This window comes from Macrobrachium nipponense, chromosome 24 (assembly GCF_015104395.2).
Source record: "Macrobrachium nipponense isolate FS-2020 chromosome 24, ASM1510439v2, whole genome shotgun sequence".
Lineage (NCBI taxonomy): Eukaryota > Metazoa > Arthropoda > Malacostraca > Decapoda > Palaemonidae > Macrobrachium > Macrobrachium nipponense.
In genome coordinates, this window is record NC_061091.1 from 32,435,981 (window position 1) to 32,508,069 (window position 72,089).

General features: G+C 38.5%; 1 protein-coding gene across 2 annotated transcripts; it reads right to left on the reverse strand.

Annotated features, from left to right (window-relative positions):
* Positions 1-3,830: 3,830 nt before the first annotated feature.
* On the reverse strand, positions 3,831-59,506 carry LOC135205559 (uncharacterized). Of its 2 annotated transcripts, none has more exons than XM_064236325.1 (15): positions 59,319-59,506; positions 57,314-57,889; positions 16,824-16,966; positions 14,643-14,812; positions 13,604-13,709; positions 10,719-10,819; positions 9,275-9,436; positions 8,975-9,068; positions 8,590-8,760; positions 8,238-8,378; positions 7,897-8,027; positions 7,366-7,573; positions 7,005-7,219; positions 6,206-6,414; positions 3,831-5,886 (listed from the first exon to the last, which is right to left on the reverse strand). In XM_064236325.1, the coding sequence occupies exons 2-15, from the start codon at positions 57,565-57,567 to the stop codon at positions 5,670-5,672; spliced, it is 2,322 nt and encodes a 773-aa protein (XP_064092395.1). In that variant the 5' UTR covers positions 57,568-57,889; positions 59,319-59,506; the 3' UTR covers positions 3,831-5,669. The 2 variants fall into 2 exon arrangements, with proteins under 2 accessions (XP_064092395.1, XP_064092394.1); XM_064236324.1 differs by having other exon boundaries at positions 57,314-57,892.
* Positions 59,507-72,089: the final 12,583 nt, after the last annotated feature.

Sequence of the window (72,089 nt, forward strand, 5' to 3'; positions counted from 1 at the left end):
CTCTTGGCTGACAACAGAGACCAGCTGCTCTTAATAGACTACATAGAGACCAGATACTTTCTGACGACTACACAGAGACCAGCTGCTTTCTGCAGATTATACAGAGAAGAGTAATTCTCTGGAGAATACACAGAGACTAGCCGCTCTCTGCAGACTACTACAAGACCAGTTACTCCCTGCAGACTGCACAAACCAGAAACTGCAAACTACGTGAGGTCATCATGTCACATTTCAAGGAGCAGAAAATGTAATGTTCAACAGTGATATTTCGTTTGAGAAGATCTTTCATTGAGCTTTAGTGTACTGAAGATAATAAAGGAGATATGAGAAAAAAAATGTAATATGCCTTATCCTTCAGAAGCAAACAGGATGAGTATGATTTGCAAAGTTATTCGTCAATATGAGCTTGCAATAGCTTTTCAATATTGACAGATTTAAAAATATGGTAAACAGACGGACAAGAACTGGAATCATGTGCTTCGGAAATGGTTAGTTTCACGGGAGTAATTACTATCCGTTTTCCAAGCATTCACGATATTTTGGAAATTGACTAAAAATGGTGAAGCTTATGGAATGTCTCCTAAACCTAAAGAACTACTTGCTTAAAAAGTCCGTCCTTTTTGTTTACTTGTATGTCTACTAAATATTCACAACGCAACATTCAGCTTACTTGACTGTCACACGAAAGGAAAATAAGTTACAAATATGAGAAATGCTGTGTAAGCCATGAAAAGAACAAGACTAGCAGTCGGGCGGAACCGATGTAACTAATGAGTAACATTGCGAGACTATGTGGGTTTTACTCTAAACATGTGTCCGTTAACACAAATAACAACTGACATCACACATAATTCAATCGTATTTCTTGATGCAGCAGTGTCTTACAGTCTGCGGGTTTATATTAACTCCACGATACTTTAATGAATGCACAAGTGGAATCATCAGCAGAAGTAAATTGATTTACTGTCATAGTGTGAAGAGTTAAGACATCATGTACGAGTATATACAATCCAGTATATACTCATTCGATTGGGATACCTCGTACTGACAAAATGGAATTGAATTTAAATGATGATAGGTTTTTTTATAAGAGTTAGTTTGAGCGTTTTAGTCATTTCGCGTGTTGAACTTCGGATTATCTACAGCTTAAAAGTGACGTGATGACATCTTTGGTCAATGCAGTGTGTTATAACTTGTTAGAGAAATTTTTAGTAGATAGAAAAAGTGTCTGAATTACTTTTTTTAAATCTGACAAATAAAGTCTTTTAAATTACATAACGAAACTTAAAATAAAAAATGAAAACGGGGAACCAGGTCAGAAATAAAAGATAAAAATTCATGAATGAACACTGAAGAAATAAGTCAGAAAGTGTCAATAATTATTTCAAATAATGACAATGTCATTACGCACCAACTTTCATCATGACTACGGCTGTAAATACAAAAAGAAATTGGCGAACGAATCAAACTTAATGGAAGAAGTGGTGACAGGGACAGCACTTCCTGAATGACGACAACCGAACTTCCGACTTCACTTCGAAAAGATAAAAAACGAAAACAAATTAAGAGAAGCACAAATCAGAAGTAGCCATCCATCAGTAAATTAAAATCAGTTACAAATGACGACCTCACAAAAATATAAACAGGAAGTAAGAGGCACCGACACATAACCATAAAATCTCCTGAGCCTTCGATGCCACGATGATGAGACTTGACAGTTTCTCAGATTATTTACACATTCTTCTCGATTCTCGTGGGCCTACCTACCTACCTACCTACCTACGCAAAGGGAATGTTAAATATGGTAGCCAAGCATGGCTGAAAGAACTTACGCATCCTAGAAAATTAGGATGACTCTTAATGAAATGGCAGCACTCTCAAAAATGCATTTCTACCTAGGAAATTTCATGCATACATAGAAACATACATACATATATCAGGGTAAGTAGATTCATGAACATGAACTTAATAATTTTGCATATATATCCAATGAACGTTTGGTATGTTATGTATAATACGCATGAACACATGCACACACTTATACAGTACAAGTATACGTCATAGTACAGTGCATAAGTACAAATTATATATATATATATATATATATATATATATATATATATATATATATATATATATATATATATTCGGCAATAAATCCCAAATTCATTTTTAGTCAAGCATGATTGATGTAACTCGTCTCTCCTAACAGAGAAATTATTCCAGTTCTCTTTCACTTAACTACTGTATTTTTAAATGATAACATTGCATCCAAGGCACATGTATATACTTCTTTAATACTGGAATGTAGCAGCAAATGGTAACATGCATCAAATGTAACTAGAATTCTTCCACACGAACTTACGTTCCCAAGCACACACATTTCATACACAAATATATATATATATATATATATATATATATATATATATATATATATATATATATATATATATATATATATATATATATATATATATATGGGGCACTTCAACCCATCTTTACCCTTAGCCCGGATAAATAGGGAAGGCAGGCAGCTGTCCATAAAACATCTGCCAAAACCAATTTGGAAACGAGCTATTCAAAATAGAAACAAGTGCAGGAGGCCCATTAAAAATAGCGACCCCGACTAAGGATTAAGCTGAGGGGGTACATGTTAAAGAAAGTTAAATATAGTGTTAATTGTCGACATGCATTCACGTACTGTATGTGTAAATGTATACGAGCTCATGACCACATCCTGATATGCAAAGTTATCGGTAGATGCACACACACACATATACGCTATACTGTAGATGCAACCGTGCGCACATACAAGTACAAACTCACTAACACATTATGTAGACCACTGTATATTAAACATATATATACATTATATACATTTATAAATATAGACACACAAATATACTATATATGTATTTTATGTACATACACGTACATGTAATTACGTATTTGTGTGCACACATGACAGAGTATCCTTTATGCTTAAAACCATCAGTTTTCCATGTCAATGCATTTAAATTTAGATTGGTTCATATTTCTTGCAAATTAAGCACAAGTTTTGAAACATATTCAAAGTAAGGCAGCATTTGTTCTAAGCCCTCATGTTATGGTAACATGAATCATTTTATGCACTGGCCTCATGTTGTCTTTATTTTGGTCACCATCGCGTCAGTCAATATGTATCTCATACACTAACGCAACAAAAGAGAACTTCACACGTTTACCTCATGAAAACCCCATTAACACTTGATAACATCCTTCACGTTTGTATAAAAATGACTTCATTGTATATTACCCATATTTTAAGATTAGTTTCCCAAGTGTATCTTGTGAGCAGTTTTTAAGCAAATGCCTGTACCAATTCACCTTTTCTTTGCTGGCATTCCTCCATTTCAGTGGAAGAAATTTATAAGATGCTCTGCACCATCCCTCTTCATGTTTCAACAAATCTACATATCGTAGCCTTACTAAGTGGAAGCATTACGAACACTGGCTTGGGATGGGCACTCCTTATTTACTACAGACATCCTGACAATGACTATTGGATCTACCTGTTTAACTGGGTCAGTTGTTGGCTAACTGCAAAAGACTCGGCAGAGATTATGACATCCAAGAAGTATAGTAACTGAAAAAGGAAAACAGCCAAATCTGCTAAATCTATTTGCTAAGGACAGCGGAGACTATGAAATTAGTTTCTGAATACTAATGATGTGAAAAATAAATATTTGGCTGCCAAAGACAAAACTCATGAAAGGACATCATTTGGAACTAAGTATGCATTAACACACAGGTACTGAATTCCCCCCCCCCCCCCAAAACCCGCCCCACTCCTTCCCCAAAATGGCACAACATGTTTTGATAAGAGACAATTGCATGATACAGTTTGGCAGGGCATAAAGAGGATATGGAATACTACTAACTGCTTAAATAATACATTAGGACCCGTTTGCATGTCCGTTTATGCAAGAGCCAAGTCGGAGACTAATTTCAAGTTGTGACTTTATCATAGCTTTCTGAGACAGGAGTTACAAGAACAATGAACTAACATGGCTATCATCAAATTCTCAAGGAAGCACAAAAAATGAACACTCATACTTTCCATAACACACAAAATGTATCATAAAGTACTTTACAGAAATGAACTTCCGTCCATCCCATCAGAATAACCAAAAACCTACAAATACTTCTTGCGTCTCTTCCCCACCAGATTAATCTACAACCAATCAGACTGTTTATGAAAAGGGCATCAATTTAGTATCTGTAGAAGCCATTGTTATGTTACAGTACCAACCATTCTATATAAAAACATTCAGGCTAAAACTGTACAGTAGAACCTACTAAAGCTAAGATCAACCTGAAGATGTCTTCAACATGTCACAAATATTGGCACAACCACAGCCTTGGCTGGAGAATGTTCTTCATGCTGCCTGTGTGAAGGAACTTGCTTTCCTGCTTTCGACAGTTCTTGGCTGTTGCAGGCTCCATGAATTCCTCTTACACTTGTGTCTAGTCAGTTCAGGGTCAATTTACTGCGAATGTATCACTCATGTTTCACTGGTTAAATACTGCGTTTACAACAGTGCTCTTTCTCTCTGTACAGTGTTTCAATTGAACATATATTACAACAGTACCTTACCATTCCTCCTCTATTTACATTATCACAGAATAAGAGTATGTAAATCTTACGGCTAAAAAATTTGTGAGTTTCCATCTGTCAAATATAATAGGTGTCTTCTCAATTATCATCCTATGTTCCTGAGACCAAGCAGAACCGTACAATGCAAAACATTTGCCAACTCCCTAATTGCTGCTCATTTTTGCAAACACCTTAGCCTTTGACAACATACTTTGTTCGCTAAAAACGGAATTTCATGAAGGTCCAAGTCAAAATGCATTTCATTTCCCAAAAGAGTAGAGCTAGGGGCAAGTGGTACGCTCAGTGTCGCTATGGGTCATCTGTAGTACTACTGCATTTGCCATCACTTGACTCTCTATCGCTCAATTCTACACGTGGCTGTCTGTCAGTCAAGTTCGCAATCATCAACTTCAGTGTTCCAATACAGTGTAAGATGGACAAAACATTATTTCTTAAAATAATGAGCTCTTTACAAAGAATAAACACCATTTAGTCGTTATGACAATAACTCTTTACCTTCTTAAAAACGTACAAATATATATAACAATATTCATCACATTTAGAATAGACAGACATGCATGGGTTTCCGGGAGATTATAAATAAGTTAATACAGAGATCTTAAAGTAATAACACTATCTGATCCACTCCAGTATGTCTAAGAATCTCACGCACCTAGCAGTGACCCACTTGGAACTCATACCGTGAGCTGCAGATCGCTTCAGCAAACCACTTGTTAGTAGTAGTAACTGCTTAAGTCAAACACACCCAGCTGCACAGGATCTCAATTAAATCGAAATTTGTTACTCTTTTTCCATCCACATAGTTTTGGAAGCAATCAAATTCATCACAGCCGAAAATGCTAAAGCTTCTCACACTTGTATCTTTCTCTTATTTCAAACACAAGGGAAATTCTGCTATTGCTTCGCATTAATGCTGTGCTTGAAAATAGAAGGAAAATCTGAGCAATACGTAGAAGCCCTCTCGGGAGCGATACTAACTTCACTTTCGAAAGTCTAGCGACGGTTAAAGCTATTTTGGCCTATGTAAATATCTGAGCACAAGGTAAGTTAGAAACCTCGTGACTATCATGTACCCGAGTAGGATAGCAGTGTTGCCCCAAAGGGGAAGCGTCTGTCCTCTCGCTTTCAGGATTTCCTCTACGTCTATAAAGTTCCCGGTGTCACTTTCTACTACACTGCTGCTGTTCGCTCTACAAGAGCTGAAACTGGAGATCCCCTTCGCACACCTGCAATGGGGAAACGCTGATGGTTAACAGTGCTCAGCTAAAGATAAATGAAATGATCTTAAACCTTATTCAAATGCTTAAAACAGCACAATTATACTATGCATGATCAGGAGAACACTCACTTCAGAGTATACAAATGGCAGGCAGATTTGCATTACACAAGAATATCTCAAGAAGAGAGAGTTCCCTCAATTTAATTTTTTGCTTAAAGCATATACTAGTAGTACTAAAAATAACGTTAATTTGTAAATATAAGATTTTCAAAACGCAATTCATGTAAAAAATTGAAAAATATCAGAATTTTTGTCAATATGCTTACCTCAGACCTTCACCACTTGAAAATTCGATGAAGTTCATATTTTGGAAAATGTAATGCACTATCGAGAGGTACCTGGCCCAATCCATCCATTCCGGAATGCGATTGTTCAGGTATCCTCCAAAGAGCTGCGTAAAAAACGTGAAGATAGCAGAGATAGTGATGCCTCTTGGTAAGTTTCCACAGATGGCTCCAATGAAAAAACCGTAGCTCTGCAAAAGGGCAAATCATCCAGTTGTAGTTTGTTAGAAATTTATGAGATACAGTTATCTTTCATTCTACAGATTTTCTTGGTGGTAGTTATATACTGTAATAAAGTACGTATATGGTAGCAAAAGCATGTTACGAAATATATAAAATAATCAATGAATTACACAAAACGATAATGATCTCAAAAGACCTCAAGTAATAAAATGCTAATTTACTGCTAAGAAATGACCTATGAAAAAAAAATACCAGTTCATTATATAAATGATGGTCAATGAATCACAAATGCTAATAAAGAAGAGACTTGTGTTTTCTTCTTATTTTGCTTCCTACAATTTCTCCTTTTGTGTTTTCTTCTCGTTTTGACGTCTTACATTTCTTCATTACAAAACCTATGAACTTTATTTTTCCTAAGGAGAGGAAATATCTATGTGACACTTTCTCAGCCCCCATCTACAGTTTGGTGATAAATAAACCGAGATATCTCGGGGAGGTGGCTTGGACCACGGCCTAGGGCTAGCAAAGACTGTATGAAATTCAAAGCAAACCTATAAGTCTGCCCTTACAGTATAATTCAAATGAATATGTTTCTTACCTGTCCAACCAAGGTGCCCAGAAGGAGCATCAGTAGTAACTGGAGGGCAGTCATGAAGCTGTGGAACCCCATCATGGGATACGAGATAAGAAAGTAAAATGTTGGGAGAATCACAGTGAGTGGAAGCTCGCCTACCATCTTTGCCAGGTAGTAAGCACTCACCCTGTAGGAACCACTGGCACGTTCTTTGGTGATCACTTCCTTCTCAGTTGGGACTAGAAAATAAAAGAAAGATTCCTTTTATCCACAAAGAAGGTCATGCGTCATACGTAGTTAGGTAACTTGGGTACTGCATTTAATATGTACTAAAAAATTCAAACCCATTGAATATCCGTCATTAAGTTTGCCCAGGTTTACTTACATGACTGAAGGGCTGTGAAAAGGAAGAACATAGTCCAGTAACTTGAAGAGAAGAACATCCATCCCTGGATATCTTGAAGATTTTCTTCCTCCCTGGGTACCTGGTACCATAGAAGGCCAGCTAGCAAACCCAAAGCTAACGTCTGGATCCAGTTTAGCCTCGACAAAAGGAGTGGCTTAGCTACACAGAAGTTTCTCTGTGTTAACACCTGTAAATATATGATTTTGTAACTTGGGCTTTCCAAACATTTGGGTGTTTTGCATTTCTGTTTAATATGAAAATCAAAATATATTTTCGTAAACAAATCACCTTCCTGTGAAAACTCATTCAAAGCTCTGAAACGTGAAATAAAAATCTTGTCCTGTCTATTTATTTCTCGTAGGTAAAATCTTTTGCTAAAACTTACTGAAAGAAATATACAAATCTTGGAATGAATCTTTACTGCAACTTTTGAAAGAAAAAGAATACTAACATCTGCTTCACAATTCCTTGGGGAAAAGCTTTCTTGATGAGAGATGAAGTAACACTCACCTTGAACTGGGTGAAGAAAGAGGTCGGCCACTGAGGATCATTGAATGATTCATAACTCGAACTTGAAGCTGACGTTTCACTTTCAGTTTCCTCTGACCAAGATGACCTTCCACTGTCCTCTTCTTCACCAACTAAGAGAAGAAAGGAAGGAGTAGGGTAAATACTATGACCAAAGCATTATGCGATGAGCAGTGCACACATATTATATGAGACATTTATTACAGTATTACATCAAACACCGTTATGTAGAGTCTTAAGCAATAAACTTATGATTAATTTCCAACGTCAGTAAAACAATGAAAAGAGTAGTTTCCCAACAAGACACGGGGAATTCGTTATACCTATTTTATTGTAAGCAGGAGATTCTTTTTTGCTGACATTTATTGTAACAGAAATGTCGGTGGGACAATTGGGGTGGTAACATGTGTATTCCTTGAAGTTTGTGCAGTCGCCATCCCATAGATTGTCATTGGTTTCTACATCTGGAAAGAATGGAAAGAAAGCAATACATAAAAAACAATGATCACTGAAAAATAACTATCTTCACTGCCTCTTCTGTGCAATTGGCTGGGTATTAATATCACACTCGACTGACTGAATCACTGTACAAAACATGACTATTTTGAAGAAATGGTTAGTCTGATGGAGATGAACACAGGTAGGCAGGAGTGCCACAGCACCTTGTTTGCTTACCTGAGGACACAGGAACACTTGGCAAGGTAAGGTACTTGGAGTAAAACGAATGTATGGAAGGAGACGTTGGGAGGGTCACCGTCTGCTGGAGATTGAAGGACATCTGAACTCCTTCCTTGGCACTCTGGATTAGTTTCTCTTGTACCTCTTTGGGCCCTTTCACTTGTTCCACTGTTCGAAAGTATTCAATCATTTATTAGATAGCAGGAAGAGGCAACAGGCTTATGACCAACTCTCCACTATAAAAATACATAAGACAATTTAGTCAACAATGCCTTAACATGACCATCATTACAACTTCGTAACGCACACATATCTGGAACGAAATATCTCGTTTTTATGAGATCAGATCATATAAAAGATAACCTTTCTCGTTCATACTCACATATGAAATCCGCTGGGTTATAATGGGGAGCAATAGGCAGTCCAATGCTGGCAAAATGCTCAACCACTTTTTTTGTATTTCCAAAATAGGCATTCTGTTGAAGAAAGGAATATGCAAAAGCCCGTTTAATACCGATATAAAGCTGTTCCCTAGGTGCGAAATATTGCTTCAGTGTTTCATCGCTTAGTCATATAAATAGATTCATCTCATGCAGTGACTTTTGTGCATCGAATTTGGGTCGTGATGCCGACAGTGCGTTTATTGTTCTTGACAACAAAGTGTTTGATGCAAAAGACCCACCTGTCCATTGCATAGCAATAATAATCGATCGACCATATAGAAGATCTGCGAGGATGGCTGGTGAAGTGTTACAATGACCGTTTTGTTCTCCTTTTCAGCAAACCGCTTCAGAGTGGTCATAATACTGTGTGCTGTGCTGGAATCAAGACCTGAGGTAGGTTCCTAATGGGGAAAAAAGAGGAATAAACTGTTATGCAATTGGTAAGGTAGGTCCCTCAATTGGAAGTGCATAATAAATTGTTATATAACGAAGACCAGATGACTTCTCTTAACAGGAAGGGAGAACATTTACATTATCAATGAGGAAATAGTAGTGTTAGGTTAAGCCAGCTTTGTACTGGCACGGGCTCTTGCTTTCCAACAGCCCGTAAAAATCAACGATAAAGAAAATTTGATTGAATAACTGAAGTAGGTTCCTACATGGGAGGAAAGTGGAAAAAACTAGAAGTTTTCTAAATCACTGAAGTAGGTTCCTAAATGGGACGAAAGAGGAAAAATGCCATTTAATCAATAAATTAGGATCTGAAATGGGATGAAAGTGCATCAAATTGTTATTTTTCTCTGAAGCAGTTCAAAAATGGGAAGAAAGTGAAAAACTTATTTACAATCTTAAACAACTTTCTAAACGGGAAGCAAGGGGGAAAATGTTTTAGAACGACTGAAATAGATTTCTGATGGGAGAAAAGTGGGAATACTGGTCATTGTTACAGAACGAATGTCATGGGTTTATAAATGGAAAGAGAGTGGCGAGATGATCGTATAATCACCGAGGTTGGTTCCTGAACGGGGAGGAAGAAGAATGAATTGTCATATAATCAAGACTTGAGGTAAGTTTTGAGAAGCTCAGCTATATAATCGCTGAAGTGAAACTGGGTAAGGCAAGCTTGTCGATAGAAGCGGAAGGGACCACAGTGTTATTCAATCATTAGCCAGGATACAGGAAAAAGAGGTTTTTTAATCTATTCATCGGTCAAAGCTGCTATAATAATAGGGCAGATGAAAGTAATTGCTTAGAAAGGTGGACGAAATGAAATCTACTTATTTCTAAATTTAAGTTTATTAAGACGCATGTATTGCTACAGTATTGCTAAGAATATCCAGTGAGTATTCACATCATGAATCATATATATATATATATATATACATATATATATTATATATATACACATATATATATATATATACTATATATATATATATATATCTATATATATATATATATATATATATAATATTATATATATATATAAATATTGTTCTTGTTACAATTTAGAATCTTTATTTGTATTTGAATTAAGATTCTAAAATTCTAACAAGAACGAAAAATAAATTAACAGATAAACTCCACTAAATCTCCTTTGTCAAGAGCTAATACCATTTTATGTACGAGTTCTTGAGCTAACTGGAGATTTTAAAAATAAATTTTTGGTGTTGCAGGACTTACATCCAAAAGCATAATGGAAGGATTGGTGAGAAGTTCACAGGCAATGCTGGTTCTCTTCTTTTCTCCTCCGGACAGACCTCTGTCCATTATGCTTCCAATATCTGCAAAGAAGGAGTGAATTATGGTCTGGTACTTTCAGTTTGATATTAGATGACGCCTAATACCTGAACGGAATGATAATTGCATTCAAAATATACACAACTCTTTATCGAGACGATGATTCCAATGGATTATCGCGAGAGGATGCAGCTCAATGCCTCTAAACCAAAATTACAGAAAATAAACGCCTCTATCTATCTCAGGAGCAAATGAAGCAAGATGAAAACATTGGAAAAGGAACATAGTAAGGGAAAACAGAAGCTGACTGACTTGACAGGATACTAAGCTCATGACTTTGTAGACGAAAGCCAAACAAAATTGAATAAAAGGCAATATTAGAAGTTTTTTTTTTCTTAAAATATTATGTAGCACAAAAAAGCAACCAAAATACTCAAGACATGTAATATAATTGTCTATGTTTTGCTTATCCTGTGGCGTTTAAAAGTATGCATACTGGATTCACTTATTGGGACCCATGAGCAGGACACCTGACAAGCTGGCAGTCGTTGGGAAAGGGTGTGAGAAAGACCCACTGCTGTTTTCTGCACACGCACTGAAGGGACAATGGAAGAATGTTGAAAGAGGGCTTTTACAGGTGGTGTCCGCGGGAGAGAGAATCTCTGGTGCTGAGGCTACGACAAAAAAAGTTCAAGAGTTCAGTTTTGAGAGAGAGAGAGAGAGAGAGAGAGAGAGAGAGAGAGAGAGAGAGAGAGAGAGAGAGAGAGCAATAAAATGTGGAAGAATACGATATAAAGAATACAAAGGGATGAGGTTCCAAGGAAGCAGAAAGAGGAGGACTTGAGGCAGCAGAATGAAAACATGAATACAAACGTGAGCAAGTGCGTCAGAGGAAAGCGCTTGAACGCTAATAACAGCGGGCGTTTCTTAAAGCGTCCCGTAAAGGTTTCCAGAGAGGGAAGGTCGAAACTGGTTTGGCGAGTTGCCGTATATCGGTCAGAATCTCAGACATTTTAAAAAAGGAGGACACTGAGACACAAGAAGCTCCGGACAGAACGGAGAAACTGAAATGGGCGGATCGAATTCCACAGAAGCCTTCATTTATTAGAGGAGAAGGGGAGTTTGGTGCAAATGACTGGACGAAGAGGCAAAAGCAGAGAGGGTAAGACTCATTTACATGAGGGAAAGGCAGCAATAAAAGTGACTGAAGGAAGAATGCAAGAAGGTAACACACAAAGACAAAGAAGATAAGTGTTCAGAGAACACTCAGTGCAGAGAACAGTCAGTGGAAACAAAGGGCATGGCGCGCCCGCGGGGAAAGCTCTGAAGATGATGCTCATTTCATTTGATTCCTCACTAATTATGTTGGTGTTGTTGCAAAATATGACTATATAAAAGGCACTTCAGTACTGTATGTTTAACTTTCATCGAAAATCCCGTTGAAATTCCTTATACCGTGATTTCATTTTCAGCAGGTGCTAAATTCATGCTTGGTTTACATTGTATGCTCGCTTGGTCGATTTGTAAATGATGGGTTACAATGGCTGTGCCAGATACTTCACCTTCTTCAAAATATATTACAAAATTGTGATACATTAAAAAAAAAACTTCCTTTGAAATACAGACATCTTGAAAACAATGAAATGTAAGACACTTTATTGCTTGAGCTTCTTTAAAACAAACAAGTATCAAAGAAAAGGGCAGTAATAGCACAACAACAATCTGCAGCATAGTTCTGAATCTATGAGCGACTCATTCACGGGGGAGCTCTGAAGTCCCTTACCTGACTTAAGATTCCTTGCAAAGGCTCTGGTTTTCTAAAGTATACAGTAGTACCTTAAAGGACACTGCTAATATCAATTTATTTAGGATCCTTACACAGATACTGCAGTCCTAAGGCCATGAAGAAGTCCTTAAACAGAATCTCTAGGTCCTAAACCTAAACAGAAGAGGCTCTGCAGTCCTAAAGCTATACAGGATCCTTAATGAAAGGCTCTGCAGTTATAAATATAAACATAATTCCTTACAGATGTTCTGCTGTTCTTAGAGCTGGGTGACTGAATTGATTTTAGTCTTTAAACAGAGGCTCTGAAGTTCTGAATCTATACAGGATCCTTTAAAAGAGCTTCTGTGGTCCTAAGCTTATACAGAAGTATTTCCATTTTGAAGAGAGACTTTTCATTCCTTAATCTATTCTTTAAAAAGATGCGTTGCAATTCTACTTCTAAACAGATCTTTATCTACGCAAAGCCTTTGAAAGGAGTCTCTACATTATCCTTCTACAAAGGGGCAAACAAGGCCATACTGTTCTGACTTAAAACACGTAGCCTTAAAGAAGGGTTCAGTTGATCTGCACCTTAACAAGAATCATTCAAGAAGCTCGAAAGTTCTAAACCTAAACCATTCATGACAAAGAGACTTTGCAGGCGTTGGTCTAAACGGTAGTCCTGACAGAGCGACTCTACAGTCATTAGTGTATAAAGTCCTTAAATGAAGGTTCTGCAGTTCTAAATCTAAACAAGAATCTTCAAAGACTTGATGTTCTAACGACCTTAACCCACACAAAGTCCGTAAAGAGAGGCTCTACAATCGTTAATTTACCCAAAGTCCTTGAAGAGAGGCCTACCACTTCTACACATACACAGTCCAAAACGCAAATCAGATCCTTAAAAGAGGCCCTACAGTCTTTAGAGAGGCTGTTGTGTTCTAAACTAAAACTTGAGCCCTTGGAGGGAAACTCTGCAGCTTAAATGAAAACACGAATTCTGAAAGAGAGATTTTCAAGTCCTAAATCTAAACAGGATTCATAAAAGAGGCACCAGACTTACTAGTATCTTGGCATCGCTTTAGATCAAGGATCTCTATGATATTGTCGACGTGATTCATCTTCTCCTGGTAAGTCATGCTGTCTGGCAGGCGGAGGAGAGCGGTATACTGTGGATGGTGAGAGGAAAAATCAAACTTCACCCTCACGTTATGAAGGCTGCATTGCATGCAACATGCTCATATTTCATACAGTCACTATTAGCGCTTAACTTCAAAGATTGCGGGAATATTTTAAGGCTGCATTTCTACTACTGTTTTGGGGCTCAATCTGGTTAAATTCATGGTAATTACTAAAAATATATAATAATATATATATATAATATATATATATATATATATATATATAAATATATATATAATATAATTAACTTATCACATACACAATTGTCCTGTGGAATAGTACAATTACTAAAAGGACCTCATTCAAACTGGATGGTACCTAATGGAGTTATTTATTCACAAAAGTTACAATCTTTCAAGGACAACCAGTCTTCATTATTATCAAGTATCCACGATCGTTATCAAGTATCACGGGCACTTGATAACGAGGACTGGTGTCCTTAAAGCTTGTAACTTTTTTTTTTGAACAAACAACTCACTAGATTACCATCCAGTTTGAATGAGGTCCTTTTAGTATTTATATAATATATATATATATATATATATATATATATATATATATATATATATATATATATATATATATATATATATATGATTATAATCAATCTGACATGTGATCTATGTCTCTTAACCAGAGGGAAACGAAAAACTGGGTGTGAATCTGATCGGTTTCTGCTTGATTTCGATGACTTAAGAAATAAAGCCGAACCTGGTCAGGATTTCCACCCAAGTTTTCATTTCCCTTTGGTTAAAAATATAAACTGCAAGTATGATCTGGTACACTATAATATTGAATAATGAGTCTATTTTCTATATATTATATATATACGTATATATATAGATATATGTGGAAATTATTTTGACTTCAAAACAAGAACAACTGCAGTATGTCTATAGAACACAGGGGAGAGAACTCACGACAAGAGTCTGCCTTAGAGTGATGTCAGTGTAGAAGATGTCCTGCTGAAGGACGTAACAAATCTGTCTTTTGTGGCGTTTGCTCAAAGGGACGCCATTGACAGATATGCTGCCACTTGTAGGACGGAGGCGGCCGCTGATCACGTTGAGCAGCGACGTCTTTCCAGATCCTGGAAGATAGACAGGGGATGGAATCTACAGGTAAACCAGACACTGTTCGTTATTTCTATTACCATTATTATTTCTGAGAAAACATGCAGTCATGAGTCTTTATTTTTAACGTTCACCATAGCATAATTATACCGTAGAATGATAAGAGGAGACACACAACGAAAGATGTTATATGCAATAAGGTAAGTAACTTTAGCGATAAAGTATAATACACAATCAGCTAGCTAGCCGGTCCCAGCACTAAAACCTAATGTTGTGGGATACATCCGTAGACTTTGTGTCATTAGTGCACATGTACTTGACATTCAGCTCTCGTTGCTTCTATATATACATATATATATATATATATATATATATATATATATATATATACATACATACATATACATACATACATACATCATACATACTATATATATATATATATATATATATATATATATATATATATATAGGCCATTAGCTCTAGCAAGAGAATGTTCTTCATGTTATTAGCCATACTTTTCCTCAGGGGTTTCTGATTCAGTTAACGGGCGCAATCTAAATCTTGTCCTCCTTCCTCCTAACTACTGCTCATTATACCCACTCGTCACCAACCTAATATCCTTCATCCTTTCTATCGTGTCATCTACATCAAAATTTTTACCACTTTTACTTACCCAAAATTTCTCGCCCTTTCAATTCGTCTTACACCGCACACAATGATCAAACATTCTACTTCATCAACTGCAACCTTTTTCCTTTAATTAGCACACATCATCCACACTTCACTGCCCAAACAGAAATGTGGCTTAACAAGGCCTATATACAAGCCCTCCTTGGCTCCTTTACACTCAGTATCTGTCCCTACTGCTTTCCTTGTTTCACCTATCCTGTGACTCCCCTCTCCCCTGGTCCACGACATTTACTCCTATACTCTGTTTTGTTCCATCTGTCCATCCGCCTGTGGTGTTTGCGCATGGTAACACTGCGTCCCGGGCTTCGAATAGTTTCGCTATGTGGAAGTTTTAGGTAAATAAAAGGATATCTGGGAGTACATTTGCAACTGAAAAGTGTTTTAATAAATTACAGTATGCGAATTACACCGTTAATATTCGAAATAGGATATTATTATTATTGTTGAATGTAAGCAATGTAACTATCTAAAGCCCAGGACGCAGTGTTACCATACGCAAACACCACAGGCGAGTGGACAGATGGAAAAAAAACAGAGTATAGTTACCTACGTGAATCAACCTCTTCCATTCTGCCTTCATTCCCATTCACTCATCCATCTTCGCGGTTTCCACTGGCCCTCATAACCTTACTCTTCTCTTGACTCTTCCTTACTTTTTCCCTCAACTTTCTCTGTCCATAATCAGTACTGCATTATCTGCAAAAATCAACTGGTCGACACTTCATTTGCAAGTTGCAATTCATTGTTATTCCGCAGCTATGCACCATTATTAATTTATATTTCCTCGATTTCTCTCTCTAGTTACTCCACTGTTACGATATTAAAAATTCCATGAAGACATTATACGCCTTTGTCTCGGGCTAATTTTTGCATCTATCACAAAAACGTCTGTTACTAACTTTCTCTATGCCTCGCATCCTCAACAGTCCAAATCTGTCGTGAGCTTTTCCAAAGTGCTTGTGTGCCAATTACATAACTCCTTTTCTTTCACACTTCTCACATAATTGTTTTCTAAAAGAAATGATCGACACGAGAGCTCTCTCTCTCTCTCTCTCTCTCTCTCTCTCTCTCTCTTCTCTCTCTCTCTCTCTCTCTCTCCTTTGTCTCAACCATCATTGTTCTTCCCGTATCAATCATTCCGTCATCTGTCTGACTCTCGTAAAAGCAGACCCTACACTTCACTGGTAAACCAAGCAATGTTATGCACCTGTAATTTTTCAAATAGTCTCTATCACCTTTACAGTTATACAGTGACATAAATATTAATCTCACTCATTCCTCCTTATCCAGACATATCATACCAACCGTCGTCAGCCACTCCAAATGTCAATTACCTGAAGGTCCCATGACGGCTAAGACTTCTCCAGGTCTGCAGGCGCCAGAGATTCTCGAAAGTATGGTCTTCTTTCCGATGGTGAGGCAGACGTCGCTGAAGACGACGTCTAGCGGTTTCCGTCGTGGCCATCCAGTAGACACTCTGTAGAAGAACAACGATGTTGCAATTAGTCAAAATGCAACACAGGGAAATAAGTGTGACTGGCGTAGCGTTAAGGGGTTGGTGGTACTGACTGGCTACTGGTGAAAATTCTACGTATATGTTGTGGAAGGTGTCTGCACAAGAGGTTTATCCAAGCCTTGGCTTTTAAAAGAATTTTGCAGTGATCATTGACCTATTCTTGTTTTCTTTAAAGCTGCCGCTTCGATGTGACACGACTGGATGTAGAATGAATACATAATCTGAAGTTATTTGGCATCATAACTGAGGCATGATATTAAAAAAATGGGGAAGAACATAAAAGAAATGATAATTGCAATGGCCTCCATATTAGGGAATGCCGCGCTAGGAATTATTGATGTAGGTCCTAGAGAACGAGTATCATTACAATCAAATCTCCATAAAAGACTCGAAATATCAATTAAACGGAACAAAGGACATTGTTGAGGTCAATCAGTTCATATGATGAAAGAATAATGAGCTAAGGTGTCCCACAGAAAGAATGTGGTGAATACCAGAGAGAATGGAGGAGAAATTAAATTAACTATGACAAGACACTATGAATGCTGGAAAATTTATCTCTTCATCTAGAAACAAATAAAAGAAGTTGTAAAGCAAATCGTGACGATTTCACCAGAAGCTTATCTCTCTCTCTCTCTCTCTCTCTCTCTCTCTCTCTCTCTCTCTCTCTCTCTCTAAAACATACATACATACATACATACATACATACACGCACACACCAAATCAAAATGGGTATCATGTACCATTTCCCTTTTTGGATAGCTCTAATGACAGAGGCACCCTAAAGGGAGAGGGAGGAAGTGTGAGAAAAATGTCGCCATGTAGTGATGACCCCAGGAAACTGGCACAGGACAGACACTTGAGGCGAGACTTCATCGAGGGCCTATCACCCTCCCCCCCACCCCACCCCCCCCCCCACCCCCCGGCAGGAACTGATTAGCTGACTGAAAATAAGGCATTCAGTTGAGTCAATGACTCTAACGAAATGCAATGTTCTTCAGCATAAGCTTTTCGAATCAAAATTCGTCAGTCATTCAGACAAGCCTTGAATGTTGCAGATGGAGAGAAAAAAAAAAAGAGGAAAAAACTTGAAAGAACGAGAGAATTGAAAAGAGGCGCCAGACTAACAGAAAGAGTGACAGTCTTTTAAAGTTAAATTTAGCATCTCTTTGATCCAATCATCACTTCCTACGACTGATAACATCGTCTAGAGGAGAAAAATCATCGTCATGTTTTCAAGTATCGCGTAGGTCAATGGTCTGATAAGTAATCTCTTTTCGAATGAAATATTTGTTACACAAAAATGAATAATGTATTCAGAGATTCCCAGCTTACTTTTCGAAATTCATTTTTAAACGTCGTTTGTTTTGCGCCGTTTATCATCTGCTCAACCTCAGTTCAAAAAGCGTTTGATGTTCAAAAATTCGGATTTTAAAAAATCTTGTCATCGATACATCTGATAAATCGGAAAATTTTAAAAACCTGAATTTTCTATTGAAAAAAAAAAAAAAGATCGTTTGCGTCGAAAACTTTGATAAGAGATAATTGTGTATAACTGCCAGCTATTTTAAATTTCTATTCAGCTACAGTTGAGGAGTCATGACAGCGTCACTAAAATGTCTGAACTAAATAGATTACTATCCTTATATATAAGGGAGAAAGAAGATTGTTCATAGTCAGTAAATTAAGTACTGCTGAGGTTTTCGAGAACTAAATAATTTCTACTCCAACTAAATCATTACACCATCCTGAATACATCAGCTCATGTCGAACTGTGGATTTGGAAGTTCATACAGAAGGCGGTTGAAATCTAAGGAACTGTTCTAGATTTGGAAAGTACTATGTTTTCGTTTATATTCATAATGCACGAAGAACCTGTTCGTGTTACTCTTCAAATAACGACGAAAATACCGTTGACAATTTCAAAATGTAGCAGGGGAGATAAAAAGCAATCACAGAAGAGTTACGCGAGCACATTTCCTGGCATCTCTCAGTATTTTCCCCTACAACTTCGCGCGAAGTAGCCAAAAGAGAACTCGCACATGTTCGTACAAGTGCGATGTCGGCTTCGGAAGCGTGTACCACTTCATATGTGCCGCCAGTTTTGTTACTCGGAACAATTATGGAAATTTGCTCTCCAGGCTTAGTTAATGTTTGGTGTTGTTCCATAATATAATAATAATAATGCCTGCTTCAAGCAAATTTATTTTTTCCTTTATAGCTTTTTGTCTTGACAAACGGAACGAACATTTACACAAGTAATTTTCCCAATAAGATTATCCCCAGGCACTCGTTTTGGCTAATAAGAAGAAAAAAATGGTTAAACATAATGCGTCTCTCACCTTGAAAAAAAGAAAGAAAAAAAAACCGGCTAGATTGTGATTTTCTTTAATGCTGCATCAGTAATTCAGAACACGCTTATCTGGCTGTTATTGTAGCGCAATAAACTCTAACCACTGTCTTGGCACAAAAGATAGTTTCGGTTAATTTCGAGAGACTGGCGCGCTCTAAAGGTAACTCAACATGAGATTCTGGGTCTTTACATCCAGCAACCAATCTTCGTATCCAAGCATCCGCAATACAGCCAGCTTTTCTTTTTTCGTTTCATCCCAGCCTAATTGCGCTGCCCTTGACTGAATTCGTGATCGTCCATGAAACCTCATCTGTATTGTGGCCTGTGTTATTACAATAACCGTACACGACCTGCGCACAATCTTTTCTGTTAGTTCAAATAAAATTCGAAAGATGTGTTAAATATTTTAGTCATATTTTCCTACTGACGTAAGTTGCACAGAACCTTTGTAGAAGGTTAGTGTGAATTTTTGAATTCAAATGGTTGCGGAAGGGGACTGGGACGGGGAAGGGGTGGGGGGGGGGGTGGGGGGGGGGAGGTGGCTGGGGGAAGAGGTAATCACTGTTTTTAAGTCACCTCCATTCACCTGTGGTCCGGACGATGTGAGTGACAAACGAATCTGTACATGGAGTGTAATACTTGATGCTCTTGGTTAGTAGGAAAATTGGTCGCCTCCGCAAGACGGAATAATTAATGGTACGTGTCCCTCATCCAACCAGCGACCATTGTAATGGAGACTGGTAGTTGCCATGGATTATCCACCCTCCATTACGTGGATCCATTAAAAAAAATTGTTTAACCGGAATGTATTGTTACAAAAAGGGTAATATTCGCTTCTGTGATTTTGCTTGGACTATCCCAACCCAAAACCGAAGAACACAGAATTAAACATTTCCTGAAGAAATCATAATAGGAAAATATTAGGGCACAACTGGAAATATCCTTCATTTTACTGTTTTGTTATGATTATGAGCTAGTAAAAAATGGACAGTATTTGTTGTTTAAATATACACTTTATAGTGTGTGTGCGCGCGTATTTACGAATGTGTATATGTGTACGTAAGTAATTAAGAATCGATAAATATGACACGCTCACACACAAACACATACATAGGCCTATACCAACTTAACTATATGGAGTTGGTATATATATATATATATATATATATATATATATATATATATATATATATAAAACATTCCCTATAGGATATATAGTGTAACTAGTGCAACTTGGTAAAAATTACTTAGTTGTTCAGAATTGTCCTTATACCCCTCCTCCCAAATCAGATAGCCCTCAAGCCATCCATGTGCGCATGTGTCATGCTCAAGTTCTTCCAAAAACGAGGGAATAGATGAAACGAATTACAGAACAAAGAGCATACGTACAGACATCTCGGTACATCTGGCCACTTACGATGAGCGAGTTCAACGAATGCTGAGAGAAAATCAAAAGCAGACTGAAACCTTGGCTGGCAATCAATGCCCCAAAGGTCGCCCAAGATATTGCACAACCCTTAGAGCTCAGACTATATGATGACTGAACGCCCTACAGCCCGCAGCAAGCCTCGGCTGACCTTGGACCCGCTATTTCAAAATTCCCGATACTCTTCTGTTTCCTTGAAGATATTCAAGCACTCGCTTGCTATGCAGCGGGAGACGACAGAGCGCTTAATTAGCTGGGGTAAAATGACAGGGAATGTCGAGTCTTGGTTTGGAGACGACTAACTCTGGGTGCATTTAAAATTTAGCGTACGAGAATACGGTTATTCAGCTCGTTATATGAAGGACTTTATGTGAGGACAAGGTTTGATTGCTGGCTGAGACGGAGCGTTTTAAATTACCTCGTTCCTCTTAGTCGGGAGGGAAATCATTAAAGCCTCATTCAAAGGCCAAAATATGAGTTTCGAGACATTTTCTTGTCTACTTATCCGTTGTTTAGATTTTAGTCTGAGGAAAATGCTTAAAACGTTCCCACTTGTTCTGTGTTCGGTCGAATGCAACTGCATTTCTCCTCAAATACAAGCCAGTTTCTGTTTGCACTTTCGTTATTAATCTGACACGCAAGATGGTCACTAGTAGGGCCATCTCAATTTATAACATTATTCCTAATGCATACGTCTTTCTCAACTGCAATTTCCTATGCGTGATGCATTTTAGTGCAGCTTTGATGTATTCATCGCACTCACCATCATTTACTAAAATCCTATCATTACATACGACGTAAAAATCGCACTTCGCTAGTTATTGTTACCTGAAGACCAGTTGACGAATGGCTTGAGGGTCCATGATGGGAGGGACGAGTGATGGTGTCTGTAGTCATCTTTGACTATTGCATTGAAAATTGAATGCTAGTTTCGCCGGAATACGGGTATATAGCGTCTACTCGTTTTTAAGGTGTAATAAATAATGAGGGATCACAGTTTCCAGTTGGTTGTAGGTGATTAAAAATGTTCGTTGAAGTATTAAAAACTGAATACTATTGCGTAAATTTATATTTGGGATTGTTAACAAGGTAGGGATGTTGTTGCGTGCGTTTGTGGTTGGTCGTCTGCTTTTTGGCAGTTACGCATTGAAGTTGCATGGATTTTTTTTCTTTATATTTTTCTACCGTAAAATTGGACTTAGTGACCTACAGAAAGCGATTACAATTTGAGAGAGGAATAATTGGATCCCTGTGACTAAATCACTTTAGGGTATGACATTGATGGAAGTATAGCCTCATTCTTATTCTTTTCCTAGTTATATTTTCTCAGAGTCTGCATGCCGACCGTAACGTAATTCATCAGGACACATTACAATGGTTTTTATTTGATAAACGCATTAAAGCTTTGCTTTCCTGCTCATCTCCAGATTTGTGATCTCGTGTGGCTAGTTACTTCCTCGTGATGAAGACACGCTGCCTGCTCAGAACTATGCTGGTAACTAGACTCTGTTTTTTTCCATCTGTCCACCCACCTGTGGTGTTTGCGTATGGTAACACTGCGTCCCGGGCTTTAGATATTTAGGCTATGTGTAAGTTTTAGGTAAATAAAAGGATATCTGGGTGTACAACTGCAACTGAAAAGTGTTTTAATAATTTACTGTATGCGAATTACACGTTAATATTCGAAATAGGATATTATTATTATTGTTGAATGTAAGCTGAATGGAGCTATCTAAAGCCCGGGACGCAGTGTTACCATACGCAAACACCACAGGCGGGTGGACAGATGGAAAAAAATCGAGTATAGTATCGTTTACATCCAAAAAGAAGGGGCAAGAATCCTTCCTCCTTTAGTATTCTCAAACCAAACACTGCAAGCTAATCCTTCCCGCTTCAAGTGTGAGACCCATGATGAAGTGGGGAGGAGCCCCTCTGGCGTACGGCAGACTGAAGTCAGAGGGGGCCTTGTTTTTACGAAACGAAAGCATTTTACCTTTCCAGTGGCCGCCTGCTCGCCGTAAGGAGGTAGTGCCGTCAGCGAACCTCATTCGGTGCAATGTATACATTACTCAAGGTTCTTTGATGCGTCCCTTCGGCCCCTAGCTGCAACCCCTTTCATTCCTCTTACTGTAACTCCGTTCATATGCCCTATCTACCATCTTACTGTCCACCCTCTCCTAACATTTGTTTTATAGTGCAACTGCAAGGTTTTCTTCTTGTAACACCTTTCAAAACCTTTACTGCTAATTTCCGTTTTAGCGCTGAATAGCCTTAGTTGCCCCAGTGCTTGGCATAATGCCCAAATCTATATAAATCAACAAGTAGCAGTGATTCATATTATTGTTCGTAGTTCGGTTTTTAAACTTCAAATGAGTAATGAATTCACTCGAATTTAAAAAAAATACTGCCTCGAAAATTGAAAGAAACCGTAATAAGGACTTTGGATAATATATTGGTTTTCTCTCGACAGGTTGTTGGTGTGGATATCAAGAGTACCAATTTCATAATAAATCTCGACCAGAACGAAGTGTCTAAACCTTCTGAAACCGGAGTTTAGGTTTTTTTTTTATTGTATTAACTGAATGTTTGTTTATCATTTGCGTATAATTTCATTTATTAATCATATGAACGTCAGCTATAATTTTTTGTAACGTGTGGTAAAGACAATTTGGTTTTAATATTTAATAAGCATCTGATGTACTTGACACTTGCTTAACAAAAATGTGTGAATGTCAGTTTAAACGACTTCTTATACCCAACTAGACATATCCTAGGCCAAACTAAGAGTCACTTTGCAGCACCATTTCAAAACGAAGTCATAAATACAACGAATCAAAATGCCCTGTAGCCTGGGGCTGATACTATTGAGGGTTCATCCAGTCAGTCACTCCAAGTACAGAAATACCACTAATCCGTATATTTATGATTTCGCTCACATGAGGATGTGTCAGTGTTGACTTGCAAGAGCAGAGAAGTGGCCTTGCAGGTGGCACTACGTATCTTAAGTGTTGGATACAGGTGACATTTTTTTCCTTAATTGATCTGGGGAGTTGGGTTTTCTTTGGATTGTAGTTATTAACCCGGGGATTTCACTGTATGGAAGCATTCTAAGAAGTAAAGAGACTTTTAGTTTGACGAAGGGACCTATGAACAAAACTGACCTTACACCTGAATATGGAATTTTTCTTTTCTTTTGTCGAATCTGATATTGTCTTCAGTATTGCCTAACCATTGGTATTTAATGAAAGTGCAGGTCATCAGTTCCCCTCCTGTTCCCAAAAGTTATCATCAAAGAAGGAACTGTTATATATGAAGTTTGTAATACTGCCGATATGTAATGGGCAGTATATTTTGTCTGGGAAGTTTTCGTGTTTTGCCCCTCTGTTCCTGTTAACGTTCAAATTTAAAATTTGCCCAAGCTTTTAATACACACAACAGGCATGTATTAAAAGATAATTAATCTTGAAAACATACCTGTAGGAAAAATGCATCCCCTTCCCCGCCACCTAAGAATCCATGCACATGACAGTCTCAAGCACCCAAGGCATATCGTGTAGAATTTACTGCAAATAGTCGACGGTTAGTCCCTTTGAATGATACCAAACCAGATACTTTCATTACTAACCAGACTATGACAGTGTGTGGAGCACACTTGGACTGCCCATAATTTATGGTTATACGGTAGTGAATGAGGCTGTTACAAGGTCTTGATAATTGATAGATCTATGATAAGAGATCTCAAACTGACATCGGAACTCTTGAGGTCACTGGCGCTGTTCTTGGTATGACAACCATCGTAATCTCGAGTGCGGGACAATCCGTTGAGATGCTGAATTTGAACGCATTTCAAGTATTGGTTTAAGACGCCATACATCTTAAAAATTGGTTAAGGGGTCAAGGAGGCATGCCGGCTACATTGCATAATCGTAAGTATCGCAATGCCAGTCAGCTCGGCCTCTGTAAGACTACCCCTTCTCAGTGTAGCATATCCTATCTCTGCGCAAGACGAGTTTTGAAGCTGTACCTCTTGCTACATGTACCGCGACCTGCCAAAATGTCTACAGTTATGAAGGTCACAGCCCGTAGCAGTGGCTCCGGCCCCTCTACTGCTCTACTAGGCGCAGACAGACAAAATTTAAAAAGATCTAGGTGGAAATTAACCACAGATCTAGTTTAATTTTTGTTTCTCCTAACATTTACCGTCATTTACGTTATCTATTATGATACACTTCACTGTGTTGATGGATTGTGGATGTACTCTTTAGGCCTGACACTTGTACACAGACATGTTTCTCGATTGTACACAAAGAAACAATTAATACTATGTCGCTCTGGATATGGGCCTCATTTGACTATCCCTTAACAGTATTAATTCTTAACCACGTATAAATAATGACATTTATATTACCAAGTGATGGTCGAAGGTTACCATTGGTAAGTAGTAGGGTAAGTAGCGGTAGCTGAACGGCTTTGCCAGACGTATAATCTAGCGGTTGTGGGATTCCTCTCCCGTTGCTAGGTTGCTCCTACAGAAGACAGTATTCTTCTTAGAGAGAGAGAGAGAGAGAGAGAGAGAGAGAAGAGAGAGAGAGAGAGAGAGAGAGAATTAAAAACACCTGTGTATCATGAATATAGTTCAGTAAATAGTCTGCTAAGTCTACTTTCCTCTAAAAAACAGTCTCATCGACAGGCGACGAATGTCTATTGATCATCAGTTTAAAGAATTCACGACGACTAAACTGCAAATCTTTGTGTACCAGTCGAATAATGTAGGTGTACAACTTTGCTACAGAAAGAGCAAAATAAGCCTGTTGCTTCGTTCAGGATGCAGGGTCTAGGCTAGGAGTAGGTGTAGGGCTCACCGTACACCACAACAGTAAAAGGGATAAATGTAGCAGCAAATACGTAAACATTCATATTCATAAACACGCGCTGCTGAAAAGAACTTAAGTACTGCAGGGAAGACGACTTCATAGCGGTAGGAGAGAAGAGAGATTTTCTCGAGTGGCAGGTGATGTGAGAAACATTGTTTTATACATTTATCACACTGTTATCTCTACCGGCACACAACTGAAACGTTGCACGGTGTTTCGTAATACTGGGTCTGGGGACGTGTGCGTTAGTTTTACGAAGAAACTATAGTAATGGTACTCGACAGTGGTAATATTGTTTTCCTTTTTTTTTTTTTTTTTTTTTTTTTTTTTTTTTTTTTTGGCTGTAGCGTTAAAGGGGAACATAATTTACATTTAAAACCTACAAGGAAAAAACTAATAAGAATCTCAAGGTAAGAAATGTCCGGAAATTTAATGCTAGAGGTTTGCTCTATGTTGTCATGGCTCCCGTACGCTGAGATTAAGGTGTGACCAGGGAGGTTCTCTTCAGAAACCCTCACGTGAGTGTTTATCTCTTCCTAACAAAATGCTTGCCATTGAAATTATTTTCGTCGACCTCATTCCATCGCAGTTTCATCATATTTTCCTTAATACCACTGAAGTTTTCAGGTCACAGAGGCTATATAATTTTGGACACCGGCCAGATTGCGCCCACAGACCTGACTTCACACACGAACACACACACACACGCAAACCCCCACGGTGAATATCTGGGACTAACAACTTCATTTTCCTATTTCTTCCCCGGGGAAGATTTTCTTTTTGTTCTTCATTTTTTTAAATCGAAATATAGCTTTACTCAAAATATAACATGATTCATTAGTTGAATTTGATAGTGTACAGAGGTGATTATCCCTAGGAAAGCCTTAATCCTACTGTGCGTTAGACCGCATCTCAAGGTAAGCCTACTATTGCGGAGGCGTAATCGACTGGTGTTATTGTTGTAGATTACTATATCCCAAAGGGAAAACTCACTATTTATGTGTATAAGGCTGTTTTAAGGAAAGATACTACAGTATTCGTAATGGTTATCACTAGGTAAGGACTGGTGATGTCGGGATGTACGAGTGGCATAACTGCTAAAGATTGCTAACATTGAAATGCAATAGGCTGATAAAGATGACTATACTTTGTTTTTTTTCTATCTGTCTATCCGCCATTGGTGTTTTTGTACGGTAACACTGCGTCCCGGGCTTTAAATATAGTTACGCTATGTGTAAGTTTTAGGTAAATAAAGGGATATCTGGGTGTACCTTTGCAACTGAAAAGTGTTTTAATAATTTACAGTATGCGAATTACACCGTTAATATTCGAAATAGGATATTGTTATTATTGTTGAATGTAGCTGAATGTAACTATCTAAAGCCCGGGACGCAGTGTTACCATACGCAAACACCACAGGCGGATGGACAGATGGAAAAAAAACCGAGTATAGGTTTAGACTGATACCGTAAGTGTTCATTAGACTTATATATGAGGTACAAACAATTGCGAAAACAAAGTTAAACTTAAACGTCGTCACACATATATAACGATGAATGACTGGAATTATACATGTATGTATATATATATATATATATATATATATATATATATATATATATATATATATATATATATATATATATATATATATGTATGATGTGTGTGTGTGTGTGTGTGTGTACAGACTAACACTCCCACGCCGATGCACTATACATCTGTCAATTTTTTTCTGTTATACTCCGGGACTATTTCTTTTTTCTTGGTCGACAACACAAATAAATCTAAAGATAGTTCATGGGAGCGTGTTCACCTTCCGTCTAGACATACGCGATCTAAAGGAAAGTCTGCCGTCAGTGTGTCAGTTTCAAGTTTGAAATGTCAAAGCTGCATTAAAGATGACCTTTCTATATGCTAATTTAAAACCAAACACTCGTATCGGGAGGGCTCTCTCTGTGTATCACTATGTAAGTATGTACGTATATATGTGTAGGCTACACATATACGTGTTTATATATATGTATAAAATTCAAGTATGGAAGTGGCACTGAACTTGTTTTTTTTTTTATTATGAAACCAACCTGTGATAAGGGCAATGGCCTTAATACGCTCTCTCTCTCTCTCTCTCTCTCTCTCTCTCTCTCTCTCTCTCTCTCTCTCTCTCTCTCTCTTTATACGTAAATATAATAATACATAAATTCACACCATACTTACATACATATATATGAATAACTTGATCACGAAGTATATAAAACGTGATGCTATGTATAAATAAAGGTTTTTTTTTGCCACGAAGGAAAAAATGAAAAACGAGATAGCCGAGCACTTCCGGAACAAGTATATATATATATATATATATATATATATATATATATATATATATATGTATATATATATGTACACACACACACACACACACACATATATATTATATATATATATAGGATATATATGATGAGAGAGAGAGAGAGCGAGAGAGAGAGAGAGATGAGAGGTTTATCGGTTGTCATTCCGAGTTATCCTAGCCAGCGTCGGTTTGTTCGGCTAGTGTATATATACCTACATACATTATATACATACACTTATGCGTTCAATTATACGTAGTATTTTCATTTGAGATTCTCATTAAAACTTTTGGGGAAAGGTTAGAACTCCTATGCCCTTCTCTACATTGGGTTCAGTAGCCAATCTAGAGGTCAGTGACCGATCCATATAATATTTAAGGGAATATTTTACTCTCGTCGCACATTTTTTTTCTTTTTTTATAGTTAATCTCTCTTCTCTCTCTATCTCTCTCTCTCTCTCTCTCTCTCTCTCTCTCGTCTCTCTCTCTCTCTCTCTCTCTCTCTCTCTCTCTTCTCTCTGCATGTATAATATCTATATATATATAATATATATATTATATATATGAAGCAAAAAACTGAAGAGCCTGATAAATATCTCTTACTCTTCTTACATATAATCACCGTATAATTAATTCTGAATTAACCTACAATGCCCTCAAACTGTAAAGAAAGCTTCCTTAAAAGCAATTCCCGTGTGTAAAAGGCAAAACAAAGAGAGGAATATAACTTAGACAAGCAAGCAAAGAGAGACGAACCCCAAACCGGATACGTAACTTAAGATCTAGCGATATACTTCACAATAAAATAAAACGTGCCGATTTAGTGGAGGGAATAACCTGACCACTATCAAGTTAATGTAACCCTTCCTGGTGTTAAAGTTATAAACCAGTTCAAACTGCACATGGCTGGGGTCCTGAACCAGTTCAGCCTCTTGATTCACATGTGAGGTTATCTGAATAAGGTTCAATTAATAGGATGACTCCTGACTTTACATCACAAAACCAATCCTTCCGTTTTCAATGACTCTTCGTGTCCAATTCCCCGGTATTCATCCTTTAAATTATGACGACTGACCTGGCTTCATCTATTTTACCTTCAGGATACAAGTTACGTAACCTACGCGAAGCGTGTGGCCTCTTTATTTAGGCCGGACGTGAATACGGCGTCATGCTGGCTCCAAGCTAGATTGATGATTAATATTTAGAGCTGACTTTGGGATATTTGTAACGTTACGTCACGTTTCTTGATACATGGAAATTAGATGGACTACAAGAAGATAAAATCCTAATATAAATGCAGAGAAAAAAAATGGATTAAAGGGAATCTCAAAATTGTGAAGTAAAAACGAAAATTTTACAGTCATTTGACAAAAGCGATTTTCAATAAATTTGGGGGTTTAATTCTTGTATTGTTTGCTATTTACAAACAAAATCAGATAAACGGTATTCAAAATACCATTTCACTCGTTTTTCCAAGTCTCATGGCTATAATAAACGATATAAAGAGATGTAAAAAAAAAACTTAAGAACTAACATGGCAAGAGAAACAGCTGCTAAGCCTATGTGAACTGCGATCTAAAGTAGAGCTCTGATCATTTAAAGGTATTCGATTCTCAAGTTTATGTTGATGATAGCAGAGCCCAAACAGCATAACCGTAGCTAGGCCGATTCTCAAGTTTATGTTGATGATAGCAGAGCACAAACAGCATAACCGTAGCTAGGCCGATTCTCAGATTTATGTTGATGATAGCAGAGCACAACCAGCATAACCGTAGTTAGACCCTGTAATGAAAGGGACAAAACGAAAATAAAATAGCCAATTCTTATAATGTGGTGAGAAGCCTCCTTCAACGAAAATCCTTGCATGATTAAATAAGCAGGTAAAAAGACAGTGTTTCTATTTCCACGATACAGCAAATAATGATTTTATCAAACTGCGTCACACCAAAATCAAGCCTGATTTATCATTCGTTAAGTAATGGGAAAATTAATCTTCGATGGCCATTTAGAACACTGCTACCAGAAAGACAGAACCCTGCTGGTTCTGCTGTTACCTCAGAGTAAAAGACTGATGGCCAGGTACTATTACCATTTGCAGTAGTATGGAGTTTTGGAAAAGCGATATATGAAACCTTAACGAGAGAAGTTCAAGTCTTCAAGTCTTCATTGCTTGGCTAAACCTGTTTTTAAATGGGGGTATGCCCTTATCTCTACAGACACCGGGAATGAACTGAATAGTTATAGCAGTTAACAAAAAGTGCAGGATCTAAAACTCCACAATAACAGCACAAAAAGTAGTCTAGATGACCACTTTCAGGATCTGCCATAACAATAACCCCAACCGTCATTTAAAGTTTACTCTTGACTGAACAGAAGCTTGAAGAAATCCCTCTGGATGTTTATATTGAGACTACTTCTCACCATATTTCTTGCCTAGGCGTCCTTACCAAACAACGCGGGTGTGATAGCTCTTGGTTTGCAGGAGGGACAATAACAACCAATCGATCCTAGTTTAGCGAAAAAGTTGCGTCCATACCATAAGCTGTGATGCTCAATGGAGCCATTCAATTCAATTCACCTCAATAAAAACAGAGTTGAGAGAGGCGCCGGCCTCTGTTCAACAAGTCATTATTTCTCAAGTGTTATTCAAGCGACTGTCAAAGAAGTGCGAGGTCTCCTCAACAATAATATATCTTCCCAAAGGAGAGTACGGTTTAAGATACTAGAGAGGTCACCAACCCCTTTACGCATCTCTACTGTAACAATAGAAGGGATAGCAACAAATGCAGCCATGAACGGTGAAGTGTTTACAACGCTCTCACTTGCGAAATCTTCTTTAGTATCAAATAAATTAATATCTGTATAATAAAGAAGTCAATTGAATTGCAAATGAAAGATAACCCTGCAGTATTATCACTGGGCTCTTGCAGCCATTCTGCTTCACAACATAAATACAACTACCAGTTGAACAAAATCCCAGGGGATGGGTGACAGTCTCGCTCGTCCTCCCCAGTAAAGATTCGGGGAGTATTTGGTCAGTATTTGTAACGTTATTGTATGCAACGATATCCGTTCTAACTCCCAGATTTTTGTAATATTTTGTAATACCTTACTTATATGTAAACGACATGTAATATTTTTCTAATAAAAAAAAAAAAAAACTCCCAGAGAGTATCACTCTAGAAGAACCAATGCTCTGAACTTTGACACCTTCGTTTTCTTTTATTGTTGAAAACGGGAGGGATGGGGTCCTGAATCGGCCTACCACGGCACGCACAACCGGTAGGGAAAGTGTGAAAGGAAGGGAAAGTGAAATAAGAAAGACTTGCAGAATAGGGAGAACCGAAAACAAAAATATATGATTTCCAAAGCTATGAAGTAGAAGGAAAGAAGTTACAGAAACCAGCGCTTTGGCATGTTATTTTTCACGCGGTGATAATATGTTTCTTTACGTAACTGAGAGATATATTTCCTTCTTATTTTTAGGAGATAGCGAATATTTTAGATCTACTGTTATCACGCTCGGAGACGATGGGGCCTGTGTGACTCAGCATCAAGAGAACGTTATAAACTCGACGATTTCACAGCCAAGTGGCGTCAGCTGCAGTCTCTAAGGTCAAGACCTTAGCAACCTGTGGCGGTGCAGCTAAGAATTGGAGATCCTGAAGCATTAATCCCTACGAGAAATGAGGGGGAAAAGCTCTCGTTGGTTGCTCTTAGATCAAGCTGGCCTTATGCCAGCACCTCAGCAACCCGTGGTGCTGCCAGGAATTCCGGATCACGAAACAATAATCGACCCAAGGGAAACTAATGAGAAAACACTATCGTGTAGATTAAATTATTATAACTCCTTTCAGTTGCTTTTTGATATTATGAACGAACCTTCAGCCAGCAAGGGTTCTTGTTTTTTAAGTAGATCATCTACTAGATAATATTAATATACCAGACTGTTTTGAAAGGACAAGTATCACTCAAGTCGTTAGGTGTAGCGAATTTGAGATTTAATGACGTCGTTGGATCTACGGCCTCATTATGACTCATTATCGTTTGAAAATAAGTGCACAGGATTAGGGACAGCAAATATACTACACGAATATGGACAAAAAGAAAAAAAAAGACTTAATATCATAACAGTACAATTGAGATATCTTACGTAATTCTTGACATTAGACGATGAAATTCTAAATACTTTCATAAGCATACAACACACATACACATACTATAATAATACTATTATATATATATATCATAATATATATATTATATATATATAGATATATATATATATATATATATATATTTTATATATTAATATATATATTTGTGTGTGTGTGTGTGTGTGTATACTGAATAAAAAGGTGACATATGAATGTAAGTATGACGATGACTACCACTTTCACAAACTCGTCACATCCACATTACATCGGATTATACCCGACACAAACGAAATGCCAGGCGCACCCAATTAACGTACGGCTTTCACTGTTTTCTTATGAGGGGAAGAATCCTCGCGGTACTGGCGGGTAATAAAACGCTGTCGTTAATAAGAAACTAAACGATAAAAATCGAATGGCTTTTCATTTAAAGGACAATAAAACTGGCTGTTTTCAATCTCGCCGTGATTCTTAGCTCATCATATACATACATACATACATACATACATACATACACACGTATATATAAGTTAATGATAGTTGATTTATAAAAGCAATGCAAAACAATAAAACAAACAAACAGCAGTTGAATGGATCAACCCTTGCCTAAAGGTTGTTGACCCCGCTGTACTATCGCCATGGTGCCATGCACCACGGGAAAACATGTCGTCCGGTGGTGCACCTGATAAACATACAGAAATACTGTCTCCAATTCTGACTCCCACATCTTTCGATGAACTATTTCTGCACCAGCAACGTTTAACTAAATTCGTAAGCGTAAAGTAATTATCGCTGTGGAAATGATGAAATGGCTACCCAAGAGGGTTGGATCTAACTGTAGTGCACGGGACGAAATGGTTTGCGTATCTAAATTATGGATCGGTACTGTATAATAAAAAGTCCAGTAGTCATCTAGATTTTTCTCTCAGGTTCTCAACACAGCAGAAAGCTACAGCGTGTTGCAATGTTCTCTACAACAAATACAGCACCGTATAAATGTCTTAACGGGAGTACGCAAGTGGGAGCTACAAGGGTGTATTATGTTTTTTAAAGTTGCCTTTCCACGGCTCTCCCTCCCCACCAGACAAAGTGAGCAGAGCAGACTTGCTATCTCAACTTCTGTCTCACTCTCCTCTCTCACATAGACGTATACCAAGAATTATATAGAGGGAGTCTCTCTCCCTCAAACACAAAGACAATGAAAGAAAGTCTTATCAAACTCGCACAACGCGGGAGAGACGCACGCACATAAAGAGAGCGAACACAAAGACGAAGAGAGAGAGAGAGAGAGAGAGAGAGAGAGAGAGAGAGAGAGAGAGAGAGATTCAAATTAAATTTTTTACATCCCGCGCCTGTAATGGCGGATATGGTATAATGTAAGATGTTATACACATGCGAAACCTTGGTTGCAGCTCATAAACAAATATGAATGTGTGTAGGCTACGTGCGAGGGAGTTGTGTGGCCATACAAAGCAAACGAATGGGGAAACAATGGAATGCTAGATTTTTATCCAGGAAAATATCGCTGCCCTTCGCAGGGCACATGACAGAATCTCCAAGACGTTAAATTTATACACAGAGAAGCATCCACAGACGCGTTTGCCCTTTTTGTCCTCAGTCTAGTCTGCATAACGAGGGACAAAGAGATTTTCCGTAATGTAACCTTCTGTCTCCCCTTTGTTTCATATTTGTGGATATACCATTCTTCTATGTTATATATATATATATATATATATATATATATATATATATATATATATATATATATATATATCCAAGGAGTCTTCCTTCAAATATTTACAATTCGACTTCATCCATCATATGAGGAGTCTGGGCGAGTGACTCGAGTCATCCATCCCCAAAGTAAGAATGAGAAGGTTGTTGTGTACATTTAGCGGCTCAGTGGCAGTACTAATCTGTAAGCTACGACGATGGGCTTCTCTACCATTTCTACACTGCATACCACATTACATTCAGCAAACGTACACCCGACAATAACATTGGGCTGACTCAGCAAGTGTGCTTGCAAGTATAATATCAGAATATTCAGAGGGAACATTCGTCGACTTCTGTGTCCGAAACCAAGTAGAACTGGTTACCACTAAAGTCTGCCGGATCTTTGCTTTTTATGAGAGAGGACTTTCAGAGCATAGATTGCCAGGAGAGTTTGTCCTTAATTAAGGTTTGAACCGGCTCCTCCTGCTCGCTAGCAGAAGCGCAGATTCGAATTGCAGACTCACTCAGACTCCCGTTACTGCCCCCATCAGACTCCCAAGGTGTGTCGCTGGTGGCAGTTGTGGATACGGAGTGTGTCAGAAGCTTAGACCATCTAAGCGCCGACCAGACCAAACTATATTCATTTACTCCACTGGTAGAAGAATCAGAACTTCAAGCAACTTCTCTTCAAAGGATGAATTCAGCAAAAAAAAAAAATAAATAAATAAATAAATAAAATTTAAAAAAGTGCTGTTTAGCGATGATATTTAAGTCAAAATGTTCTGTTCCATGAGTGATCTAGGAGCGAAATCAATACCTAATAAATGACTACCTTATTCCCTACAGCCAGGAGAAGAAGAGAAAATTTAAGCTCATCATGCGACCTATATCGCTGACGGAAGAAGGGCGACACGCTTCAATTCTCAGTTAATGGGATTTTAAGTTTGATAACTTGGCAGACTATGATCCTCAGTTCCAATCTTGGAACATTTCAGCGATACTTAATAAAAACCGTACCTTTGAAAATGAAGGACAGGTCCTCATTTCATTCATTTTGTGTACCATAATAATCACATCGTTATGAGTATATGTGTTGTGCCTCCAGGTCAGTTCTATGGATCGTACGCCTTCTTCCTTCCACATTCTGAGTCGATAAATAATAGAGTCAGTATTCCAGTACCGATTCTCTGAGCACATTTTTTTCTGCAGCTGTGGGCCACAGTGAGACCCGTTCGTCAGCAGAATCTGCATCGTTCCTCCGAACTCCTGTTTCACCTTGACGCGCCGCACCTTTTCCTTCTCTCGTTTATTTCTTTCCACCACCAGTTGCTGCAGTCTCATTTGTAATCCGATCGGTGCCTATCTCACTTCCTCTCCCCATCCTCCCGTGAGCCGTATTTCAGATGACTTGAACAGAAACACCGTTTTAATCTTCCCCTCATTTCACTCTCCATTTTTAGCGAGCCTTCTTCCCTAATAGACGGATTATTTTAGCTTATTTCAGGCTTACCTATTTGGCCGAGCCGTGGCTAACTGTAAGTCTCGGGTACCTGAGCTTTCTCACCAACTAACAAACTAAATGTTTGTTTCGTACTGCACATGTCACGTCCTGTGGAGCTTCTTTGCTCTCTTCTCTTGACAGTTAGCCGATCATCTTAGATCCCGCCCTGTACCCGTTGATTCTCTCGTTCCGGCAACGTCACTGAACAGACATTTGCCGTAGCGAAAACGCCTCTAAGACTGTGCGACACCCGTAAAATAGTTTCTGACATTCCTCCGTTCACTCTTACAGATCTCGGAAAAATATAGGACTGCCACGGTGCTTGCAGTGCCCCGGGCACCGAAGTGTGCCAAGAGGGATTGCAGCCAACCTGTTCCCAACTCGGTTACGCGATGCAGACTTAGGTTATTCATCTTGCAAAATTCCTTCCGATGCTTTCGTATGATTTATGCATAAGCCTAACTTGCTTGGCATCTCTAAGAAATTTTATCAAGAAATACACACACGCAAAGTATATATATAATATATAATATACTATATATATATATATATATATATATAAAGGTATATGCCACGAGGGAAAATTAACAACGGAGTATCCGCAAGATCTTTCCACGTTCAAACATCCTTTGCTAAACAGATGAACTGCTTAGTTAAAGATCTCGCGGATACTCCGTTGTTTATTTTCCCTCGTGGCATATACCTTTATTTATTGATTTATCACGTTCCTAACTTTCGTGATTCAGTTATATAAATATTAATGTATATAAATATATAATATATATATAGATATTATATATATATTATAATATAAAAAATGAATTAAAATATTTATATATATTATAATAAGGTTGTATGTGATAGTTAACTTGATTCGCCCATAAGTTGTTTATCTTTTTGAAATAATTGAAATTGAATTACAGAGAAAGTTTTTTTTTTTTATAGGGTTGACGATTCAGGAAGAGCCAAATTCTTGGGTATATAATCTATACCTAAGGAATTCTTCGTCAAAATCTTCACCCTTGGATTAAGATCCCCTTCCTTTTTCATAGCATCATGGCGTGTCTTTGACCTAAAAGGGAATAAATAGTATCCGCTTTTTATTCTACAATAATTTTCTTATATTTAACATTATTGTGTGTTTTCTACGTTACTGTGGTTATTGTCAGCCATAGCTTACTTTAAGAGATGGCTTCACTCGAGTATTGAGACAGCATTTTGACGTCGTTTTGTATCAAGGGTGAAGAATTTGACGAAGAATTCCTTAGGTATAGATGACCAAGAATTTGGCTCTTCCAGAAACGTCAGCCCCATAAAAAACGTTCCCTGTAGTTCAATTCAAATTATTTTAAAAAGATGAACAACAACTTATGGGCGGCTCAAGTTAACTATCACATACAGCATCGTCTCTTTTCAACTCTAAACGTTGGGTGCAAGGTCAGGATGAAGACACAGGTGTCCAGTGGAAGTTGAACTGCAAACTGAGTGTGACGTCAACGATATTAAATATGGAAAATGTTAAACACGCCTAGTTGAAATGCATGTGGTCTCTGACACATGATCAAGACCTGTAACAGTATAGGCATACATTTCAGCTAACCACCTCCACCTAAATATCAACGTTTGGAAACTTGCAACAGACACTGGAAAGCGCGTGTAAGCGGTAACGTTAAAACAATACCCAACGGGCTAACTTTATAAGTGGGCGATGCATTAAAATGATCTAATGGATTTCCCTCAATTACTCCTTGATACACCATCTTCCACAACATTTATTCCGAATTAGGCTACTTACAAGGGGTCTTTAACCTCTAAAACTTGCAAATAAAAATCAAGCTCCGTCTTCCATGGCTTCTTTTTTTTTTCTCTCATAATTGTACTCTTGTGCACAAAAACATTCGCTATCCTTCTCCCCCAAACATTCATATCAGTCTCCATATCAACGAACGATTGCACTACTTTCCAGCTTTTTCACTCGTCTACCACGTTTTGATTAACTATCAATAAATATTCAAGATTTCACTCATATTCCAATCTACCATCTCTTTCTTGATGCGAAACGAATGGGGCAGTCAACTACCATAATCAATTTTTAATCGATCGATCGTAAGAGAGAGTACCCAAAGACCCATACCATTGTTTATCATTAACCTTGCTATCACCCGTTCCTCTCTGTCCCTGAAAACGATCGATAAGAGAAATGAGGAGGAACTTGGCGGGAAAGGAGAAGTGTTGGCACTTCACTATCTGGTTGTATAGCTCCCAGCACGATAAACCTAAGCTTAACCCTTCTTCACATTTGCTGCCGTCCACGTTAGTACTATCATCGGTTTCAAAAAAAGTGCTTTAGAATGTTATCGATCAGCATTCTGTTAGAAGGCATAATGGAGATAAGGGATTATTTGTAAATATATGATAATATCGGTACAGTCAGAAACCAAGTACATCAATCGGGGGGACTGGAATCATACACATTTACGAGTTGATAAGCTTTGCATGACGCAACTTACTAATGAGATCAGATGTTGTGTTTTTATGACTTGTACTCATGCTCAGTACCATTTTAGAAGCAACGACGTCTTTCTGCTTTTTAGTGCCGATTGCTGTTGTCTTCTTTGCAGTGATGAAGCTTACTCTGTTGGAGTCTAGGTTTCCATGTCACTCATGGCCGCTTACACCAGACTTCTCCAGTCTGAAGCAAGTTTCTGAGCACTGAGTTTCGGGTTGAGGTTCTCGAGAGAGTGAAACCCAGGTGACTGAACTCTGTCTCCCGCGCCTTCTCATTGCTTACCAAATATGAAACTAGAATTATGGTAACAGTTGTGGATATTAGTCTTCGTAACTAACCTATAAAATTCGCCCCCTCCTCTCTCTCCCCCCCTCCCCCACAAAGCCCTGATGTGGTATAACTCTTAGCCAAATTTGAAGGCACTGTTATTTTGAGGTTACCATGACACGCAAATTCTTTTCCAGTGACTAGGTCATTGTATCTCTGTGGTCTGGCTGAACTGAATAAAATAATGATAATAGTATTACAGTAATGCATCAACGTTCATTCCAAAAAGAAGGCACTACATTTTCAGTTCTAGGGTTAAATAGTTTTCTAGCTGCAAGACTTCAGTTGCGATTTTCTCACATCGTCGGGTGGGTGTAGTAACGGAATTCTGTTACGACCAAAATTAACTTTAGGTTCTGGGAATAGTGTGTCCCGTCCACGGTTTAAAGGTCAATGACACATTTCGTCTTCTTCCACAACAGGTACTCCCTCCATACTCTTCCCATCGCGCTGTCGCCTCTTTTCTTTGTTTATGCAAACTTTTCATGGTAAAGTTTAGGAATGCAGTCATTATATTTACAACTGAATTCAAACTGCCCTTTTGTCATGTTTATTACTATACTGAGTTCAGGATAACGCTGGCTGGTTTCATTACCAATATTTAGAGTACCTCTACCATAAAAATGATAGCAATAAATGCGGGTCCAAACAGCAATGAGTGAATTTAAATGTAGTTTTTAGGCCAGATACCAAGCACTGGGACCTATGAGGTCATTCAGAGCTGGAAAGGAAATTTCGGAGTAGAAAGGTCTGAAAGGTGTAACAGGAGGAAAGCCTCAAAGCAGTTGCACTATGAAATCACTGTTACGAGAGGATAGATAGCAAGATGAATGAAAGGTAAGATACAGTAAACGGAATGAAAGGGGTTGCAGCTAGGGGCCGAATGGACGCTGCAAAAAACCTACAATGAGTTGCACTGGGGGCACTCACTCCTTACGGGACGTTACGTATTGTCCTGAAACTGCAACCAAGGTAGGTATATACCCTCATTGCGCACAATAGTAGTTGAGAGTTGAGATACCCAAGTCACTGAGAATTGCTCTCGCCAGAGGACTGGGAGTTACAAAGATAAGTGTGAAAAGTGCGTTGCCACTGAGAACCACGTTATCAGAATAGAGAATCGCCTTCCAAGAGAGTTAGTTTTCAAGGTTATTGAAAAGGACGACAAAGTATTCAAATTCGTTGCCATGGTACTGACAACCTTCGTAAATTCAATATGTGCAGTACCACTAGACACTGAACATTCCTATCACATTTGTAAATCCTTTTATCAGCATTTATCACAGAAGCTTTCATTGGGAGATATAGGTCAAAGATACACTTTCGGAAATGGTCAGAGAGAGAGAGAGAGAGAGAGAGAGAGGAGAGAGAGAGAGAGAGAGAGAGAAGCTTATGATCTATTTATTGGTTTTATCATGGTTTCTGAACCTAACATTACCCGATATATAGTTGAGAACGCAATATCCCAAACAAAAATCAATTGCTACTCTTTTGTCTAAATACCCATTTCAGAGTTTGACCCTTGTCAGGGATGGCCTCCTTCGGTAATAGTGTTCATTTTGTCAGCAAGTACTTCCGGGATACTAATTTCAGAGATGTATAATAGTATCGCACCAACCGTTGTTTTTTTTTTTTTTTTTTTTTTTTTTTTTTTTGTTTTTTTTTTTTTTTTTTTTTTTTTTTTTTGGGGCATGCCTCTAGGTTAGGTTAGTTCAAAGAGGACACTTGTAAAAAAATTTGCGTGTGGGGAAACATAATGGCTGCAAACCACCACAGTTGTTCAACCACCCGGTACATTATTCATTCACTACTTAGCTCGAAAGAGACAGAATGGAATTCCAGGACGTAGTTCTAAACTCCCTAAGTCGATTCCTTCCCGTGGGATCGATCTTGGTTTTTGCCCTGGTATGGCCAGGTCATGTATGCGTTATACAGGAGACAGCATGCATACAACACGTAGTTTTATATATAAAAATAGCAGTCCATTACAGTGATAAATGAGCAAAAATATGGCATTTGACAAGGCGAATAAATTAAATTAGCTGTCTTCCTTTCTCAGGTCACAAGTCATCGCCTGAAATTGCAATTTCTAAACAGCAAAGATGTCATAAATCATTGTATTCTTTGCTCAAGAGAAGAGAAAAGAAAGAAAGAAAAAAAGAATACATAAAAATCTAAACTTTCTTGCATTCGTTTTTGAAATAATGGACTTCTGAAAACAAGACCTGAGAGAGAGAGAGAGAGAGAGAGAGAGAGAGAGAGAGAGAGAGAGAGAGAGAGAGAGAGCAATAACTTTACATCTACAGATGATGATAAGGAAGTATATCATTGCCTGGCAACGGTTTCTGTAATAACTTATAATAACAATCTTGTTATGAAACGTTGGCAATATTGAACCTGCGGAGACCACTGGCCGTTAACAAAGCCAGTTCTCTCTCTCTCTCTCTCTCTCTCTCTCTCTCTCTCTCTCTCTCTCTCTCAGAAAGGCCACTGACCCCAATTACGATTCCCAAGGTTACTGACTGATATGCGCGAGTCCCCGAGAATCTTCGAACACTTTAAGAGACAAACTCAAGAGGTGGACACACTAATGGCACAAGGGACGTTAGACCTTAAGAAACAGAGCCGTTAGAACTGTTTGTGGCTGCCAGTCCATTGTTCCATTGTCGAGTCATCGAGTGTGTTATCGAGTGAATTTCGTCTATCATTTTTTTTTTTTGGTCACTGGTTATTCAGTTAACTTGCCCATACAAGACTGCTCGTGAGTTACGTGGTTACAATTTTCTTCTCGGTACTTTTATTACGAAGTCATGGTTGGCCCCTATGACTTCTAGATTGGAAGTTCTTCATCTGGGAGAACTGAAATGTGTTTGCACACTACTCTCATTTGTTTTATTACCTTTAAAGAAAGTTTTTATGAATTAGGGATGAGAAGGTCCCTTGAAGGGTTACCAAAAGATCAGAACACAGAGCTGACCATTGCAGAAGTACAAGACCCGTTTTTTCCCTGTGAACCAGGGAAACAGAGCATCGACAGATTTCCCAGCTTGGCGGCAGGGAGAACATTCGCCCATTGCAATGTGGAATGGTGTCGTCTCAAAGTAGTCACGAGGCCGTCTGACAGGACGAATTACTAATTACCTTGAAGCAAGTCAGTACATGCCAGGTTAAAATTAAGACTGTCCTAGATGTCACCTACAGTAAATCTGCTACTCAGCTCGTTTTTTGGTCTCGCTGTAACCGATTATCGCCGCCACCAATTCCCAAGGTCGGTTGCATGTCCACTAATGATCTCGGACTTTTTCCAATCTGATTTTTAACCGAAAATGAGTGAACTGGTTTTATTACATAGAAAATTAAGGAAGGACGAACTCTAGTCAGCACGTTTGATGTCAAGAATGACTCTCCAACTGGCTCTATTTGCTTCTCGGATCTCGTTGTGACCCAATGCTTTTCACATCAGACTTCATGGGTTTGGTGCGAGCTTCTACAGGAATTTATCTGCGGTATGAGGTTGCTGGCCCCATGCCCATACCCTTGGTTTAGAAGACATTCAGGTGCCAACATCTTGCACCAAGAAAAACACGGATCCTGAAGGGTAAGTTCTAATGATGGTCACGAAGGACAAAGGACCTCTTCTCTTTGTATGGGTATGCCGCCTAGTGTCCACATTGTGTCTAAGTAGGTACTTTGGTTAAGCTTCCTTCTGTCAATCATCGGGAAATATAAGTTTCTTTCTGTTAATAGTCAGAAAATAAAGCTTCCTTCTGTCAACCATCGAGAAATATAAGCTTCCTTCTGTCAACAATCAGAAAATATAAGCTTCTTTCTGTCCATCATCAGAAAATATAAGCTTTCTTCTGTAAATCATCGGAAAATATAAGTTTCTTTCTGTCAACATCGAAAAAAAATCTTCCTTATGCAATCATCGGGAAATAAAAGTTTCCTTCTGTCAATAACCTGAAAACATAAGCTTCCTGCAGTCAATAATCGGAAGATAGTAATTTTTTGGGAAAGATATGCTTCTTTCTGTCAAAAATCGGAAAATATTGTAAAATGACAAGTTTGAAGATGAATTACTGTTACTCACAAATAGTTTCGCGACATCTCGCCCCTTTACAGCATATAACATTCGATTTCACAAGGAAATTGTCGTTCCATGTGTGAAGTGTGTGTGTACTGGAGCGAAGGCTGCGTCAAACGGTCGCGTATATTCTGGCGTCTTGCCACCAGACCTTGCACCATCAAACCAGTGCTTCTCCTACACTGATGCAAATCATCAAGCTTGTTCGCAGACGGGATGCTGCTACGCAAGCATGAACCCATAGGGATTCAACTTTGCGACAGTTATGGACTACTTCAAAAACAAAACTGTCCTTGTTACAAAGCTTCGACTAACTGCGCAGATAAAGTCTTCATGGAACGATGCCAATAGTTTTTTCATTGTAACCTAATAATACACTGGAGAGAAAGCGAGACTCTTCCTAAATAAATACATAAAATTCCAAATCTGGCTTTCGATTACAATCACTACAACTTCGATTCTGAGATCTTGTGACGTTTTGGAACTCGTTGTCTGCATAGACCCCAACAGCTCCCCCCACACACCCCCCCCCCCCCCCGCTAACAATACCTTTAGGAAACTTTTGGCGCCATTAGTTTATCAACATACAAATCCCTCTGTACTCTCTCTCTTACAGAACAAGCCACATTTGCCATGCCTTAACTGAAGAACTGAATATGCACCAGCAAAACACCGTAAACAGAACCAAGACAAAACAAACCGACTACTACCCATACCTCCTCTAGTAAGTCTGTACTGTATGTATGTATGTATGTACGTATGTATGTGTGTGTATGTATGTATATATATATGTATTTATATATATATGTGCATATATATATATAAAAGCACTTTTCATCGACCTATATATATATGTGTATATATATTTGTGTGTGTATTCGCGCGTGCATTTACGTTTCCTCGTCAGATATTAGTTTCTCAGTCTCTACTTTGATATCAACCGGCAACCTACTCTCCTCCATTATGCAATTATATGTAAACAATGCATATGACTTTACGGCGATATTTAGAGAGAGAGAGAGAGAGAGAGAGAGAGAGAGAGAGAGAGAGAGAGAGAGAGAGAGAGAGATTAAGGAACTCTTATATTTCGGGTTTTATTGTTGACAATTCCCGTTCACATCAACCACCTCATGTCTGACGCAAGTTTTAATAAAGTTCACAAGGGTATGTGTGCCAAAGTGTCCGAAATTCATTGGGTCACCCATCCAAGTTTTGCCTACACTTTCTGCGGCATTCAATCTTTTACAAAAAACAATGGAAACTAAAAATCAGGTTAATCCTTCAGTTCAGAGAACAAAACTCTCTTCTACCACTCATGGCAGAAGTCATTCATATTTTCGGCAGATTTTAGGATAATTTCACTGCAGATTTCAGTTCTATTTTTCAACGACTTTTCAAGAGTCGAGGCTAGATTTAGGATCATATGGAAAGCTACAATGAGCATATTTTTCAGCCAGTTTCAGGATGTATGGAAGCTAAAATTCCAGTCCCATCTCCACCTCCAATAGCAGAACTGGCCCAGCCAGTCGCCAGGTGACCCTCTATCCTTCCGTAGGATCTCACATGGACGTCCACGTGCGTCTGTCTCCCCTTACCCCGTCAGGAGGATCTAACAAGAAGGAAACTCGAGACGAGATCGAAGAGACCTTCCGTCTACGGTGACGCTGCACTGCAGCCTCGGTCGCCGATTCGATTGCTGTATTTTGAAACCTGATTCGTCTCTCTCTCTCTCTCTCTGTCCTGCCTTTCACTTGTGCGTATAATCGGTTAATAAAGAAAACTGCACCCAATCATACGCTTTAGTGTAGCAGAGTGAGTTTTTTTGTTTTTGGGGGGGGAAGTTTTTTTTTTTTCTAATCGAAGTGAAAATAAAATTTAGGCAACAGGCCAAGCACTGTGACCTACGAGGTCATTCAGCGCTGAAAATAATGTTGGAACAATTGTAACGAGAGGGTGGAAAGTAAGATGGAAGAAAGAGAATATGAAAGGACATATAATAAAAGGAATAAAAAAGGTTGCAGCTAGGGACCGATGGGACGCTGTAAAAAATCTTGAGTAATGCCTACAACCCCTACCACTTTATCATCTCTCTTACATTCCTTGGTGGGTTACCTGAATAATATCTCATTTGAGCGTTTCTATTGCTGAAGTAGGAAGCCGCATGCTCTCTCTCTCTCTCTATATATATACACACACACACACACACACATATATATATATATATATATATATATTACGTATATATATATATATATATATATATATATATATATATATATATATAAGTCATATCACATTACCGTGATTCATATACATATATCAAGCCACAAACGTCCTTTAATATCATTTGTCGCTCGATATATATATATACGTATATATATATATATATATATATATATATATATATATATATATAATATATATATATATATATATATCTATATATATATATATGTATATATAATATATATATATCCATGCTTTTAACGTTGAAACGAAAATACACTAATAATTCTCAATAGCATTATGCCCTGTCATTCTCAGTTTCCTGTTTTAAAAATGGTTGACTGTGGCTACAACCTCAATCAAATTCCCGCTGGCACCCAGCTGTATCCAGAATTACTGAAACCACATTACATTAAGGCCTGGAGACTTTGCCTCAATATCTACACACTTTGTGCTTGAAGACGACACTCCTCATTTATGCCTGGTCGCAACCCGGCATTGAAAAGTTCGAAAATGGGAGGATGGCCGCCAGTTATTGACATTTAGCAACTTATCTAATCTGTCCAGAAAAGGAAGCAGGCGGTGATCAGATGGCTGGGGTGACGACCGAAGAATAAATGCGATTTCAACAAAGGACTCTTTGTTCTACAAGACTGGAAAATCGGAGTAAGCTATGCTACGATGTTTTGACTGTGTATGGAAAGCAATAATAGGAGTTTATTTAGAAGGACGGCGGATAAACGGTGTTTAGGGAAAACACCAGGATTATTCAGTACGAAACAGAGGATGAATTACGCGCTATGAAAGAAATACGGAACAGAATAGGGATTACATATTAAAGAAAAGGAATACTGAATAAATAAATCTGAGAGAGAGAGAGAGAGAGAGAGAGAGAGAGAGAGAGAGAGAGAGAGAGAGAGAGAGAGATTAAGTACGAAAAAGAATGGGAATTATACCATAATGCAGATATTGAAAAAATAAACGCAGGCAATTTGTGAGAGAGAGAGAGAGAGAGAGAGAGAGAGAGAGAGACGAGGAGAAGGAGAGAGGAGAAGTGAGAGGAGAGAGAAGAAGAGAGAGAGAGAGACTCTTTATCTTCGTTATCACGTAACCCTTAGTAAAGATAGGAGTCAAGCCTTGCTATCTGGATTAACGGTGTGATGCGGGAAGGGATTCTACCTATCATGTATGGATTGTAAACAACGGACATTTTTGGTCAGAGTCCTACTTGTAATGTCTCTGAAACATATCTTTCATTTTACTGTAAAACTTTTGTTATCGAAACAAATTTAACTAAAGGCGTATTAAACGACACAGTACCCGCAACTAGTGCGTGCACCATGAGCAGGAATTCTCGATGGAACCTTTCAAGTAGCCTGAGTATTATATATACTGTAGAAGTTCAAGTGATGCCGTATGAAATTTTCAAGTGGTATGAACCATTAGGGTTCCCTTACATTTTTCCATTTGTATTGTCGTTCATTTTGTTTATCCAACTTTTTACACATGGGCAGCCTTTCCTGTTGAATCTTGCTGAACGCAATTATCGGTTATAATACCTTGTTTTATATAATAGTAGTAGTTTTGCGATAAGTCTCAGTGCAAAGCCTGGTGAAACGGGGGTGAAATGGGGTCATTTAGTCAAAGGAAACACAATCGAATCGATTTCTGGCGCTCGCTTACTTACAAAGCGAATTTCCTTTTAGCTGTTTCGAACGATACAGAGTTCAAAGTCTCCCTCAGTCGGCAGGTCCCATGGGATGGCGGGTTAATGCACTCCGCAGCTTAATAAATGGCAAGATAATGACCTCCACCTCTAGATAAGGAGAGCAGATAATGCCCTCCACACCCAAATAAGGGCACACAATTGTGTTTTTAAGTACGTGTATTACATAGGAGTTATGATGTAAAGTAAAATAAAAAAAAAGAACAAAAAACCCTTGCATCAAAGGATTTAAGCACAGTGTAGTTACAACTAAAGAAAAGAGCGCTGAAACACTGTTGGGTCCTTCCATGTCTAAATTACTCACTAGAAAGAGCCTTTCATTCCAAGGTCATTAATCAATGCAGCTATCAAATTCTGGATGAACCATCTAAGACTTCTTCAAGTTCTGAAATTATATATAAAGGATACTCCAAGTTCTGGAACAGTAATCAAATGATCCTCCAAGTTCTGGAACGAAAATCAAAGGATCCTCCTAGTTCTGGAACGATATTCAAATGATCCTCCAAGTTCTGGAACGAAAATCAAAGGATACTACTAGTTCTGGGACAATAATCAAATGATTCTTTAAGTTGTGGAACCAAGATCAAAGGATCTCCAAGTTCTGGAACGATATTCAAATGATCCTTTAAGTTCTGGAACGAAAATCAAAGGATCCTCCAAGTTCTGGAACGATAGGCAGGATCATCCAAGTTCTGGAACGATAGGCAGGATCATCCAAGTTCTGGAACGATAATCAAAGGATCCTCCACGTTTTGGAACGGTAATCAAATAATCCTTCAAGTTCTGGAACGAAAATCAATGGATCCTCCACGTTCTGGAACGTGAGTCAAAGGATCCCCCAAGTTCTGGAACGAAAATCAAAGAATCGCACCAAGTTCTGGAACGATAATCACATAATCCTCAAAGTTCTGGAACGAATATCAAAGGATTTTCCAAGTTCTGGAACGATATTCAAATGATCTTACAAGTTCTGGAACGAAAACCAAAGGATCCTCCAAGTTTCGGAACGGTAATCAAATGATCCTTCAATTCTGGAACGATAATCAATGGATCCTCCACGTTCTGGAACGTAAGTCAAAGGATCCTCCTAATTCTGGAGTCATAATCAAAGGATCCTCCAAGTTCTGGGACGAAAATCAAAGGATGGCTCGAAGTTCTGGAACAATAATCAAATAATCCTCAAAGTTCGGGAACGAAAATCAAAGGATCCTCCAAGTTCTGGAACGATATTCAAATGATCTTCCAAGTTCTGGCACGAAAATCAAAGGATCCTCCACGTTTTGGAACGGTAATCAAATGATCCTTCAAGTTCTGGAACGATAATCAATGGACCCTCCACGTTCTGGAACGTGAGTCAAAGGATCCTCCTAATTCTGGAGTTATAATCAAAGGATTCTCCAAGTTCTGGAACGAAAATCAAAGGATCCTCCAAGTTCTAGAACGATAGTCAAAGAATCCTCTAAGTTCTGGAAAGAAAATCAAAGGATCCTCCAAGTTCTGGAACAATAGTCAAAGGATCCTCCAAGTTCTGGAACGAAAATCAAAGAATCCTCCAAGTTTCGGAACGGTAATCAAATGATCTTTCAATTCTGGAATGATAATCAATGGATCCTCCACGTTCTGGAACGTGAGTCAGAGGATCCTCCTAATTCTGGAGTCATAATCAAAGGATCCTCCAATTTCTGGAAATAAAATCAAAGAATCCTCCAAGTTCTGGAACGATAATCAAATAATCCTCAAAGTTCTGGAACGATAGTCAAAGGATCCTCAAATTCTGGAACGAAAATCAAAGGATCCTCCAAGTTTTGGAACGGTAATCAAATGACCTTTCAAGTTCTGGAACGATAATCAATGGATCCTCCGCGTTCTGGAACGTGAGTCACAGGATCCTCCAAGTTTTGGACCGGTAATCAAATGACCTTTCAAGTTCTGCAACGAAAATCAAAGGATCCTCCAAGTTCTGGAACCATAGTCAAAGGATCCTCCAAGTTCTGGAACGAAAATCAAAGGATCCTCCAAGTTCTGGAACCATTGTCAAAGGATCCTCCAAGTTCTGGAACGAAAATCAAAGGATCCTCCAAGTTCTGAAACGATAGTCAAAGGATCCTCCATGTTCTGGAACGATAATCAAATGATCCTTCAGGTTCTGGAACGATAATCAAAGGATTCTTCAAATTCTGGAAAGATAGTCAAAGGATCCTCCAAGTTCTGGAACGATAGTCAAAGGATCCTCCATGTTCTGGAACGATAATCAAATGATCCTTCAGGTTCTGGAACGATAATCAATAGATTCTCCAAGTTCTGGAACGATAATCAAAGGATCCTCCAAGTTCTGGGTCGAAAATCTAAGGATCCGCCAAGTTCTGGAATGATAATCATTGGTTCCTCCAAGTTTTGGAACGATAATCAAAGGATCCTCCAAGTTCTGGAACGATAATCAATGGATCCTCCCAGTTCTGCAACGAAAATCAAAGGAACCTCCAAGTTCTGGAACCATAGTCAAAGGATCCTCCAAGTTCTGGAACGAAAATCAAAGGATCCTCCAAGTTCTGGAACCATTGTCAAAGGATCCTCCAAGTTCTGGAACGAAAATCAAAGGATCCTCCAAGTTCTGAAACGATAGTCAAAGGATCCTCCAAGTTCTGAAACGATAGTCAAAGGATCCTCCAAGTTCTGGAACGATAATCAAAGGATTCTTCAAATTCTGGAAAGATAGTCAAAGGATACTCCAAGTTCTGGAACGATAGTCAAAGGATCCTCCATGTTCTGGAACGATAATCAAATGATCCTTCAGATACTGGAACGATAATCAATGGATCCTCCAAGTTCTGGAACGATAATCAAATGATCCTCCAAGTTCTGGGTCGAAAATCTAAGGATCCGCCAAGTTCTGGAATGATAATCATTGGTTCCTCCAAGTTTTGGAACGATAATCAAAGGATCCTCCAAGTTCTGGAACGATAATCAATGGATCCTCCAAGTTCTGGAACGATAATCAATGGATTCTCCAAGTTCTGGAACGATAATCAAATGTTTTTCCACGTTCTGGAACGTGAGTCAGAGGATCCTCCTAATTCTGGAGTCATAATCAAAGGATTCTCCATGTTCTGGAACGAAAATCAAAGGATCCTCCAAGTTCTGGATCGGCGTCGGTGACCCTGGTAGTTGTAACGCCAGAAAACCCACAATCAATCAATCAATCCAAGTTCTGGAACTATAGTCAAAGGATCTTCCAAGTTCTGGAACGACAGTCAAAGGATTCTTCAAGTTCTGGAACGATAGTTAAAGGATCCTCGAAGTCATGGAACGATAGTCAAAGGATCCTCCATGTTCTGGAATGATAGTCAAAGGATCTTCAAGTTGTGGAACGGAAACCAAAGGATCCTCCAAGTTGTGAAATGATAGTTAAAGGATCCTCCAAGTTTTGAAACGATAATCAAAGGATCCCTCCAAGTTCTGGAATGATAATCAATGGATCCTCCAAGTTCTGGAACGATAATCAAAGGATCCTCCAAGTTCTGGGTCGAAAATCTAAGGATCCGCCAAACGATAATCAAACGATTCTCCAAGATCTGGAACAAAAGCAAGGCTCTTCCCAGTTCTGGAACGAAAATCATATGATCCTCCAAGTTCTGGAACGGAAAATAAAGGATTCTCCAAGTTCTGAAACGATAATCAAATGATCCTCTATCTTTGAGGTTCTGGAACAATAATCATTGGATCCTTCCAGCTCTGGAATGGTAATCAAAGGATCCTCCAAGTTCTCAAGTAAAAATCACCGGAACCTAAAAATTCTGATACAACAATCAGTGGATCCTTCCAGCTTTGGAACAGTATACAAATGAGCCTCTCAGTTCTGCAACCACAGTCAGTGGATCCTTCAAGTATGTGAAGAGCAATCAAAGGATCCTTTAAGTACTGGAAGATCAAAAGATCCTTCTGGTCCCGAAACAAAATGAAAGAATCCTAAAAGTTGCAGAACAACAATCAAATGGTTCTTCAAGTTATGGAACAACAATGGACAGATCCTTTAAGTCCTGAAATAACACTAAAAAATCCTCCAAATTCTGGAATGGCGATTATTGGCCACTTCGAGTTCTGAAAGAACAACCACTGGATCCTCCAGGTACCATAACAGCTATGAAAAGTCTACAAGTTCTGGAATGATAAAAAAAATTCTTCAAGTTCCCAAACAACAACCACACGATCCTTCAAGTTCGGAATCAACAATCGAAAGATCATCCGAGTGTTGGAACAACGTTCAAAGATCCTCAAGTTCTGAAACAAAACGCAAAGGATACAAAGTTCTCGAACAATGATTACTGGCTCCCTCGAGTTCTGAAACAACAATTGGTGTATCGTTCAATTACTGTAGCAGCAATCAAAAGATCCTTCAGTTCTGCAACAATAAATAATCGTTCTTGCGTTTGAACAACAATCAAATAATCCTTCAAGTCCTGAAACAACACTCAAGGGATCCATCAAGTTCCAGATCGTAATAAGAATATTTCTAGATCCTGAACAACAATAAAATGATCCTTTGTTCTGAAACAACAATCAAGAGTATACTTCGAGTTCTTAAACAACACTGTGAGCATCCTTCAAGTTCTGGCACAATGATTATTGGCTCCCTCAACCTCTGCAGCAAGAATCAAAAGATCCATTAAATACTGGAAATAAATCAAAAGATCCTTCAAGTACTGGAAGTCAACCAAGACCCTACAAGTAATGAAAATCAATCAAAAGATCCTCGGGTTCTAGAAGAACAATCAAAGGATCCTTCTTTTTGGTTCTAAAGAACAATCAAAGGAGCCTTCTGCTTCTAGAAGAACAATCAAAGGATCCCTCTGGTTCTAAAGAACAACCAAAGGATCCATCAGGTTCTAAAGAACAATCAAAGAATTCTTCAAGTTCCGGAACGAGATCAAAGAACTCCTCACCTTCCAGAACAACAATCAAATGATACCTAATCTTTGAGAAGAACAATTCTAAGGTCAAGATCTAAAAATAGAAGTTTTGGGGATAACACCACCGGCCCACCAAAAAAAAAAGAAAAAAAAAATGTATGCCAGTTTCCCAGCGAGAACGAGTTTCCGATGAACGAAGTGCTGAAATGTAGGAAAAAACTTCGTGAGGTCGCAAATGTCATAATTATGAAAACTAACCAAACTAGAAATCCTTTCTCTCAAGTTGAGTCATTTTACAGGAAGAGACAAAAACTTTAATATGGGCGTTTCATTGATATACAAGGCTTCATTTGAAACCAATGCAGTAACGATTACAGACCTCTTTTTCCGAAGGTGAGAGAGAGAGAGAGAGAGAGAGAGAGAGAGAGAGAGAGAGAGAGAGAGAGAGAGAGAGAGAGAGAGAGAGAGTCATAATGTAAAGCCCGTTGCTACAACGTCTGTGTAATTGAATGAATTAATACTATAACCATTTCGCATATTTATCAAGATGACCCACATACCTAACGTTGACAAGTGTTTCACCACATGCTTCGATTTGGATGATAATGTTGGTTTGAAAAAAATTGAAAACACAGCTGAAATATTAATATCAGGATTGAACGTTTTCAGATAACGACCTCATACTAAGCCTGTCCGAGTAATGATTAATTAATTTTTTGTGGGTTGACGATATTAAATACTTTTTATAAAACCACCTTTTGAAACTATTGCAAAACATCATATTACTGCAGAGTACTTATATAACAGGGCAGATGATGATGCTAGGCAGGAACAGAGCCTTTTCTGATAAACAAGAAATGTGATTTGGCCAGAAATAGCTACAAGGAAAAGGACACTTTCGCCAGTCTCGGATTGAGCGTTTGGCAAATGCCTCCGACTTTTATGTCGGGGATAGTTTAAAACCGTATACCTAATGTTTAGCTCTTCTTCTCTCTCTCTCACGTCCACTTGCCAAAGTACCAGTGAATCACTTGCGTGTGTTTACTAGTATGTTGCATAGGGAGTCTTCATATACTTTGATATAGAGACACAAGCATGAATAAAATTTCTCCTACTTGCAACATTAAACAAATAGCAGCAAGAAAAAAAATACCAGGCTCTCTCTTCTTCACATAATCTACTTTCGGGATACACTGTCGTCTCGTATAACTCGTACTAAATGCTTGTGGAGAGAGAGAGAGAGAGAGAGAGAGAGAGAGAGAGAGAGAGAGAGAGAGAGAGAGAGAGAGAGAGAGAAATGTTTATTCGCTGTCAGGAGCCTGCAAGTCATGAAACATCTCTGAGCTCTTGCTGACGTCACTCCTCATAACAAGACATGCCGGCATAACCAATCTCCGACCAATCGTCTTCAACCAAACTGGTTTTCACGGAGCCTAATACGCCCACACACAGGTATGCCGAAGCTCTTGCTTGAGTGGTTTTCTCTAGTTAACGCAATAGGTGTCGCGAAAGGGGAAAAACCACCACCGACATGTCCGGGGTTCTTCGGTACGAAAGAGCTGGGATTGGGTTAATGCGCTTGCCTACTGTCCTCCTGGGATGTGGTGGCCCCTTCTTCTAAGGCGCCCTTATGGAATCGCACCCTGATTCCCCGCCACCCGTGTAGGAGGCGTTCACGAGGAAGATAGGGCACAGGGACCAAGTCTCTCAATAAACTATGTAAGATGATTTTCTTACGAATCGTAGGCATATAATGTTGATAATGACATGTTTTGTAGTAACTATGGATAGATAAATGCGTGGCATAATGGGTCGATATACCCATGCAGGGGGGTCTAAAATAGTGAATCAGACGACATTCATGGTTTATGATGCTGGGCACACGAAAGATGAACATTAATGATGGCCAAATTTCATTCAATAATGTCTATTACATTATTTCTTACTGGTTGAAAATGCGTCCTTGAATACCTAAAGAATATTCTCCCTGCACATATAATACCCGTTTCTCTCTCTCTCTCTCTCTCTCTCGTGCTCACCTTCAGGAAGTGGTTTTTGCAACTGTTCGAAACACCTGCGAGCGTGCGCCTGGTACGAATGATAAACGTTCCCGCGAAAGCATCTCTCGTTTCATAAAATCTACCAACTGACAACCGAATCTTGGGACATTTGCTGAATGACGAGTGAAATCCAGTTACTTCTTACTGTCAAAAATATAGATATTCACATAAAGCTTTCAGAAAATTGCTGAATTTATTACTGACAATAATAGAAACCCAGGAGGATCTTGAAAGCTCTCTTCATGTACATCTTAACATAGTTGAAAGGCAACTGTATAAATTGAGACCTGAGGCATATTTGAAGTCAGTATTTGCTGCCTGTTTAAACAACCCCTCCACGTTCAGAAAAGCGTCTGTCTCAGGATCATTTAGAAAGTTTTTTTTATATTTTTTATATTATTATTCACGCCAGTACATAGCCCTGCAACGAGAAGGCCCTTTTAAAAAGGTGTTCAGAGGAGAAGCCTTACAAATCTTCTTTAGATCTTGGCTGTGCTTACATCCCCAGTGCATGTCTTTTTTGGACTAAGACCTAGTAATGTCAACAACAATAGGTACGACCTCGCCAGTACGACTTGTCTTGACGATCTCTCTGTCACCTCTTCTTAGAATTTCCATGTCTTTCTTTAGATAGCATTGGTGGAGAGAGAGCGATCTCTTGAAGAAGGGCCATCACGCCAGTCGCAGATTTGCGCGAAGGTATTGTGTTTCAAGGGTTCTGAAAGTATCTGTCGTGATATGTTTCAATTAATAAGTCTTCCTTTACTTTACGCTGAATTATGGCGTTGTAATTCAGGAGTAATAATAATAATAATAATAATAATAATAGGTTACTGCTAACCATGCACCCATACGTTCGTCGCGTACATGAGACTCCATCACTTAAAATAAAAGAAAAACTCATAAATGTTCAACAAAATGACAAACGAACTCATTTTAAGCAAAAACGATGGAAAACGGCAAAAAATTATATATATATATATATATATATATATATATATATATATATACTATATACACATATATGCGTATATATATGCAAATATAATTTTTAAATATATCAATTGACTTCAAGTTATATATATTAAATCATATACTAGGTGAAATAAAATAAAAAGTTATCAGCAATAAATGGAAAGTATCCAAAAAAAAAATAAATAAATAAATAAAAAATAAAAAAGCGAGAGGCAGTGAAAAGGAGGCAGCGCAGCATAGGCCTCTTCGTAGTGAAATCAGGTCACCAGTTATGGCGAGGGTAGTCCTACCAAAGATCCTCGTGACTACATCGACTTCAGGGATTATCATAAAGATAAGGAGAAGAGTCAATCAATTTCGGGGTCTATGAGGCAGGGCACAGTTTTTATAATATAATACTATAGTAATCGGAGAAGAAATTGACAATGATACTGGTATAAGACATATTTCACAAAGTGCCTCTTAATAAAGTGTAAAAGCATTTTGCAAAAAAAGTAAGAAAGCTAATGATGGGGCATTTTTTAAAAATATTATATAAAAACAATGGTAAAACCAGATATTCAGATGTTTGATGGAGTTTTCTTCTATTAGTATATATATCAATAATAATGTCACAGGCAGTATAACGAAGAACAAAGTCACTAACAATTTCGTTGTCTGGGTAAAGGGTTTCAGTAAAAAATACCCTGGAATTTAGAAAAAAAAATCCGTGAGGGTTATTCTATGAAAATGGCAATTGACGTGTAGTCCAACAAGAGCTATGCTGGGCAGCCATTAACCGTAACTCATAGTCATGAAAAATACTGTTTTGACAAAATTGTAGGAAAGACTCGGTAAACTGCAACCTGTATGGCACTGTTAATTGGTGGAAGAATGGTTATTATAATGTTTTACTCACTGTTATTCAGTATGCACACACATTCCTAGGAAATTCGTCTTTGAGGTTATTTCTAGAAAAAAAAAAAAAACAACAAGTATCCACCAAATATGACCACGAGCGAGGCAAATAAAAAACCAAGACACAAAATTTGGCAACTAACATGGAGGAATAAATGAAATCAAACAAACTTGGAACATAAGCTAAGTTTTTCAGTCTCCCGTAAACTATATACGCGAATTATAAAACATTTTAAGGGAGTGCCAATAAGAGCACAAGAGCCCCATATTGATCTTGCCCCCTCAGTATCTAATTAATTCCTCGATAATCCAGCAGTGAATTACGGACCTGGAAGTGAGTCAACTGTGGTATGTTACCGACCTCAAGTCGCAATCACACATCCAACGTAAATAGGGCGTATGACTGAGCAACCTTCTTTTTGATTTGCGGAGAACCAGGCGCCTGACGCCTTCTGGGCCAGACGGGTTCGATTCACGATTGGGGTGAACAATTTGGGCGTGGTCAACAGGTCTGAGAAGTGAATTCTCTACCTGGCAGCTGGACAACTTTGTTGGGTTGCAAACAGGGTTATAAAAGGGAAGGAGGATGGCAACCTCATCCTAAAGACTTTCTTATGTCCAGTAGGTTGATGTCTTCGATTAGAGAAAAAGGATTATTTATATATATATATATATATTATATATATATATATTATATATATATATATATATATATATACCGTATTTGCCGGCGTGACGGCGTCCAATATGACCGTATTACGGATGGCAGACCAAGCACCGTAGGCTAGGTCTAGCCGAGCCTATGGCCAGCATACTGGGTAGGCACCAAAACTTTTGCTAATGATAAATCATTGAAAAACATGCCTAATTATTACAATAAATTTTGTTACTCAAATAAATGATGAAATCAATGTAAACTTACACTCATCTTGTTTCTAATTTTTTTATGACTTATAATAAAATACTGAAAACATGCCGCTAACTTAGCCTGTCAGCCATTTGCAATGAGTTTGTAGACTAAACCCTGGCACCGACCTGGTGGCCTGGCGCGGTAACACAAACATTGTTTATTTATGGTAAATTTCATTTAGTTTCCTTTAAAGGTGAGTGTAACTTCACAATATGATTTCATACTTTATTCCAGTATACTCTCACAACATTGCATTTCATGCATAGAATCATATATTTTCCGTATAAAATCACTTTTAAATATCTTTCAATAACTGTTGAAACATACTACTATAATAGCACTTTTTTCCACAAAATATCCTTTTAAAATAGGGTTGCGTCTAATGGGAAGGTGCGTCTCATGCGACAGCAAATACGGTATATACATACACACACACACACACACTATATATATATATATATATATATATATATATATATATATATATATATACTATATATAACATGGAACAGGCCGAGGTCATTGACATACAAATAAAATCCTTCCACAGAATAAGACGTCATCACCTGAAAAGGGGAAGTTTGAAAGGAAAAAAATATGCGAAATGATTCTCGATAAACCAACAACCATGAATAATACAGGAATATACAAATTTCAATTCTGAAAACCTAAGGGTTTAACGCTCTGACCCAAGGACCTTCAATTCCTTCCAGAAAGTTCCTTGTCCAGTCAAATGTACATATAAACACACACACACATCCATGGGCTATCCAGCTGGACTTACTCCGCTGGGGTCATTCTACTGAACAAGGAACTTTTTGGAAAGAACAAGAGATGCTTGGTTAGGGTTAGCGCATTGAACTACCAGGTTTTCAGAATGAAATTGTGTTTATGCCCTCACTATTTATTCATCTTTGTTGGTTTATCGAAAATTATTTCGCATATTTTGTCTTGGAAACTTCTCCTTTTCAGATGATGACATCTTATTCTGTGGAGGGATGTTATTTGCAAGTCAATGACATCGCCTTGTCCCAAATGAAATGGGATTGCTGCCGATTTCTTAGTATATCTAATGGGAAAATATTGAAGGCACGACTCACACACACACACACTCTATATCTATATATATATATATCTATATATATATATATATATATATATATATATATATATAAATAATTTAGTTTTTACCTGTTTTAATACCTTTCACAAAGCACGGCATTAAACAAAAGCAGGAAAAAAAGAAAAGAAAAGAACGAAAAAAAAAAAAGATGAATTCATAACACGTTAAGCAAAGAGGGAGACAGAGCGAGACTTACGGTGCAATGTGAGGGACTGGTCCGACATCTGTTCCTTTGAGAAGTTCGCTTTCCACAGGATCGATCTGAATTTGTAGATGGGACCGGTTCTTTTGAAGCTGCTGCTGTTGCTGGTGGAGATTCGGGTTCTGCGCGGGCTTCGCCCTCAGTGTCTTGCTGGAAGCGGCTTTGAGGATCTGTTTGCAGTTCATCGTCAGGTGATCGATGTCCACAGTGACGGGGACATACCTCCTCGTCGACCAAATAGAGTCCATGGTTGGTTGGTGGAGGTGGTGTGAACGAACACGAAACGAGTAGTCGCACTGGGATCTATCTATCTATAGGTTTCTGGGGCAGCTCGACGGAATGAACTGTGACTACCGAGTCCTTGTAGTGGGATCCCCAAATACAATTTCTTTTCTTTGTCTGATAACACCAGCACCACCCACAGCTGACATCAGGTTGGGAAACCGTTTCTCATCTACAACTCGAAGTGATTTCCTCTGCGTTCCGTGTGCATGCCGTCAGGATTTCTTCATTGCATTTCTTCCCATCACTGATTGCTAACGAAACTCTAATCTCTCTCTTATCATCCTTCTACTGAAAATAAGGAAATGAACTGAGTATGCAAACTGATTTAAAACAATGCAATGCTCTCCAACCAAGGAATGCACTGAGAAAATGCAGGGACTCGACTGTATGCTTATCTCCCTTCGGTGGAACGGAATTCGACCAGGAAATTTACACATTGACGACCTCTCCTTGACAAGAAAAAATAAAGAACAAAAGAAAACTACCTCGTACAACGTTGACCATTTCTCATTAGTCTACTTTTTCCTCTGAAAGAAAACCCCATTTGACCTTAATTTTGAAAAAGCTTCGGCCTACTTTCCCAAAGTTAACACTTCCACCAGGTGAACTGTAATCTTATCTACAATTACAATGAAAAGGAATTAGCTAAATGTCACATTTCAAAGGAGTGTCGACCCTAGGAAACAATTCGTACTGATGGCGTTATCATGTTAAAACCCTCGGCAAGCAAAGGGTCAGCAAATATCAACTGAAGTATAGGTAGTATTGTCTTTTTATTTCTAGCAAGATAGAAGCGTCTGATATATTTATAAGCCCAAGGTAACGGTTGCTAAATTGTGTAAGAGTGGCGGTCGGATTCCAAAACATTGTCCAAACGCCAATGGTTTGATTTAGTTATGTCTTCATCACCATTTCTCCAGTGTTTTAAAATAAAACCACGCTGTCATAAAGTATCTATAAAACCGTTAACTAAGAGAGTGAAAAAGATCGGGGTTGATTGTTTTGTACATAATACGTTAATCGCTTACATTAACTTTTAGAAAAAAAGTTTTATAAAAATGCTGTTCTGTTTACAAAGAGAGAGAGAGAGAGAGAGAGAGAGAGAGAGAGAGAGAGCGCTCAGGGAGATGGGGTCTGTGTCCCAATACTGATTACCTGAGGTCACTGACCCCACCTCCGAACGGTACTTCACACTATAATTCAATTCACGTAGCTTTTTCCCGTGTTAGTTTTATCTTTCGTATAATAATTTCAGAATATCGTCAGACACAAAGGATGTTGTTCAGTCAGTAGTAAATAATGAAAGGCTTATGAACATCTTGCACCTTCGTCATGTCTAAGTATAGGTCCGGTCATTTACATAACCCAACGAACATCACCAGAAAGATTCACCAAATTGTATTGCTGCTTCTCTTCATCAATATTATTAGAATGAGATTATTCATTTTGTATCTCTCAGATAAGAGTTCTCTTTATGCACAGTCAATGAAAATATGGCGATTATAAACACTTTAAAGACAGCGCCACAGCACGTTTCATTTTTCAAATCGTAAACAATGTGAGAGAACCACTACACAATACCCAATTCGTACCCTTGCACCTAAATTAAAGAAGAAAAAAAAAAAAAACTTGCACAGCAGACTTAGACTGATTATTCTCCAGATCCAGGAGATCACACAATAAAATAATTTTCAAATAAACACTTTTCTCTTACACATGAACCCATTCTTGCGCTTCCGTCACGGCGATTACTCCCTTGGTCCAAGACCGAACACTTAAAAAGGTGAACACGTAAAGACGAAGGAAAAGGCCAAGAGAAAAAAAAGGAAAAAAATATCGCAAGCGCTCTGTGGAAGGCACGACAAGGCACGACAACAGCCCGGCACTAACTGAGAGCTCCCTTCGGTACTCGCCGATGAGACACCGCTGCTACCACGTGTACCTGAACACACTCCGCCCACTTCGCCAAACTCCGCCTACCTTTCATTGAATTGACTACCTCCTCCCCCGACATCCGAAGAATAGCATCAAGGACACCCCCTCCCCCACATCCCCCTACCCCACAAAAAGAAAAAAAGAAAAAAAAAACGTTATTGTCAACATCTTGTGAAACCCCTTCTTCAGTTCACACACGTCTCACCTTCGTTTCTATTAAGGAATCGAAAGTCAAAGGAGCATTGATCTCCCTACCTCACTCATCTGTTGAGGATAGCAGTAAAATATGTACTTGGTGGTTGGTCAGCTGCGGTGGTGCACAGCTACGCGCTTTCTTCTGAACGCATCTTCGTTTCCCGAAACGCGATGACGGAAGCCGTATGGTAGCGGATTCCCCTGTTACTACCTACAGTCACACACGAGTCATTTCCGAAACGTGTTGCCTAGCCCCCCTCCTGTAAGACCTCCCTACCTGTATCCAAGGTCCTTTAAATATACTGGAGTATATTTAAAGGACCTTGCCTGTATCCTCTACGCTCGCCTGCGTTCTGAAACCTCTTTGCTATAGGTTCAATCCTTCAGAGTCTTCGCTGTTGTCTCTCTTGCTTTCTTTCTCTTCGTAAATCAGCTTTACTGCCGCTCTTCTGCCATCCTGGTCTCCATCCATTTTCTGTGGCCAAACCAGTTTATCACTCTTGACCGAGTTTTTTTATTTTATTTTATTTTATTTTTTAATTTGCACAACTTTTGTATCCCCGTTTAACATCTTTCAGCCTTTGGTACTTTAAAACACATGATTCTTATGGCCTAAATTATTATTGTTGTTATCATTCAAAAGTAACACTTTTGATACGAAGCAAGAATACAAGGCAAAAAACTGAAAAGTAAGTACTTACAGAATTAAATCCACTTACGGGAAGAAGTGGAACAGATAATGAATTACACATAACTACGTATGTATTTCAGATATATGTGTACTTGCAAACACATAACGTAAAATCATAATGATTGATTACGCGAGTATTTGGTTACTTAGGCTCTCGGTTGGTTAGCCTGGTCCAAATGGTCACACCAGGCCTCTGGCGTAAGGACGGCAAAGTCAAGTCTATATACCACAACACTAGAAGTTAAAGCTATAAGGTGGTAGTTTCGCAAAAAAACAGAAAATGATGGTAATAGCTGGAAGAATTCTCAATAGAAAAACATCAAAGAAGGAAGATTCAGAATCAGGAAGACCGTCTCTTTGTGTTGAAACGGTTGTTGTGTGAGACTGGTAAAGTAATTCACACAGACTGGAACTATGCATTGCAAAACTTAGAATCGTGGATATGTTGGGCTCCGATCCAAAACCTTTGCATGAATTCGATGAATGACTAATTCCAGCTTCGTGGCAATTAAGTTCATATAGTGAATAATTAATCCTGGTTACAGTGTATCTCTTTTCTCAGCATGTAACCATGTGACTGATTCATACACTGATATGATCAAGCTCACCTTTAATACCACCGGGAAGACACCTATTTGGCGGATATGCATACGGTAAAAATGACAGAGAAAAACTAGCAAATATATAATGTTATCTAACATTTGCAGTTATATAGATGTGCAAATATGTACAATAATTATGTTCCAGCAAAAGATAAGCTGTAGGTAACCGGTTTCAAGTTAGGGGTAAGGGGCAGACTGAGGTTAAGTTGCACTGCACCGACCTCCAGGTCACCCTTGGGCTAGGTGAACAAACCTTAAGCTACAATACTCAGTGGGAGACTGTGAGGTCAAAGACTTGAAAGCAAAGGCGCTGTTTCTATGATAGTCGCATTTTCAACTGTCCTTTTTAATCTTCTTGCTGACAGAGACGGTTCCTCTTAAAGCGGGACTGTGTACCTCATGACAACTACCAATCTCCGCAGATCGTGCTCTAGGCTTGCGCCCTTAAGGTCTTCGTGAGGATGTCGCTCGTCTGCAAGAGGAATGATCAATAATAACCATTCTACTCTGCCTAAGCGACTCAACTGCACAAGCGCCATGAGCATCAAATGCTCGATTAAGGCATCCATTCATTCATTTATTCATTCATCAAATTTCGCAAAAAAAATTTGAAATACATTACTTGCGTAATTTGCACTCTTTACGAAGAAATCATTGCCTTAAAGGAGTTTCTCAACACAAAGCCGTCACGAGATGCATCAGAGATTTTGAATTGGCAATCTGGAGTGAAGGGAAAATGATGCCTTGAGGAAAAGGCTAGCGGGATAAACACTCGTCTCTCATGACGGAATAATTGGGCTAGAACTATATCAGGGACTAACGGTTCGCTGTAGCAAACGTTTCTGAAGGCGTGTCGTGTTGTGGTTACCGTGTGAAGAGAAATGCTAAAACTACAGGAACTTCGACTGACGCATTTGCGTGGTGATTCGTTTATACTATACTGTACAGTTCCTCTCTTTCTCTAAAACTGTTCTCGTTTCTCAGTTTACCGAATCTTCTTCGCAGATTCTCTTTTAGTATCCGAGCTTAGCGCTAAATTTCCCCGAACTCTGAAGAAAGGATGGCCTTCGTAAATGTTACATGACAACAGGAGGGTTCGTGGGAACTTGTAGGTTATTATATGAGGAAGGAGGTTACAGTAGGTAAAGCAGTAGAGACCCTCTGACTGGATGCGGGCCAGAATAACCTGTAAGGAATTAGACATCGGATGTCTTATCGAAGTGACGCTGGAAAGTGCCAGAATGTCCCCATGAAGGACAATTCATATGTTGTACGAACTAGTGACAGTGAAAACATTGCACCTGAGTCCATTTTATGCTTCTGCACAGAGCCCTTTCCACCAAACATGTCTTGGAATGACAATTTTTTTTTACCGGCTTTTTACTTGCATTGTTTTCAGACCAAAATGCAATCCACCAAAGATCCAGGTTTGTTGTTGTGTGATGCCAAATCATCTTCTCTGAAGAGATGTTGTCAGTTCTTCTTGTAAGAACGTGCTGTGCCTCAAGAGATGACTGAAGGTAACGCGACTGTGCTATGTATCCCGGTTCAAATCCTGCATTGAAGAGCATTACCACCACATCTTTGACTTAATTTTTGTTTGAAATTCCACCGCTACGTTCTTTCCTCCCGTCTTAATGCCACGAATTGTCCTTCATCCCGGAAACCAATTTTGAAAAACTTCCTCTTGTACTCAGTATCTCAACAGCACAGCTCTAGACATTGGCACCTGCAAATCAAATGGAAAATCTTCCTAATTGGCATCAGTCTCGACTGACCCTCAAATAATATTATGAAACCTGGTGCTGACACATTCAGAACAACTTCTCTGAATAATCTGAATCGTCTCACACAGATTTTGACATTGACACATTCTTCCTAAGATACAGAGTCTTCAGAATTCTTCTTTTTACATATAATGAGGGGCTCCTCCATTACTCTCATTCTCCAGGGCTGACAGTTGTTTTCAAAAGCTGACCTCTTTTGATTTATTCTTTTATCGAATCTCTCCCTCCTTTTTCCTGGTTTTCTTCAGTTCTTGGGTTGAAAATGGTATCATTTTGTCCGACCAGGTGGCCTTCGTTTTATATATATATATATATTATATATATATATATATATATATATATATATATATATAGATATATAGATATATAAACACTATATATATGTATGTATTAATATTATATATATTATATTTCTATCTATGAATGTGTTATATATATATATATATATGTGTGTGTGTGTGTGTGTGTGTGTGCTTAAAAATCACAGTAGATGCACGTGACTTCATTAAATAAGCGAATACAACAGGAAAAAGATTGTCAGAAATCTGACTGTCATTTTCCTGTGGTATTCGCTTATAAATATATACTATATATACGTATATATATATATATATATATATATATATATATATATATATATATATATATATATATATATATAATTTACTGGTAACTTTTACTAGATATGTAAGTATTGGTAATATTCAGAGTGCCTTCTTAACTTCTCTGTTTCTTCACTTTTTTCAGATACTGTTGTCGCTACAAAGCCTTGAACCTAAATCGTAAATGCTAATCACGTTATGACACTAACTTATACTCCTATTTGTAGTTTCTTTTACTGCGTTAATCTTTCTTCATTTCCACTGTTTCTCATCTTGGAAAATGGAAATCCCCGTCTGGAAGTCCGTTGAAGAAATCCCTAAGGATATTTCTGCGCCATAAAGGCCCGAGTCCATAGGTCCTTATCAGATCTCGGATCCTTCCTAGATAGTGACCGCCAAAGGTTTTCGGGTGTCGTCATCTAGGGGCAATATTTCTTGGGAGTCAATATCTTTGTAATATTGATAGACTTTTGTTTTTATTTTTACGGTCATTTCCAGCGGGTTCAAGGAGGTGCATGTACTCAACACACCGCAAAGATGGAGGATATTCAACGGGTTAAAACCCTTCGGTATTTACTATCTAGGAAAGATCCCAGGTCTCTCATTCAACTCTACGTCACGATCTTCAGTTAAAGGCTGATCTAGAAGCATAAGGCCATCGTGAGCTAAAATGACCGAACGATCACATTCCACGCGATGAAATCGAGTTATTCATCATCATCATCGCATAGACCAAATTTATTCCGTAACTCAGGTTTGGAATCCTTCGGAATCCTTTTCCAGCGCGCTCTTGTCCCAACCAGGATAATGCCGAGAGATCTCTGCCTTCGGTTAAAAATCAATGCATCCTCATTTCACTGATTTAGGACAGTTGGTTCGATGACAATTGATCCAGCACTCATTAGGCAACGCTTTCTTGTTCAAATAATGACTGTCCAGTGGTCGGTTCGTTCACTTCTGATAATTTCGGTCTCATACCTAAAGTGGTCACTGTGGGCGAGCGGTGCAGTACTTGGCTCACGTTTTCTAGGTGCTTAATCGTCATCGGTTTTCCGCCCACCACTCCACCCGGATGGAGATGGACACCCGGATACCAGATTTTGCTAGAGTCTAGAAAGAGGGCGTGGGGCTAAGAACCTCTTCCTTGTATCCTTATCTATTATATATATAATATAATATATAATTATATAATATTAATATATTATATAATATTATATAGATATATATAATATATATAAATATATATTAATAATTAGGCAGATTTCCATCAACCGTGCATTTGAGGTCTAGGCCAGTCTCTCACGACGCTCCAGATTGGCTGCTGATAAGCCAATCATAGGGCTTGAAACTCTCAGTCTCTCGAGAGAGTTCACACAGGCAGGATGTATGTTCCACCTCTCCCGAGGGATACTTTTGAAAGATGCATCCTCAGGAGAGGTGGAACATAGATCCTACCCATGTGAACTCTCGAGAGAGAGACCGAGAGTTTCCAACCCTGTGATTGGCTTATCAACAGCCAATCAGGAGTGTCGTAAGGGACTGGCCTAGACATCAAATGCACGGTTGATGTGAATCTGCTATAGTAACACGTGAAGATTGTATATCAAGAGCCAGCAGGAAAACAGCTTCGAAATATCAAAGATAAACATCAAAACGAAAAAAGTAAAATATAAAACAACCAAACAGCCCAGTCAGGAAGCAATTGGTCCACAGCTTAGAATTACACTTAAAGGATAAATACTAGTAAATTCATTTCCGTTTATAGTATTTATCCTTCAAGTGTAATTCTAAGCTGTGGACCATTTAAATGTTTTATATATATACTATATAGATATATATATAAATATATATATATAGATCTACATATATATATATAAAATGTTTTATATATATACGTATATATATATCAATATATATATATATATATATATATATATATATATATATATATATATATATATATATGTGTTTTAGTGTCTGTGAAAGCGCTAGGTACTGCTGCTCTTCATTTTTCCTGCTGGCTCTTGATATATATATATATATATATATATATATATATATAATATATATATATATACATATATATATATATATATACGTATATATATATATATATATATATATATATATATATATATATATATGTGTGTGTGTGTGTGTGTGTGTGTGTGTTTTATATATATATAGATGTTATATATATATATATATGTATGTATATATATATATATATATATATATATATATATATATATATATATATATATATATATAAATGATGTTTTTAGAGTCTGCGTATGAGTGTGTGATGTACACCTATTTCAACAGACATAAATCGCAATTCAAATAGCATCTCAATAATCTTATACTATGAACTAATGTTAATGCACTGAGGTACTCTAAAAAAAAAAAAGGTATTGCTGGTTCCTTGGAATATCCTTAGGATGAGAAAAGTTTTCTTACTTCTTTATCCACTGGCTGTGTCATGTTTTTTCCTACAGTTTTTTCCTACAATTTCCTCATTGTGTCTATCTCCTCCTCCTCCTCCTCCTCCTCCTCCTCCTCTCCCTTCCCCCTCAAACCCTCCCATCCCCCCCACCCCATCTCCACCCTACCCCCCCACCCCGGCCCCCGATCCCTTTCCCTTGCCGATACCCAGGATAACAGCACTGCAGTGGAGGCATATCAAGGTCAGTCAGATCATGGTTGGGGACTGACCTGCATGAGAGAGAGAAAGAGAGAAAGAGAGAGAGAGAAAGAGAGCTGTCTTAGGACCGTCTTAGTTTCAGACTGTCTAAAGTGCTCTCTCTCTCTCTCTCTCTCTCTCTCTCTCTCTCTCTCAATCAGTAGCTAGTAATCCTTTATGCCTCAGACTGAATCAGTGCCCTGGAAATGTACTAAAAGCAGTAATTCTTCGAGAGAGAGAGAGAGAGAGAGAGAGAGAGAGAGAAAGAGAACCGGAATTAGCAATTGAAAGATGAAGAGCATTCTAGAAAAAAGGAAAGGTGTAATTCCAGCAATAACGTTTCGGTGTATATACCTCAAATGGAGGATGGTCACGAAGTGGGTTGGAGCTGGACCGAGTGACAGGGAGGATGGCCGCCTTCATGTACTGCAGTTCTCGCTGCAATTTCATGAGGAAAAATGAAAATCCGCATTTCTGTGTCTTACCTGACACTGAATGAAACGACGTAACCCTCCTGTCACAGAAAAGGGTATCATTCATTGAATTGAAATATAAAATCATTGCAGGTTAGTTCTGCTAAAGCAGCAGATGACTGTTATCTCCTTCCCAAATAATAGAGTGCTTGATCATTCTTTTTCCAGCCACGACGTCGCGGTTTCGTAGATGATGGTGTTCTTGTTAATGAAGATCAAGACATATCAATTTGAAACGGAAATACTTGTGGTTTAGAAGAATGTCATTCAGAAACAAGATACCGACTTATAAATAAAGAAACAAATCGATTAAATAGGTAAATGAATTCATTATGTATTTATTGATTTTTCATTTGCAATTAAATAAATAAATTAATTAATAAATGAAATAATAAATAATTCAATCAATCAATAAAAAAAATTTATTAATAAAACAACCAGCACAAATGAACGAACGTAGGCCGACAGAAAGGCTTAAAAAAAACCAAGGCCAGTAGATATCATCTGTCCTATATTTTCTATTTCATATTTGTTGGGAAATATTAACACTATCTGATTGCGTTACACATCATCAGATCGCCATCCATGAATTTCTTTGGCATCACAAAAAAAATTATCAGGAATGCAAAGTATATCATGAATTTAATTAAATTAAAGATTAAAAATAATACTAGCCTACCTTACTGGAGAACGCCTTTACATACACCAGTATTCACCTACACATACGGATTTACACACCCACATACACGGAAATATTCAGAAGATCACATGGTTGAAAACATTATCTCTCTCTCTCTCGTGTACACTGATATGTACAGACTTACAAGACTTCATATTAATACAATTCTGCTTACGATATAACCGTGTCCATAAAATATGCTTACACAATATAAAGTTGTATACATTAATATGACAGACATCATTTTTCTAGCGCATGGATACGTCAATGCATCTCAAAATGCAGTATTGCACATTCGTTTTGCATCATGAGCATACATGAATACGCATCCATACAAACTTGTACTTCTTTTTATGCGTAACTTTATGCCTATACTTGCGACGTGTGCATATCTGAATGCATATTCATTCATTTAAATGTACGTAGAAGTGCCTATTATGTTGAGTGGACACAATTTTGGAAGTCTTTAAAGTACATATGCATCACACGCAGACACAGACACTTGTCAAAACATTCTACCAGACAGAGAAAGGGGAAAATTCAAGTGAACCGACGACCTCCCTCCTGACATTGCATATGAAAAAAGATGCAGAGGCAAATTCTTGGCGCAAGGTAACACTACCACACTGCAGGAGCCAGCAGCAGGTGACGGATTCCTCCTCCAACTGAAATGTTTCATTTGCCGCGAAGATTCTTTGATTGTTATGCGAAAAGGAGACCATGCAGGTTGATCCAATGCGATGGTCTCGATTCCTTTACTTCAGGAACCTTCTCAGTCGCGGTGACAGTTTGATTTGCGACAATAGGGGAACAACCGAACTGAGTTGGAGAATGTCGTCATGACAGTGCCATAGTAAATTTGCTAAGTGGCTGTTTTTTATTCTCTCTTTAAAACTGTTTTCAGCTGAAACCCTTTATGAACAGAGCCAACAGACGATAAACCCAACAGGGCTCCAAAGGGAAATCAGCCCGCAAAGAGATAAAAGGCAAAGGAAAAGATGATAAATAGATGAATATGAGGGAATAGGCAGTAAGAGAGACAAGCTAAAGGAAAGGGTGATAAACCGATAAATATGAGGAAACAGAAAATAAAACGGATATATTCGAATTAAGGAGACATCAGCAGAAATCAGGAATGAATTTGTTCCTCGCGTCAACAACTGCACCAGGTAAACTTTTCCACATTTTACTCAGCCAAAATAAATCTCAAAGCAAACTGAAATATCTGGCGTTACACCTACCAAGGGCAATGACATAAAAAAAAAACTGAAAATAAGCAACGGACGTAAAGAGATTATTGGGGTGAAAAATGATTTTGCTCAGAGTATGCTTCGAAAGAAATAAGAAATGACTAATAATTGTGGTTACCTCTTTATTATATAAGGGGTTTTAGGACGTTTTGCGATAATGGGGTGACTTCATTCTATGCACCATGTAGTACGCGTTTTTGGCTTTCGGGTCCTCACCATGGCCCATTGCCACTTCACCAGGCCCGCCAAGATTTGTTGTAAGTTTCGCTGGTACTTCGCAAGGTAGGAGCATTGACCCTTTGCTCAGCCCTTCAGCCCTTCTCTTTTCTCAGTAGCAGGGACCGACATGAAGGTAGTTTAAATCTTCGGAAACGAAGCGATTTATATAACAGAGCAGAGACGAATGGTTGTGCAGGTAATGCTACGAATGATATCTAAAGGCAGAGAGAAGGACTCGTATACTTATACCAAGGGAGTGATTTGGAGGTATTGGAGAAATGTCAATGGAAACGACGTTAAACGAACATGCGTGAGAGTAACACATCATCGACAAACTCCCGAATAAAGTGATGTCTGTGTTTCAAAGTGGATACGGAAGCTTGTCGAGAACGCTGAGTGCACAGGCTTACGAAAAGGGAAGAAAGCAAGATGTCACAATATTACTCTGTAGCTTTTGCTTCCATAGGAGATCCATGATAGTACGAGAATGCCTCCTTTTTACCACAGCGACATATTCTGCCAACCTGCGCGCTCGTCATAGAAGAAGAATCTGTACCAGATCCTGGACGGGAATAAACAAACGCTTATGTACCGCGATCACGTGCTGCTAATCCGACCCCCTACCCCCACCGGTTCGTTGACTTTTTGAGGATCGGTGAAAGCAGAAAAGGCATCTTTGTGAGCAAAAATAACAGCTACTGTAAGGAGAAGAAGGGAGCATAGGGCAGAGAGGTGAAGAGGAAAGAAAAACAGTCGTAGCAGTATGAATTGCTGAACAGAACGAAAGTATCATGACAGCATACAACGCGCGGGGCACTGATCTCTAGCGTCAGGGTTCAATGACCGATGACTATTTTCTCTCTCTCTCTCTCTCTCTCTCTCTCTCTCTCTCTCTCTCTCTCTTCATACAAAATCACCCACTTTTACGTAACTTATTTACACACAATATCATGCAGAGAGAGAGAAGGGGGTTGGGGGGAAGACAATTCTTTTTTTTTATAATATAATATGTAGAGCTTAGCCTTGTAACATTTTCAACGTAGTGGATAACTGTCAAACATATGAAGTAGTTCACGTTAAATTGTTAAGCTGGGGGTGTTTGATCGCGTCTCTTGGTGAGTTTTGCATTCTCCACTGTTGTATTCTTGTTGCATTTTGATCATGTTTTTCTAAAATAATAATAATAACAATAATAATAATATAATAATAATAATAATAATAATAATAATAATAATAAGACTATACGAAAGCCTTCGACATGATACACACATGGCTAATAGAATGCCTGAAAATATATGGGGCAGAGGAAAATACCATCAGCTTCCTCAAAAATACAATGCGCAACTGGAATACAATACTTACAAGCTCTGGAAAAAGACTAGCAGAGGTTTAATATCAGGAGAGGGATCTTCCAGGGCGACTCACTGTCCCCACTACTCTTCGTAGTAGCCATGAATTCCATGACAAAAGTACTACAGAAGATGGATGCCGGTACCAACTCAAGAAAAGAGGCAACAAAATCAACCATCTGATGTTCATGGACGACATCAAGCTGTATGGTAAGAGCATCAAGAAATAGATACCCTAATCCAGACTGTAAGGATTGTATCTGGAGACATCAGGATGGAGTTTGGAATAGAAAAATGCGCCTTAGTCAACATACAAAAAGGCAAAGTAACGAGAACTGAAGGGATAAAGCTACCAGATGGAGCAACATCAAACACATAGATGAGACAGGATACAAATACCTGGGAATAATGGAAGGAGGAGATATAAACACCAAGAGATGAAGGACACGATCAGGAAAGAATATATGCAGAGACTCAAGGCGATACTCAAATCAAAACTCAACGCCGGAAATATGATAAAAGCCATAAACACATGGGCAGTGCCAGTAATCAGATACAACGCAGGAATTGTGGAATGGACGGAGGCAGAACTCCGCAGCATAGATCAGAAAAACCAGGAAACAAATGACAATACACAAAGCACTACACCCAAGAGCAAATACGGACGACTATACATAACACGAAAGGAGGAGGGTGGAGTGGACTACTAATTGTATAGAGGAATGCGTCAACATCGAAAACAGAGCACTGGGGCAATAATCTGAAAACCAGTGAAGACGAGTGGCTAAAGAGTGCATGGGAAGAAGCAACTAATAAAAGTAGACGAAGACCCAGAATATACAGAGACAGGAGAAAGACAGAAAGAACAGAGGACTGGCACAACAAACCAATGCACGGACAATACATGAGACAGACTAAAGAACTAGCCAGCGATGACAATTGGCAATGGCTACAGAGGGGAGAGCTAAAGAAGGAAACTGAAGGAATGATAACAGCGGCACAAGATCAGGCCCTAAGAACCAGATATGTTCAAGTATGATAGACGGAAATAACATCTCTCCCATATGTAGGAAGTGCAATACGAAAAATGAAACCATAAACCACATAGCAAGTGAATGCCCGGCACTTGCACAGAACCAGTACAAAAAGAGGCATGATTCAGTGGCAAAAGCCCTCCACTGGAGCCTGTGCAAGAAACATCAGCTACCTTGTAGTAATAAGTGGTACGAGCACCAACCTGAGGGAGTGATGGAAAACGATCAGGCAAAGATCCTCTGGGACTATGGTATCAGAACGGATAGGGTGATACGTGCAAACAGACCAGACGTGACGTTGATTGACAAAGTCAAGAAGAAAGTCACTCATTGACGTCGCAATACCCATGGGACACCAGAGATTGAGAGAAGAGGGAAAAATGATAAGTATCGGAAAAAGTCCAAGATCTGAAAATAGAAATAAGAAGGATATGGGATATGCCAGTGGAAATCGTACCCATAATCATAGGAGCACTAGGCACGATCCCAAGATCCCTGAAAAGGAATCTAGAAAAACTAGAGGCTGAAGTAGCTCCGGGCCTCATGCAGAAGAGTGTGATCCTAGAAACGACACACATAGTAAGAAAAGTGATGGACTCCTAAGGAGCAGGATGCAACCCGGAACCCCACACTATAAATACCACCCAGTCGAATTGGAGGACTGTGATAGAGAAAAAAAAAAAAAAAAAAAAAAAAAAAAAAAAAAAAAAAAAATAATAATAATAAAAATAATAAAATAATAATAATTATACGAAGGCATAATTGTTTTTCCCTAAGCTTTTCCCCTATTGTTCAGTTAATGTGAAGTTATGGAGATAAATAACTGGCTATTTTTAGGAAGCCTTTCCCTATCTTATTAAGTGTTCCTGGCAGGGTAGTCCCCTGCAGCAGTTGGCCTAGAAAGAAAGACAGTAGACTGCACAAGTGATGCAACTGCTAATGGCAGTTATTCCGGATCTGCTTTATTCTTCAGTTCATTCTTAGAA

What these genes read in the sequence shown, in the direction of transcription:
- LOC135205559 (XM_064236325.1), bottom strand. Translation starts at nt 57,567, where the DNA reads ATGGACTCTATTTGGTCGACGAGGAGGTATGTCCCCGTCACTGTGGAC. An exon ending in AGCCGTCATGGGACCTTCAG is followed by an intron (nt 14,813 to 16,823) that starts GTAATTGACATT and finishes TCTATCTTCCAG; the next exon opens with GATCTGGAAAGACGTCGCTG. An exon ending in AAGTGTTCCTGTGTCCTCAG is followed by an intron (nt 8,379 to 8,589) that starts GTAAGCAAACAA and finishes CATTCTTTCCAG; the next exon opens with ATGTAGAAACCAATGACAAT.